At 39.3% G+C, this 72,089-nt stretch overlaps 2 protein-coding genes across 3 annotated transcripts in view; both read right to left on the minus strand.

Annotated features, from left to right (window-relative positions):
* The window catches only part of LOC103756151 (interleukin-1 receptor-like 2), a 15,028-nt gene extending 5,876 nt beyond the window's left edge, over positions 1 to 9,152 (minus strand). Inside the window, exons 1-6 of the mRNA XM_018084007.1 lie at positions 8,990 to 9,152; positions 8,205 to 8,393; positions 3,231 to 3,474; positions 2,738 to 2,924; positions 1,787 to 1,949; positions 40 to 105 (exon numbers count right to left, since the gene is read on the minus strand). Of these exons, the coding sequence (XP_017939496.1) occupies positions 40 to 105; positions 1,787 to 1,949; positions 2,738 to 2,924; positions 3,231 to 3,474; positions 8,205 to 8,217 (673 nt within the window). The 5' untranslated portion in view covers positions 8,218 to 8,393; positions 8,990 to 9,152. The remainder of the gene's footprint in view (positions 1 to 39; positions 106 to 1,786; positions 1,950 to 2,737; positions 2,925 to 3,230; positions 3,475 to 8,204; positions 8,394 to 8,989) is intronic.
* Positions 9,153 to 23,309: 14,157 nt separating this feature from the next.
* On the minus strand, positions 23,310 to 42,511 carry LOC103756152 (interleukin-1 receptor type 1). Of its 2 annotated transcripts, none has more exons than XM_029964728.1 (13): positions 42,366 to 42,511; positions 41,944 to 42,025; positions 40,027 to 40,272; positions 38,925 to 39,063; positions 36,883 to 37,117; positions 35,123 to 35,312; positions 34,024 to 34,198; positions 32,757 to 32,822; positions 30,835 to 30,955; positions 27,803 to 27,948; positions 26,096 to 26,239; positions 25,646 to 25,810; positions 23,310 to 24,216 (listed from the first exon to the last, which is right to left on the minus strand). In XM_029964728.1, exons 4-13 carry the CDS (start codon positions 38,983 to 38,985, stop codon positions 23,840 to 23,842), a joined length of 1,680 nt encoding a protein of 559 aa, XP_029820588.1. In that variant the 5' UTR covers positions 38,986 to 39,063; positions 40,027 to 40,272; positions 41,944 to 42,025; positions 42,366 to 42,511; the 3' UTR covers positions 23,310 to 23,839. The 2 variants fall into 2 exon arrangements, with proteins under 2 accessions (XP_029820588.1, XP_017939691.2); XM_018084202.2 differs by having other exon boundaries at positions 38,925 to 39,066.
* Between the last annotated feature and the right edge of the window lie 29,578 nt (positions 42,512 to 72,089).

Here is a 72,089-nt window from a genome sequence, read left to right on the forward strand (position 1 = left end):
TATACAAATTCATACTTTCTCATAGAGAAAAATACTTACCAAGTTCCACTTCAATAGAGTTGTTTCTTGGGTAAGATATTTCTGGAGGCTTTTTTGGTTGGCTCACTAACCAAAAGAAAAAAAGTGCTTTTCAGAAAACCTTTAGGGCAGTTACAGTCTGTTCTACAGACAAGGTTGTCAGCAATTTTATAACAAACATCACTCAGTACTTAAAGTATCATATCTCAGGTAGTCATAACTTCTGACTTGAAGCTAAGCCTTTCTTCACTCTGTCTCTTCCAAATTGTAATGCCTCAAATCTCCACACACTCATGGTGGACTGGCTATTCCATGCCACAAAAATTCTGTAGTATTGCATGCACAGGTGCTGAGAAGAGTATGGGCAAATATCTGCTGCTCTACAGTCTGGATAGTCTGTCACCCAGCATCCCACAGATACAAACTGGAGCCAAGAACTTGTAGACCGCAGTTCATCTATTTTAGACTTCTACTATTCAAAGGGGGAAATTTAATTTTTATACTCCAGTGAAAGGCCTTAAATTTCTTCCCACAGTCTTATCTATAAGGTAGAACAATACCAGTGACCCCTTTTAGATGTTTACAATTAAGACTACATATATGACACTCTCCAAGTGTACAAATTAACAAACATAAATCATAAAGCATCTCATTTGAGTCCCCTAGCAAAGTACACGATTGTCCCAAATATATTCTTCCCTTCCATTCTGAAAACAGGGTCTGCATTATTGTTTGAATTATATTTTAGTATAAACTTGCTCAACTGGAGTCTTTAAAAACTACTGAGCTACCTTCAGTCACATATGGCAAAGGAGTGATATGATTTTATTTCTACTCAGTCGTAGAAGCCGAAATTCCACTAAGAGAGAAGTTCTAGGACCAGCTTTTAAGACCAGAATGATCATTTCATTTGATCCAACCTTATGTTCCTCAGATTTTGTTTATTCATATCACACAGATATATAAATATGATACATATTCCCATCATATGTTCACACACACGTATATACATACATACGTATGCGTATGTACGCACACAGACAAAACAGGCAAGCACAAAAAGAGACCATTCAATGGTAATACAATATATTAGTAAACCTTAAAATGTCTTTCATTAGCTGAAATATAAAACCAGTACTTGTATTGCTTACCTTGGTATAGCACAGTCTTTTCAGTGATCCATTGCCAATCTCATGATGCTGTGCTAGCAAAGGATTTCATGTTTTACACCTACACCATCTTTCATATTTTTTTGTTGTGCTGGTGACCCCCGACATAAATCGGGGTTTACTGAGCTACACATACAATATCAGAGATGAGAAGTTCTTGTGCTGAGCAGCTTAAAACCAAAAGTAAAAGAGACAAAGGTTTGAAGGAAACAGATAGTACACACAGAGTAAAGACTGCCATTATTTGGGCTGGTTTAGTTCATTGCTCTTGCATTAAGAGAATAATGTAAAAGACAAAGAAGTAAGATGGGCAGGATAGAGGCTACAGTAGAAAATATTGCACCACCAAGCCTTACAGGGCATCTGTTTAGGGACTTTGCCAGCTGGTCTGGGCAGCAGAGCTCTGATATACTGCAACTTTGAACAGGAGAATGAATCTTCAACATGGTATCAACAACAAACAAAGTATAAATACCCTCAGTCAGCATTTATTTCCCTCACATTTAGGTGAAAACCAGTAGCCCTAAGCATGTCTACCCACAGATTAGGTCTTTCTGCTTTAGTCTATGAACACAAACACAGTGAAATTATTTACTTACCTTCTACAATCAGACTGACATCTCGTGAAATGTTATATTGTTTTCCATTGTAGTTACATGTTGTTTCACATGTATAGTTTCCTTGATCATGTACAGTCACATTGAAAATTATAAGATTACTGTTTGAGAAGGCAAATCTTTTCCCTTCCAGCAGCTGGCAGTCCTAAAAATGTATAGAGAACTCTGTTAATTCATATCACTGTATATTTCCATGGTTTGTCTCTCTTTAATGCAATCTCAAGTTTCAGTGGACCACAGCATTGGGATGGATGCCTTGCAGAGGCTGAGGAAGGGCAAGGGCAGTGGAATAAAAAGCACTGGCTGCTTCATTTCAGCTGAGATTTTAATTCAAAGATACCCCAGTTCATTTCCTTTGGAAAACAACTTTCAATATTAGAGAAATGAGAAAGTAAAATGCAAGCGTCAGGATTTGTAGAAGTATTCATCCATTAAGAATCACTCAATAATTACACTTAATTTTTTAAGGAACCTAAATACTACTGGTACCATTTGGACTGCATGGGCCTGAGGCAGGAATTCCGCAGAAGGCACTACATTCTTGTAACAGAAAGAGCCTTTAAATGGATGTGAACCACATGAAATATAACAATTTAATAGAACAATACTGAGCACATAATGGATATCTCACACTAAATCTGTTTCCAATAAACTTACGAGTGTGTTTCGCTGGCAGGTAATCAAATGCCCCCTGGTGGATACGTGGGTCAACGGCGCTCCTACATCTATAGCTGAATTTCTACCCCCTTAATAAAAAAAACCGATGCACCTTTAAAGATAAAAAGTCTTAATCCTCTTGTAGTTTTTTTTTAAATAATTTTATCTCCCTTTTACAAAAAATCTTTAGTTTTTCCGCTCCAATTTTCGAAGATCAGTGATTTTTATTTTAAATAACGGACAGCTATGAGGCAGTAAAAATCACCACATTCTCACCTTATACCAACGAACAGGCTGAATATCCTTCTCATTCCTGAAATAATCCAAGTGTGGACACACAACCTTTGCAGATGATGATGTGAATATCACCTCCTCTACAGCAAATTTTTCATTTAAGCATAAACCATCAATCTTCTCAAAAACCGTTACTTTTGTACACATTTTCTTCCAGCTTGTCAAATTCCTGCAATTAACAGAACATAATTAAATTAACCTATTTGGCACATTTTGCAACTCAAAAATATACAGCATTCTTTTTGGAGAAGAAAGAGAAGACAAGAAGTTTAGAGTTTCTTTAATAGATTTACTTTTGCCTATAAGGAAGGAGAACCCAAAACTAGACTTAATTTCCCCAGTCTAAGTTAGTTTCTGTGAATGCACTATCTCTTATTAGTATTTCTCTTACTCTCAAAATTTGACTTGCTTTCTAAAAGTTACTCACTTTGAAACTCGTTTCTGTAAAAATGTAATTTTTTTTTTTAATTTTCACCTTATGACACATTCATAGTCTCCAGAATCTTCTAATATTGCCGGAAGAAACCAAATTAAATTCTTCTGCTGATGCACTCTAGACAGTTTGTCTCTAGGCACAGCTGTCTGGTTACCAACTTTATACCACGTTAAGTTGTAGCTTCCACTTTTCAAGCTCTTTTCCGGTGAACAGTTAACAGCAAGAGGTTGTCCGTCAGGCACAAGAATTTGCTCCAACATTGCATCATAGGTTTCACATTTCTCTAAAAGAAAGAGATAAATATTAAAGAAAAACTCACTCTACAAGAATATACTGAACTTATTTCCTGATTACATTTATGAATTTAACTGGAGTTTTCACCTCCATTCTCAAGTCAACTACTAAAATACAATTTAAATTCCTTATCTTTACAGTTGAGAGTACTACCCAGTGGTATACAGATACAGTTGTGCCACCGAAATGAAATACTGGTTTTTGAATGCAAAATTTACACTCAGTAGAATGTCTTTGTTTGCAGCAGACTTGCATGTTTAACTTCAGATGCAAACTACTAAAGTACATGTTTTTCCCCAGTCTGTTTCGTGTGCATATACACAAACACGCACATGCACACAAATTTCACATTTAAGGTCTTTATTTTTAACTTCACTTAACTGTAGTCAAAGTAATTCCTCAAAACAGACTATGCTTTTGATAGCCAAATGTCCTAAGAGGACAATGAAGTTACAAGATTGTGTTGCACAAACATTAAGTTTACAACGGAAATTTCAACTCACCCTTCATTTTATGAATTTTAAAGAGGAATTACTGCAATCACCAATGAGCTCATTTTCTTCTGACACAAACAGACTCATACAGGAAAAGAGCAATACCATGAGTTTGGCTTAGGGTTTTTTGGAGTTTCTTTTTGCAATATGACAAAAAGGGGACCAACTCTGGATACCATGGTCCCATTTCTGAGTCTGTATTACATTTACTTAAATTTCCTTGCTTTGTTAGAATATAAGAACTGCCACAAAGTCATGCAGGCATCTGTCTAGCCCAAAATCCTGGCACTGATAACAACCAGTGCCAAATGTGCAAGAGTGGAGAATACAACAAATACAGTAATACTTTGCTTTCAGCCCCTTTCTTTCCTTTATGTTCTGCATTAAAAAACCATTCACCGGCTTTTATAATTTCTCTGGGTATCATGTGTTTCTTGTTATGAGGAATGGTAATTTTTCTCTCATCTGCCTAGTCTATGGTATTTACAATTTTATAGATCTTCATCCCATCTTGCCTCAGTTGTTTCTTTACCTCAGAGTTTCTTTACCTCAGAGTTTCTTTTCTTTACCTCCTTCACTTAGTGACTTCTCATATGAAAGCCATCCCATATCAGATGACACTGTCACTCATCTCTCTATCTTTTCTGAAATGATCTTTCTGAGATGGAATGACCAGAACTGAAGGGTTCAACAGGTACACATTTACCATGGGGTAACAGAGTAGCATAATGAAGCTTTCTGCTTTCTACTCTGCTGCTTTCCAAAAATTCTGCTTTTCTGCTCACCACTGATGACAATTAATGATTCCAAAGAGCATCCAGAGACATCAAAGCAGCATTTTCCCAGGTGGTTATCAATTAACTTTATGCTCACATCACACACATACAGTACACATGCTTCTGCTATAGGTGCATGAGCCTTCCATGCCTCTTCACATCCAACTTGATTTACTTACCGACATTCTATCACTAAAATATTTGATATCCAGACACCCTCTTCATAGTGAACATCAGTTTAAACCATCAAAGGATAATTTTGTGTCATCCACAGTTTGCATCACCTCACCATAAATCTTTTCCGAATTACTTATCCAAACCTTGAATTACTCAGATATCTGTATCAAATGCCCCACAATAACTATGATGGTTATGAAATGCTGTGGCCACAAGAACTGATAACACTTTTCTGCCACTAAATGCTAATAGTCTGGAATAGTGTCTCTAGCACATGCTAGAGACCATTCAGCTGGAAAGCAGATCTTCAGAGAACATTTGGGTCTTTGTGGACCACAAACTGATCATGAGCCACCAATGCTCCCTCTCATGGCAAAAAAAGGCTAACAGTGTGCTGGGGTGCTTCAGGACCTGCTAGATTTGAACTAACTGGAGAGAGTCCAGAACATAGCCACAAAAGTGATTAAGGGAAAGGAGCATCTCTCACTTGAGGAGAATGAAAGTGCAGGGACTCTTCAGCCTAAAGAAGAGAAGGCTTGAAGAGTGTTAGCCACCAGCATGCTTGTAACAAATGTGGATAGAGCCTTTCCCAAATCTTTGTTTGCGAAGCCTAGCCACGATGAAATGGATCTTATCAATGTGTGTAAATACCTGATGGGAGGGAACGAAGAACAAAGAGACAGACTTTGCCAGCATTGCCCACTGAGAGGACAAGAGGCAATGAGCACAAACTGAAACACAAAACATTCAATCTGAACACAAGAAAAGACTTTTTTATTGTAAGGGTGATCAAACACTGGAACAAGTTGCCTAAAGAGGTCATGGAGTCTCCATTTGCAGAGATATTCAAAATCTAGCTGGACACAGTACTGGGCAACCTGCTCTAGCTGACCTTGGGGTATTGTCAGTGAGGTTGGACTACACGATCTCAAGAGTTCTTTTCCAACCTAAATGATTCTGTGATAAGATACTTCATGAAATAACACATATGTTTTAGAGGTCTCCACTCTTGGAACTGTTTAAAAGAACTCACTGGTATGCATGTAGATTTTACTTATACAGCCATTTTCACAGAAAGTTTATTACTTGAGTGAAAAAAAATAAGTTTCAGAACAAAACATTCCATAGCCAATAAACTTACTTGCAATAATTAAAGACAGAAATGCTGTTGCAATATTACATGAAAACAGTGGTTTTGCTGTCATGTTTCCCTACAGAAATGGAAAGAAAACTTTCAATTAGTGGCTTCTAATATAAACTTCCACAATTTAAAATCAAATTTAATACAGTTAATACAGGAATTACACAGTTAATTCAGGACACATGAAATACAGGAATTGTCTTTGACTTGTACTGAGCCTCTTACCTGCTTGTTTTACCTGAGATCTCCTAATTATTACACGAGAAGAAAAAAAGTGAGTAAATATTTCCTATTCAGCTTGTTAAGCACTCAAGGTTTTTTACATCTCTAGCACACTCCTTCCCACTTCTTGCTTTCCCAAGCTACAGTGTTAGATTCTCTAACTGTCCCTGAGATGGAATCTGATTTCATATTTCTGAATACCTTTGCCACCCACTTCTGTGCTGCCTACAGTTATGCTACAGCCTGTCTGAAATGGGGAGGAGAGGACAGAACTTGCATACAGTCTTCAAAACATAGGTGCACTATGGATTTATAAGCTAAAACAATTATTGGGCTTTTTTGGATTTTTCCTAATAATTTCTAACCGCTTCTTTGTTCTTTGAGGACTCCTGACTATTGACCTGATATTTCCATGGGCCTATGAAGTAAAATTCCAAGACCTCGTCACTGAGTGCTAAGAATCAGATAAACCCAGTCAGCTGCTGAGCATGTGATGTTAGGATTTTGGCCATATGTTTTCATTTTAAATTTTCTTTATATTTACCTAAAAAAATTTTCTTATGCTATTTTTACCCAGTCATTCACTATCGTGACATCTTTCTGCTACTCTTTGCAATTTACACATTCATGTTCTAGCCTGAATAGCTTTGTATTGTTGGCAAATTCTGCCACTGCAACAGTTTCCCTCTGTCTGGATCATTAAAAATACATGCTGAGCAGAAGATGCATTTGGGGCTCCAGCGGTGATCTTCCTTCACTGGAAAATCTAAGCATTTATGTTTTACCTGCTTATTTATACAGTTGAGAATGATTATCAGGACTCTTTAGTAGTCTTCTGATCCATACTGTGATTGGAGAAGGATCTGTTAGTTGCATGCCTGTGTCAAGCTGTTCCTTAACTTGATCTGCCTTACTGCTTTTTTTTCAATTCAGCCTACCACAGCCTACCTCCTCTCACAGCACCGTGAGAGGACAAATGCAACTGTTCAAACACTAAAGGACAAGCAGGAGAACCCCATCCTGTTGTGAAGCATCTTTAGCTGATCACCATTTTCTACAGTAGTAAAAGATGACACTTCCAGCTGTTGTGTCTTACTTCACCAAGCTGACTCAGAAGCGTGCCATACATTGAGTGCCACACTGCTTCTTGCAGTGCCTGCTTGCTTGCTTCTGTCTTTCCTTTCTCTTTCCTCCTCCCTCATTGCAAATTTTCACTCAGATCACCAGGCATGTCTTTTCTTGCCTAGCTGTTAAAAGGAATGAGTCCCACAAGAATGCTGAGCATAGAAATACATGAAACATTAAAATCACTGAAGGCAGGTTATGTATGTTTGTACAAAGCCTACAACTTTCTTCACTAATTGTGACAGACAGTAACTCTAAAAAATCTACAGTTTTTATTTTTGAAAAGATGAAAATATTATAATGGAAACAATTTAAAGATGACCAGGTAATTTCTTTATGACTCCTCTGAAATACTGTTTTTTCATAAATTCTGTTCTATTACAACATTACCTTACTCTAGTGTTGTCTCACATGAGCTCTCTTTTTTCCCTAGCAGTAGATTCAGCAGATGCAGCAGTAGTATTTTGCCACATTCAGAAAGAAAGTTCCAGCATCCTGCTTCTCTATAATTTCTGTGTTCTTTCTAGCTGTTTAAATTTATTACTTGCCCTTTTGTCAACATGGAGGACTTGCAAATATATATAGCCTTGTTTAAAACCATGCACACAAACTGCTTTGAGGAGACTCCTTCTTGTCTCCTACTTTTCACAGTGAGAAACTTCCCTTTCTGTGGAAGGTAGACACAACAGCAAAATTAGGCTCTGGTCTGTCCATGCATTCACATAATTAATGATGAAAATAACAAACGTATGACTGCAGAGTCAAGTGTAAATGTTTTTCCTACCACATTGTGCCATGATAAACAGGTAAATTTTTCCCTTTTTCCAGTCATTTTGTCCACATCTTGAGCTTGCAACCAGCCTGTGGAGTTTGCCCACTCATGACAAAATTCAGCTAGAGTTATCTTTGCCCAAATTTTCTGGAGGGGAAAAAAAATTCCAGGTATCTGGAGCCATGTCCATAAAGTTTCAACCTGAAAGGAAATATTTTTATCAATTTAAGTTAAAAAAACCCAAAACATACCATAACCAACCAAACAAAAGAAAAGTTTGAAAGAGGTTTTTAATGATACATGCACCTGAATTATAATTACAACATCCACAAGAGCACATAGTAAGGTATAATTCTCATTAAAATCTGTCATTAAATTGGCATAGCCATCTTTTCCTCTGCTCTCTAGTCCTTTCGAAGTTGATCTACTCAATTAAGAAAAAAAAAATCTCCTCAGAACTTCAAAGTACCATCGATTTCACTGTTTTTGGCAAACTTGTGGCAGTTTTTCTTTGAATATCTTATTCAAAAGCACGGACATATTAAAACATACAACAGTCCTGTGTTGTATGAGAGAATGTGTATTGAGAGAACTAACAGCAAGCCAGAGTATCACACTATTTCTGCTACATAAGCCCATGAACATTTAAAATTATAAAAAAAAAAACCACTATATATTCATATTACCTTAAACGCTTCTATTAACTGCAAAGTATGCCATTCCTCTTCAAGAGAGAATAATCAAATATCTCACTTTTGATCTAGAGAAAACGATTACAAATATTTCGTTGGACATACCTAGCCGATGCAGAAGACCTTGGTTAGCCTCCCCCCACACCCCACTCCGGGATGTAGTTACAACACTGCGACTGTCACGGTAGCCGGTTTTCAGTGAAACGCTGGCATCCCTCAGCAGGTACGGCAGGAAACCATTCTTCAATACCCTTCGTTTAAATTTTGACGCATTCCTGGAAACGTTGGAAGGGGCTGTAGCTCCTGGACGGTGCGGGAGCCGCCGATCCCGGCAGGGTGCGGGGCGCCGGTGGGCTCGCAGGACGCCCGCCACAGTCAGGGGCCGAGATCCAGCTGCGGAGAACAGGCTCTTTCACGCTTTCTGTCAGGAAGCGAGCCACGGAAAGCGCTGACCTTTTACAACAGGTTTCACTCCCACGCCTAAACTGTCCCCAGCCCTCAGTTCTCCCAGATGGCACCATCTGGGCCTGAGCCACCTCCCAGCCGCAAAAGCGGGTCGTCAGAGCAAAGTAGGAAGAGCGGCGCAGCTCTACGAATCTCCTCCTGGGATTATCCCAGGCTGGCTGACGCCACCCGCCCTGTTACACAGCTGACGGAGACACGCCTCAGCCATCCTCCCCAGCCCTCCGCTGCCGCGCTGGGCTCAGCCTCCGCCCCAGGAAATCCTCCCAGTAAAGATTGCGAGATTTGAGGTGACTGGCTGTTTGTTGGTTTGTTGGTTTGGTTTGGTTTTTTGTTGGTTTGGGGTTTTTGGTGTTTTTTGGGGGGGTAGGACGGACAGCTGCCAACCTCCCTAGTCGAAGACACCGTACTCCTGGAAGACAAAGAGCCCCTCGAGACTATGGAGGCTGTTGGTGGGAGCATCTCAAGGACATCAGCTGATTTATTTGCTTATTCAATAGCCTGTTCTGGCAGCTTGGTCTGAGTTACCCAGACTGCCACCTGTCACTGAGATATTTGGCTCTGAAGCTTGAACTCACAGGTTTAGTCTCATTTAGCCCCTGAGTTATTATCTACAAACTTGAGAGCTACTAAGTAGTCCTGACATTTGACAGAGGTTACTTAACTTGTGGCTGTTCTGGGAACAGTATATTGGCCAGGTTCTGGTGTTTCTTATTCCTCTTGTTTCACTTGCACACCACAGCTAGAGCCAGAGCTTTTCAAAGCACAAGTTCCTCAAACGTAGTTTGTTAAACACAGAATAGGATATGGGCATTTCTAAGCCTGCACTGACACTTAGTTGTTTACTAATTACTGAAATAGATAGTAAGATAAAGTTTTTTCTTATGTTCCTCCCAAAATAGGCAGGAATCAGACATTTTAGAATTATCAAGGTAGAAGTTCTCATTATTGTTAAAAATACATAATAAACACATTTGCTAGGCAAATTAAAAGTATTCTGCAAAAACTGTGGAGAATAATCCAGACATGTCCTGCCCCTTCCACCTTGTTTTTTTCATTCTACTCCTGGTACCTCTTTCATTCCACATTCTGGTACTACTATATTTGCCAAATGGAAACATGTTCAAACATCCTGCCTACCTTGTGGTGGCCACAGATAAGCAAAGATGAGAGATTACATCCTGTACTGTCCTCCATCAAAGTAGTGCTGGCTGGAGGCACATTGCAACACTTCCAGACACTAAGCTGTTGGTACACAGAGAATTAATTCATTTGTGGTTCAGAAAAGTCAGCAGGATTTATGCAGTCAGCTAGTCTTTCCTCAGTCACCACTTATATCCATATTTCATTTTGGAAATGTTTCTCGTGACCTCCTTGCATTAGGGCAAACAATTTTATGCAAGATTTTTAGTTTCTGTTATTTTGTACCACCATCACACACCTATGAGTTAAATCTGATTATCATAAAGACAAGTGAGATGTTCCATGTGTTCTGCTACATTGTTCTAGAAGCACTGATTTAAAAAAAATAATAACTTTTGAAGACTTCTTTCTGAGATATACACACTAAAGATTCTGCTGTATGCAGTTGTGGTCAGTTGGGGGTTTTTTGTTTCTTTCTCCAATTTTCATTATAATACTACTAATAGTAAAAAAATGTTTCCAGTAAAAATGTTTCTGGTATGAAAGACTTTGTTAAAACATTACCAAAATGAATATGTAAAATGAGAACTATTCAATCATTTAGCTATTCACTGATTGATGTGAATCAGAATTCAGAAAAAAACACGCATAGTAAAGCTGAAGGAACATCAACTGAAATGGCTGGATTTCATGAAACAGCAAAAATACAGAGAACATGGCAGTTATAGGACAAAAATTGTGCAAGGAAGAGCAGAGAAGTGTCCAAGGAAAATGGACATTGACACTAGTCTACGTGAATATTCAATGTGGTCACCAGGGAGACCTCAAAGTAAACCAGGAAGCTTTTCATCTACACAGACAGTCAGAAGTATTTTGTTTCATAAAGCTCTAAGATAGAATGAGCTGCTGTAGTAAGCACAGGTAGGTGTCTACAGTTCATCAGTGCCATCTTTGAACACAGCTTGCAGCAGAGCAATAATCATGATGTGCCTTATCTTTCTGCAACTGAGGAGATGTTCAAAGAAGACTGCTTCTGTGCAAAGAGACTGAACTTGGGAGTAGCATTTGGTATATGGCATTTTTCCAAAATGCATTTGCTAAATAAGGTATCACTGTAAGTCCTTTTGCCATTGGACTGTGGCATGCACCTGATTTATTTATTTGATAAATGTTATACAGCCAATGAAGGGAGCACATTACCTGTGAAAAATAATTCAATCCTTTTGAGTTATGCTTAGAAAATCAGAGTGAGAGCATTCTCTTAGGTAGGGATAGGATGGAAGTTGCCTGGAATGAATTCAGACCATTGCCTTTCATTACCGCAAACCTCTTTTTTCATACATCATCCAGTAGTTTTGTTCCAGCATTCAAGATTACTTCCCCAATTTACAATATTGACAACTTTCTCTTTTCACATATATTCATCTTGTTTGGGCGTGTGGCTGCATAAGCTTTTTTGTTTGGATCAAGAGAGCGTTTGTACCGCAAAACAATCCTATAGCCTACGAAACAAATTCCTTTCAGATGAGGCAAAACTTGAAGATGAGCTCCAGCTACCTGGGCAATCTATCAACAGCGCCTGACAGTAGTTAGTCTGAAATAAAGTCTCTTGAAACATGCCTTGTGTGGACACCAAGTTCTCCACACCAACTGACATAACCTGCAAAACTCAGGGCAATGCTTGCCCTGATTTTTTTAAGACAAGTGACAATGAGTAGCAAATGTAATTGCTTGGTTTTTTAAGAAAATTATAGAATTCAGCAGTCTTGAGTTTTGCCTGCTCCTGAGAAATCATCCCTTCTGTGTGAAAAGAGACTAAGACACCATGTCTCTAAGATGCCTGGAGGTATATCTGGGGCAAACAGAAATAAGCCACAATCTTATTTTTTGGTTATGACCGCAGTATGTTTCATCATTTATCTTTCTCATCTGAAACTAAACAGGGCAAATAAAAACCTAACAGAGTTTTAAAGTCCTTTGCATATATTTTTCTACCATTTTTACCTTAAGCTTTGGTGCACAAGATAATTTTGATGAAATCATTAAGATTATCATTGTATGTACACATTTTTAGAGGTACAAGAAAAAATTATCAAGAAATATAATTGCAGGTAATTACTTAAGCACAGTTAAAACTGCATAAAAATTACGTATTATACAATTTGAGAACAGAAAATCTATTGAGGAAGAAATATTCAAAAACACTGTAATCAGCAGGGTGTGCAAAACCTTTTGATTCAGAAAGAGTAAAATAGGAGTGGAAAATTGGAAATTGAAAATACAAAAGTAATGTTGCAGTGTTTGGTTGCATCACATTAGTCTGTTGTTTTATTTCAATATCCTTATTGCCTTCATCATGGTAACTAATTATCATGGCAAGGCCAGAAGTGAAAGGCTGACTGGGAAGCCAGCTAACAAATGATGACAGCAGACGCTTGAAAACGGAAAGACCAAGACAAGGCAGTAGTTACTGTCATGGAGGGAACTTGCCATGAGGATTAGCCACTGCCTTCATACTGATATTTTTATTAGTCCTGTCAGCACAAAAAAATGGGAGTTTTCCTATATAATTTACCAATGGCACAACAGATGGAAGAGAAGTATGTGACCCTGCAGTATGGCTCATAATGATGTTTACCCATGAACCCCTCCTGCACTAAGAATTTACACCACTGTGTTATTGTTTTTAATTTTAAAAACAAAACTAACCACTTGCCATCCACAGTCACAGAGTAAGGAAAAGAGTTGTGTGTCAAGATTCCTATGACTCACCAGTATATTATCTCTTTTAAATAAAAACAAGAAATAGCAAATGATGCCTTAATTCAGGTTAACTGTTTTCAAAACAGTTAGAGAAGTACCAAAGGCACCTGTAGTGCACTGATTCAAGTGTTCATTATATATATAGTGAGAAAGGCACTCAGACTCCATGGGATATTGATTAAAATTTGGTTTGTTGGAGATAACCTGAGAAAGTAAAAAGAAATAGCACAGATAAATCTTATGTATCTTCAGATGCTGGGAACACAGAGTTGCATCGGCCAGATCACTAGTCAGGGCATGCCACACCATGCAAATCCCATCTGTGGCAAGTTTTGCAAGCACTGAAGCGTTTAGAGCAGTGGGAGCTGCCTAAAGGCTTTTCCATTCAGGTGAGCTGGCTCCAGGTGTACCTGTAGCCACATGGTGCATGCAGCAGAGCTCAGGCCTGCACCTAATTGCATCAGTTCTCACTTGAGTCACTAACTTCTGCATGGACACATATCTGTTTAGGACTCTGACACCACTGATCAGGGTACTGGCCCACCTTCAGCTGAATGTTGTATACTGTCCTGTCAATATATTAACAAATTCAAAGAGATTTCACATAACTACTATATACTAGGGGTATACTAGGGAAAATGAGAAGCTTACTTTTCAGGAAAGGTTTAAGTTCATTTGGTTTGTCTAGGTTAAATTGAAGATAGACTACAGCTACTGCCTATAGACAATACCTCCAGTAGATACCAATGAACTACTTTGTTAGGATTAAGCATGATAAGTCACAGAGAGAACAATATAACTGACACCTGAGATGGTAATGAACTAGCCAAAGGGCAGAGAAAGCCCCTTCCTATCCTGTGTTTCCCAAGCTCAGGCTTTCTAGGTGCCATATATACACATTGCACAGGTATCCACAGCCAAGCTTTGGTCACAGACAAGGAAAAAAATGCATTTATAATCAAATACATATAGAACTGTCAGAAAATTGTGCCTAGGGGGTCAGAGATGAAGTCCTCTAAAAACTGGAGGGCAGAGCAGGGGCTTACAGTTTAGATGATAAAAAGATTACATGGAAATAACCAAACAAAATTCTTTATGAGATCATCTCCTGCAAGTCTTCACAATTACTTTGTTAAAAAGTTCTTAGCAGTCCAGGGATTGCATACTGCATTTTAATCTGTGTGATTACACAAGCATAGCTCCTTTCTGCAGGCAGATGACAGGATTCAATGCCAAGGCACAACGCTGGTCTTTTAAAACATGTAGAGTAATACTTGCATCTTGCAACAGTTAAAAATGCTGGTGCAAGGAGTTCTACAAACAAATAACTGCAAGAATTTTGAGCTACACTAGCAAAGGAAAAGAAAGACATAATGAAAGTATTGCATCACCTTCAAGCAAATGTAGGACCTGCAGAAATGTAGGTCTCTAACTTCCTAAAAGGAGTTCTCTGGGCAATTCATAGAGTCAAATCTCCCACTTATGGTGGGGTTTTTTAATTATTTAAAACTAGCCAAGAAACTACTCCAGCATCTTTGTAAAAACTCCACTGTAGGTCATTAAAGCAGGTTTCTACCAGATGCCAGCCTGTACTAATTTTCCTCTAACAGAAATATTTTTGTATGTTTCCCATCAGACATATCTCCTCTCTGGTGTTCTCCTTTATGCTCTTCCACTGCAAGTTTCTCAGTATTCCACAGAGGCAAAACTTAGAAATTCCTTATGCTGTGCAGGAGACCTACACAAACCCCTATCTCTGTATGTATATCATAAAACACATAATCAAAGAACCCTTTTTTTAGTCTGTGAACACAAAGGCAAACCTAAGAATTTGTGAAGAGTATGGAAAAGGTTTTCTAATAAGAGCAAATCTGAATAATCACAATAAATGCATCATGAAATAGAAAAATGTAACATTATAACCTGTAGATGGAAGAGATACATTAAATAGTTACCAAGTTTAATTTCAATCATATGAATTTTTTGAAAAATAAGCTCATTTTCTCCCCGAAGATGCAAATACAAAATGTTATCTGAAAAAAGGCACTAACCTAAAAATATCTACAAAAGAAGTGGGATAGCACTAATCTAGAAATTTCACTAGCAGATAATAGTGACAATCTGTTTTGCAAATGAACTGTAAAAAAATAGGCCTGCATCTGAATTATTGTTCTTTGTGCCTAGAATATCTTTCTATTTGTTTGAGCTGCTTTGTTTGAATGTTTGACCAAAAAAATCCCTAAGAGATCTAACAAAATTATTACAGACGAGGAAAGAAGAGGAGGAAGCATTGTTGTGACTAGAAACACGTGAATAATATTTTTTCAGATTAAATAAAGCTTTCTTGTGAAATACCTACCTTATGTAGTAGACAAATATTCAAATTATTCTGTTAATAAAAAAGGAAAAAAATAAAAAGTACGCTTTTGGCTGGTTAGCACCTCATCTTCTCATCAGTTCGTTATCTCAATCCAGCTACTACCTTTCCATTATTTTCTTTTTAAGCCAGAAACAAGCAAGCACCATTACAAGCATCCTATACTGTTTGATTAATCATCTGGTTTTAAGACCAGCATGGTACTGATACAGCTTCCAGGCTTCTGTAACTCCCTGTTGTTTTTTTCAGATCCATGTAAATAATGCAACTGAAAACATTTCTCTAACATTAAAGGAAGACTTTTGAAAACAGCTGTTTTGAATTGTTATGAATTGTTCAAAGTTTGTAGTCATAGCAGTGGTTTGTTGGAAAAAATCCATAACATTGGAACTGTAACAATATTTATATTTACACTGGTAGCCTAGGCAGAACAGAGACTGTTCAGGGAATGAACAACATCGAGGGCTCCTGGGTAAATAAAGCAATAGTTGAGTCTGGAAAGAGGGACTGAAAAAAGAAGCACCAGCATCTGACAGAATGGGTCTTTGCTGTTTAATCCTTTGGGGTCAGTGGGAAATGGGGGCTGGCAACTTTAACTCAATGTTAATCGAGGGTTTGCACTGGAACTTCTTATAACATTTCAGCGCTGACCATTTGTCACTTGGATGGGCTCTGCTGGGCTCTGCTCTGCTGGGACCCTGGGGCTCTGCTGAAAACCTAGGCAGAGCATGTTCATGACTCCCTCCTGGTTGCAGACTGGATTCTCTTCTGAGGAAAGCCAAAGAGCTTTCAACACCTTTACTTTCTTCTGCTGAAAAGAAAATGGTTATTGTTTCAATCTAATCACAATGCATTTAAATAATTTAAAATATTTCAGCTACACTACTGTTTATAAAAAAGATCATATGACTATTCATTTCCCCTTATGTCTAAACATAAATCTCATCATTAAAAATTCAGTAGAGGCAGTCAGAGTAATGTGAATGGACAAAGTATTCTTTCTCCTCTCTGAAACACTACTGATTAGGACACACAGTATTCAGTGTTGTCAGTGATGTTATCACTTGATCATTACAAAAACCATTATAACAGAAGCCAGCAGTATTTTTAAGTACTAAGACATTTAAACTCTTTTATGAAGCTTTCCGAAGGCACTATATGCCTTTGCTAACCTGTTGTCTATCTCTCCATCAATCTTACCATCCAAGGAGATGAGGCTACCTTGGTAATTAAACTGCTGGACTGATTTGAGCTCTGGTTCACCAATGGTGATACAGGGATGATGGAATAAACACCTGAAGAAAAGTACAAAGATCAGTGTTTACAGAGCCATTGTGCTGTCTACTCTCTTATATGGATCTGAATCATGGGTCATCTACTGCCACCACCTGCGACTCCTAGAACGCTTCCATCAACGCTGCCTCCGCACAATCCTAAACATCCACTGGTCAGATTATTGGACCAATACATCTGTTCTAGAACAAGCAGCAGTCACAAGTATTGAGGCCATGTTACTGAGAACACAGCTGCGCTGGGCAGGGCACGTCTCCAGGATGAAGGACCAACATCTCCCTAAGATCTTGCTTTGTGGTGAACTTGCCACTGGCTGCAAGAGGAGCCCTGAAGAGAAGATACAAGGACTCCCTAAAACAACATCTCAGCCTTGGCCATATCCATCAACATAACTGGTCTACTCTGGCCTCCAATTGGGAGGTCTGGAGACACACCATCTATAACGCTGCTGATGCTTTTGAGAACGCACGCAGGATCACCCTTGAGGAGAAAAGACAATGCAGAAAGATTCGTGCCTTGCAGAATATACCACCTAAGGAGTCTTTCTGTTGTGCCTTTTGCAACCAGACTTGTCTATCTCATATTGGCCTTTTTAGCCACCAGTGTGCTTGTAACAAACGTGCGTAGAGCCCTTCCCAAATCTTCGTTCGCGAAGCCTAGCCATGAAAAAAAGGTCTGCTCTACATGATGAACAGTATCCCCTGAATCAGGAAGTGTAGTGAGTTAAAGGAGGCAATACAGGAATGTCCTCAAACTAATTTTTGTATATTGAAAACTCACTTTTGAAGCTGAAACTACAAAGCTGAGAAGGACACAGTGACCTGCATCTGTTATTTGTGTTGCACTGCATAAAGCTCAGTTGTGTATTTTTATTAAGGGTTTCTTATTCTAATAATGCAACCAGACTTGTCTATCTCACACTGGCCTTTTTAAGCCACTAGCGTGCTTGTAGCAAGTGTGGGTAGAGTCCTTCCCAAATCTCCGTTCGCGAAGCCTAGCTATGATGATGATGAAGACATTTAAACATATTTTTTTACAGCTTGTCATGTAATGAAAAAAAACCCAAGCCATTGAGTAAACATTTTGGTATGTCACATTTATATTATTTCATCCTTTTCCTAAATACTATTTTATCATTAACTTCTAATGAAACCAGTACACCATGTTAGGGAAGTAGTATTGCATTCAAAAGCAAATTCTCTGCTGTCTGATGTACCTACACAGAACAAGCAATCTTATAAAAAAAAAGTAATTACCGCTGCTGCTGTCCTTCCCTCTCTCATTTGTCTGGCTTCACTATTTATTGTTTTTTTAATCATGTAAGAAACTTCAGACAAAAGGATCAAAACACAATCAGGTATAACTTGGGACAAACCACTCATACCCACTGAAAAACCGAATCCTGCAGTAAAACCACTGAGCAGAGCAGGCAGGTGCAGGAGCACAGCACTTCCCTTTGCACTACACCGGAGGCAGTGTGCAAAATGTGTGAGCTGGTGTGATTCGAGCTGGGAGGGGGCAAGGGCAAGCCAGTCAGGTTACTTGTCCCCACTGGTCTGTCAGTCAGAGCCTAGGGTCCTCTGCATCAGTAGAGCAATGTTCTTCATATCAGGGTTATTCTCTCAAGGCTGCTGATGATTGGAAGGTGTTTTGGATAAGTCTGGTAGTCATCCATCGCACTCATTTGAAGATTACCATGAATATCTATCAAATGACAGACTGGGGGTTAAGAGAGTTCTAGCTCCCAAGGCATCTCCAGGAAGAGGCATACTCACAAAATGGGACACAAACCTCCTGTATGCAATTAAATGCTCATAGCACAGTCACCATCTCTTCTTGGCTTTCTACAAAAAGCAGGAGAACAATAGAGAATTTACCAAGAAAAAAAATAATCACCTTTAATTTAAAAAGCTTTTCTGGAACTATAACTTAGCTCAAACACCTCTCACTATGGAGTTAGCATAATCCTTTAGGTTTTAAGAGATGCTCATCCCTGACAGATGCCAGTCACAGCAAAATTAACCTCGTCAAAATCAGAACAGAAGGTCCCATCGGTGACTTGGAACTGAAACACTAAAGTATTCTTGAATTTGTATCACACTATCCATTTCAGTTTTGTGAAGAATTGCTTTTGTTGGATTTTTTGGGTTTGGGTTTAATTTTGGTCGGTTTGTTTTGTTTTCTTGCATCTGGTAACAAAATGAGAGGGAAAGAGACATCTCCTCTGTGTGATACTTGCTCAGGTTTCCTAGTCTTCACCTAAAAGAACAAACCATAACACCTTCTCACAGGGATGTGCTCTGGATAGTTCCTTCTCATCACAGGCATTTCTCACTACTTCTGCACCAAGTTAAGCTAAAGTTTGTTTGATAGACACTTCACTGTCTGTCAGGACACCCCAAGGGCTGGTAGCTCCATCCCAGTGGCCCCAGGAAGGAAGTAGGGTGTCTTAGTTTCTGCTGGGATAGAGCTATTTCTTCTCAGTAGCTGGTACAGTGTTGTAGTTCTGATTCAGAATGAGAGTATGTCAGTACAAAACATACTGATGTTTTGGATTTTGCTAACAAAAGAAAACTGGGAGGGAGTTGAGCCAGGACAGATGACCCCAACTGGCCAAAGGGATATTCCATACCATAGAACATCATGCCAAGTATATAAAGAAAGTGTGGAAGTTACCCAGAAGGGGGGCAGGGGTGGATGTTTAGCTTTTTTCCTCTTTCCTTTTTTATTATTATTATTATTTACCATTATTAATGTATTTTACTTTGTTTTCAATTATTAAATTGTTCTCACCTCAAACTACAAGTTTTACTTTCGATTCTCCTCCCAATTTCAGTGGGGTTGGGGGGACAGAGAGGGGGGTTGAGGAAGTGACTACATGGTGCTTTAGTTCCAGCTAGGCTGAAAAATACAACACAGGGATAAGTGGGACCCTTGGGCCCTAAGGAGGGCAGTTAAGGTTTACTTCTGCCCTAGGGGCCCTGATATTTATAAACCATCAGTAAGAAGGGACCACCCATTCTCTGCAAATACTAGACAAGACTTATAAAATGCCTTGTTAAAATCATCTCTGTATTTTCAGAAAGGGGAAGTTTCCATTTCATTAGAACAAAATGAAACCAGAATTTCAAAAAAGGAGCAAGCACAAAACTACAGAAAAAAGTGTGTAGGTGATGAACAGTCTCTTTAAAGCTCTTGCAAGACAAACATCCAAACATGGAACACACACAAAACAAAAATTTAATAAAGAAAAGTTGCAAATTTTACATCATAAGCATCATAACCTTCCATTAAAATCTTATTCCTGAGTTCTTTTTATGTGCAGAAATTAGACTGATTCTCTGGACGTCTGCTTTAGTGTCCTCCTGAAGTCACTGGCTTTCTTTTTTTTCCCCAACCCACTTTCTGTCTCTTGCTTCATCCAGAGGCTTGGGTTTGGTTAATTTGCTTCCCTTTAATTTCATTACCCAGAAGACATCCATGAATTACATTAGCTTTACTCACCTCACATGGAGATCTTCTTTATTCTCCTTACTGAATGGAAAGTTTTGCTTGCAATGGTTTTGAGGAGGATGGGACTAAGCTAATGTGTAAGACTTGAAAAGTTCACATGGGAGGGCTTTGTCACAGCACTGGCCACTTTCCTAATGTTCCTCTCACTCATTTCCTCCATTTGAGGTCTTCTGCATTTCCCCCCAGCTCTGGAGGAGCTGCAGCAGAAGACTGCTCACTGGGACACTGCTGGGAACCATGCTGGTCCCAGAGAGCGACACAGCACCTTGGAGCTGCTCTAGCTTCACCTTGCTGCAAGGAGAGCACGGGACAAACAGAGCCAAGCTCACAGCTCCTGTTTGCCCAGACAGGGCAAGGTGGTTACTGCTAATGTTGTGCCATGACCAGATAAAACCAATGGTTCAGCAGCCTGAATGAAGATTACTGCAGCAGTCCCAACTGCTGCTTGCTGTTTTTCTCAGCATGCTTCAGTGGAGGAATGAGAGGGGGAAAAAAACAACAGTGCCGTATGAAAAAACTTTGTAGTGCCTTTATTGAATTTAAAAATGCACCTTTCTTCAAAGTGCCTTTACATAACACACATGAAAACTTTAGCATCATTTGTGCAAGTATATCAAAAGGAACAAATATTTTTTAAAAACCAGTATTTTGGCTCAGTAAAATAACTTTCCTATCCCTAAAGGTAGGGATAACAAGTAGCAGTTTTCCATTCAATCTATTCCAGTCAGCAGAAGTAATTCAGGAGGCTTGAGGTTGCTGGAACTCTATTGGCTGGACTGCATACCGTGAGTTGTCAAGGTGGAAGCACAATGTCAGTATTACACCCTAGTTCTCAGAGCACAAATACCATACTGCCAGTGCCTGGTCTTCACATTTGATACAGGGATCTTCTTACAGAAGAGTTCTGTGACCAAACCATATGGCTTCAGTCCTATATAATTCTTCTATTGATGTGAACCATAACAATGAGCCTTGCTGAGATGGTTCTCAGTAACTTCAGATGGACCTTAAGGCTCTTTTACCCTACAACAGGCTGCCACTGAACACACAGCATATTTGAAAGCAGACTGTGTGCAACAGCTAAGTGAATGTGGTACTTCATGACTGTGACTGATTCTCCCTTGACACTTCTTTCATGACTAAAACAAGAACGAGAAGAGACTATAAGCCTTTGCATTGGTCTATACAGACATGGCACTTCAGCACCATGACAGTTTGAAATAGTCTGATGTTTCAAATGCACTTTTTTCCCCTCCTGTCCTGAAATGAAGAGATTTTTATTCTATTCTGGCCAAACACATACACAACTCAAAGCTCAGAAGGTACTGTCTGTAGAGTCAGAGTTTCAAGTCTCCAGCATACACTGAGGCAAGTAAAGCGATTTAGGTAGGAGAGGAATCCATTTCCACTGTTTTTGTCACTTAACAGGCAGAACACAAGGATCAGTTTTGTTTGGTTGAGGATGGAGGCATAACAAAAATGTTTGAGCTGTGAAAGAAGAAAAAGCTAATACTGCAGTGTCCAAATGAATAGATGACTGCTGAAGGATGCAGAACATGGGTTTTTTTCAGATGAACAAGTGGAGATACCAAAGGAAAAATTTCTGCCTAATACTGTATTAGCAACAACCTTCAAGGAGAGTTTGGAAAGTGATGGAGTTTGATATAACAGTAAGTTGCTTGTTTCAAGATAAGGGAACAGTATGGGAAAACATAGGCTGGAGTTTAAAGGGGAGGAGAGCAAAAAGTGCTGCAAGGGACACAGATAGGAATTCAGAGTTGCAAGCAGCAGTTAGAGGCAGTAACAGTAAAATCCTGAGGCTTCCATATACAACAAGATTTCATTGCTTAAAAAGGTAACTTTCAAGGACAGACTGAAAAGTACAGGCAATTTGGCTTTCATCTCCCGTTTCTATAAAATTCATAGCTATAAACATAGCATGAAAGAGGCCTGCTAATTAATTTTTTTAATCAATCAAGTCAATTCCCTGCCCTGAAAAAAGAACTGAACGTTGCAAACTATGTCACTGCCTACACACAAGTCAAACATAACTTCAGAGTTAACAGCTGTGGGATACCTAATATTGTAAAAAACCTTTAAAATGGAAGATAAAGGATTCAACATACACACTGAGTTTTAACAACTTCATTTCCCAAACAGCTGTTTGGAAAACTGTGACTGCAGCCTCCAGTACACAGTCACCGCTGATTCTTTACATCATCAGAGCAGAGAGAAAGGACAATGCAAGCAGCTGCAAGGGGTAACACAGGGCATATCTCTCTCTCTCTCTCTCTCTCTGTTTTGTAAGAATATCTGGAGCTGAAAAGCATGGTCTCATCACACTTCTCTGACTGCACTCTGAACCCTTTGGGAGACAGGAACACACCAATCTGGGAGAACATTAACCCAAGGAAAAGGACAATTTCTGCCACATTAGTGTGTTCAGCCAGCTTCAGCTTTCAGAGCTGACAAATGCTAGAGCCAGCCCTCTGACCAGGAACAGGAGGAAAGATCTGCTCTCCTTCAGCACCAGCAACTCACAAGAAATAGGAGCCCTGAAGCCCGTTGATGTGGTCCTTAAGGTAAGGCAGACGAAGTCAATCATCCTGTAGCCCCATGAGAGGCTCTTGTGTCATTAGCCAATTGTTCCACTTGGGTAAAAAAATACATTAAGCCACTAAATTGGAAAAAAAAAAAAGTCCAGTGGAGATTAATTTTTTGACTCAAAAAAGCATTATAAAGGTATTTTTCTGATGTCTATATGCGACAAGTGACTAAAAATGGCACTGTTCTTTAAAATGTAAAAAAAGACCAGAGAAGAGTATGCTTTTTTAGGTTCAACAGCACTCTGGGGGGCCTGGGATTGTCTCTTACCTTTTCTCTCGGACGATAGCACACTGAGGCAGTACCACAGGGGAATTTATCTTTCAGTAAACCGAACAAGGCAAATAACAAACTTGCAACAAAGAAAAGTTTTGTGTCATTAAAAAAAATGAAACAAATATTTACTGGCATCAATCATGCCCATTCCATAATATCATGATTATAATTAATATAATTCTCTTCATGTCCAGACTTTACTTGTAAAAAAACAAGTTTTCTGAGGATTTTTTGATAGTTTCTTTGCCTTCTATTTTCAACACTATGAGAATTCCACCAAATCACAGTGCAATTCTTGGAAAAGTACTCGTGTGCTTCCTACATGTGCTACTGATGATATTTCAAGTTGTTCTGTTGATCCAGCCAGAAGAAAAAAAGATTCACATCTGTAGATAAAGCTGTAGTACCTTCACTTAAGAAAATCTGGATAAGATTGCACAAAACAGATGCGTGTGACTTTCAGTCAGTCCATCACCAACTATGTGAACTGAATCGGTCATTAAGTGTCATTTCCCTTTTGTTACTTAAGGTGAATTCAAGTCTTTTGGTAACAAATGCAATCCTGACAAAGATTCACTTTTTCTGGATGGCATGTGGTAGCGCACTTTCTTCCAGAATCTGGTACCTGCTGAGTGAGACCTTTCTGAGAAGTCCCCTTTCCATCGGATAGCCCCATGCTTTTGCTTAATATATTTGATGGATTCCGGCATGATCGCATAATCTTGTATTTTTTCAAGTTCAATGAGAATTACTTTAATGCCATCTTGGATAAGAGCATTATACATGGCTAGCTGCTTTTCAGACACATCTTCTAGAATGCTATAACAGGAGGGCTCTGGTACTAAAACAATTATCACTCTTCTACTTTGACGGATTTTTTCATCAGCAACACTGATCACAGCTGTAAAAAAAAAAAAAAAAGGTTGTGCAAAAACAAGACTGTATGTTTCTACGTTATGTTACCAACATTTTGCAGCTGGCTCATTCATTGTTTGATATTTAAGCCAACACACTTTACATCTCAAATAGGGACAGGATACGAGCATGCAAGCAGTTACCTTGGGTTAGCCAACCCTAGAGATTTGGCCAATGCAACAATATGACCCCATTAGACTGCATGTCTATTTTCCTGTTTTGCATAGACAAAGGAGAGCTGCCAACTATCTACTACGTATCTTGCTAATGCCATTTTATTGCCATCGTAGGTACAAATGCAAAAAACCAAGTTCCAGAACCACAGGACCTTTTACCTTAAACAGCCTGTTCTGATATGCTCATCTGCTTTTGTTAGATGTAAGTAGAAGAGAAAGAAAAGAATCCTCCCTTCAATGTCATGCCAGTCAATTAAGTCTCAAACAGTAAGATATGGTAAATACCACACAAAAGCCACATGGCTCAACCCTGAGAACAGATTATTGCATTTTTTCAAGCTGGAAAAATTAAGCAGCACTTTAAATTCTACTTCTCAGGGAACCCTTCTTCCTCAAACCACTACCAAAATCCTTCAAATATAAAAAAAAAAAAAGAAAAAAAAAAAGAGTATCCACGGGCCACCTCATGTAAGTAGGTTCATACACAACTGTTTTTTAAATAAAAAACTTCTGGTTTTGGCCTACTCTTCAAATTTATTCAGTCTCAGTATTATCTTTTTAAAGTCATAAGACCTGAAGGATTCAGAAGCCTTTAATCATTTGACCTCACAGAAGCAGTCAGTGGGACAGGTTTTGTAATTTTCAGTCTCGGATACTAAATTTGATGCACACATACACACCGAGGATTTTTAATCCACAAGGATTTTTAAGTCTTGTAAGGAAGGGAAGGCTTTCTAAGAACTTTTACAAGGGACAAATAGTCTTTGATACAGCTGATCATTCCTGGTAACTTGCTGTAGTTTTGGTTTTTTCCATCTGCACTGTCTAAGCATCCATTATACCCTTTATTGCATCCTGCTCGTTTGACAGCAAATCTTAGAGCAAATAAAAATGAAACAATAGACATCATCCTTTTAAATGGCACCTCAAAGCAATAGGCTTTTTTCACACTGCTCATGAGATCTACTTTTCCATGTTTCCTGCCATTAGTCATCATTCACAATCAAAATTTCAACTCTTCTTCCCCTCAGCATTGTTCCATGTCTAGATGTCTAGGCTGAGATAAAGAGAGGTTGTGGAAGCACCTGGTGCTGTATCTCTCATTCTCCATCAAAGTGAGTAAGAGAATCATAGTTCATCTGATGGTGAGAGATATTTAGAATCCTGATTGCCTGTTTCTCAATTGTATTTGCAGGTCAACAATAAAACTCAAGTCCAGTTTGTCTTCAGATAGCTTACCTTCTCCTGGTAAATCATCCCTCCCAAATATGAAGAGGTTATATCCACACTGTCTTTCTAAGACCTCTGGAAGTATTTTCAGAGCAAAAATATCTGATGAGTACAAGCAGCTCTCTCTGTTCTTTGGATACAGAACATAAGCATCATAGATCTTCTCATCTGAAACTAAGGAATGAGCAATAGGACAAATAAAAATGAATTCTAAAGATACGAAAGCAAGCAAGCAAACAAACGGACAAACAAAAATCTCTAAACTCTGGGGCTTTTTGCCCCACTTGAATCATTGTTTATCATGCTTTTGTTATCTGAACTAATTCTAAACATCTTAAAAACATATTATCCTTTCAAAATTTCCAAGGAAGACCAATCACACTCCATGAAGTTAACTCACTGCTATGCAAAGGAAGATGGAAGCTCAATACAACAGTCAGCATTGTTACACAAACATACCTTTTTTACCCAGGAAAGGATGGCAGGAGTCCCGATACCAAAGCACAATATCAATTTTGAAGATCTTGTAGATAAAGAGAGTAAAACATACTAAAAATACCAAGGAAACTCCTCCTCCAATTAAGTAACCCTGAATGTTTTGTGCTGCAGTAAAGTGGAATAAAAGAAAACAAATAAAGTACAGTTATAAACTAGAATCAGGGAAGACAAGAAATGGGCAAAACTGTTTAGTCTTTAAAATATTTTAAAAAAAAAGAAGGAATGAATGAATAGGTGAATCTTTTTCACATGTGCTTTCTGCAAATACTCTTATTTGACAAGCCTACTTTTATCTTTCAGAGAAAAAATACCTTATCAATGTGACGAAAAGAGGCTACTTTTCACCAAACACCAAAATAAACACCAAAATAAACTACTGATGCATATCCCAGCACAGTAGTAGAGTGAGAATTCTTGTACAAAATTTTATCTGTCAGAAAGCAAGGAAGTCAGAGGTGGGAAGGTGTTTTCCTGACCATGCTGTTCTCCCCAGACCAACTAGTCAACTCTAGCCTCTTCAGTGACCTGTCATTGACCCTTCTTATTTACTGTTCTCATACAAACACCCTCCACAAAATGCATTTTTTAGTTAATGCATACTAAGGAGTTTCTGAGTTTAAATCCTACCCTGATAATCTTTATGAAGAAATTGTAGTTATGTAGTAAGTTAGAGCTCAGATCCACTTTCAGTCAATGATTTATTTACAATGCAGCCAGTTAGAGGTTAGCTTGGGAGGAACATTTGTCAGGGGATTGGCTCACAGTTGACAAAGTCAAATCAAAACAAGCTCACCAGAAGCCCTTCTGCAGCTAAATTTAAAAAAAAAAATGTACTTAGAACATCTGATTTGCTTGTCTGTATCTGTATCTGTTTTGAAATAAAAAGAATTCATTTCTTCAGCCTTGCATTTAAGTTTTCAAAGCTCACTTTATCTTTCAGTTCATCTACTAAAAACAAAAATTTATGCTTGCTAGGAATAAGTCAAACTTATCCTAGTCTCTGAGCACCAGACCGGGGTCTCCAAGTGGCAGGATGCTCTCAATCTACATGCATAAGCCTATCTAGAAAGTGGTTAACACAGCACATGTATCAGTCAGTAACGAAAAGTCCATAACCTTTCCAAGCAATCTATTCCATTTCTTTATTACTACCATTGTTACATTGTTTTTCCTACCATACAGATTCTTTTTCTTTCTCCTAGCAATCTCACCCCATTATTTGTTATGGTATAATAGAACAATCAGGTCCACATACACACTCATGTTCTTTTGACAGTCTGTTCCATACTAAGCTATGTCTTCTACCCAGCTCTTTTAAAGAAGTGACCGTTTCCACTGCTCTTCTAGACACACAATATCCTCTGATCCACGTGCTTCTTTAGGTACAAGTATGTCAAATGAAGCAAAGTATTCCACCAAAGTCTCCTACTTGCTTCAAATAAATTGGAGTCTTTAATTATTGTTTTCTAAAGTACTGAATGTGAGAGGATAAAGCAAATCAAAGTGTTATTTTCTTTTATTTTGCTAAGAATATGGCAAAAAATTCACAAAAGGTACTGAGCTGCCCTGCCCCCTTTATCACACAGCTTTAGCTCTAAGTAGGGTGTTGTCAAACCAACTGAGAAGTAAGTATACTGGTCACCATTTTATTAAGAAGAGATCTCTTACCTGGGCGTTCCAATTTGATGTAGGCTGTAAATTGCTGAGAACCATATATGAAGTGACAGAAAAATTTGTGAGCGTAATCCTTTGTTTTCACTTTTGAAATGTTAAATTTTGTTCCAGATACTGCAAGTCCATGAGGCAACCCCTCTCTGTCATTAAAAAGGGGTAAAAAAGAAACATCTGTATGGAAACCGACTATCTGTACTTAATAGGGGACAGATTCATCTATCCACTAACACAAGAACATTCGTTTTTTTAACTTTATAAACCTCAGAAGCCAGTGAAGCACAGTAAGCAGACTTCTTTAACAAACAGCTTCATGAATAGAGAAGATCTTGGGTTCTTGGTTGGTTTGGGGTTTTTGGGGTTTTGTTTTGGTTTTTTTTTTTGCTAAGTTGGACAGAGTGCACCACTAGCAGTTTTGCAGGTGATACAAAACTCAAAGGGATAATGATAGAAGAGCTGCCATCTTGTGGAACCTTGAGGCTGAAGAAATGGGTTGACAGGACACCTCATGAAGTTCAAAGTAAAATGCAAATCCTGCATCTGAGGAGGGATAACCAGACCCCAGGCATCCTGGACTGCACTAAGAAAAACACTGCCAGCAGGTTAAGGAAAATGATCCTTCCCCTCTGTTCCTCATTGGTGAGGTCACACCTGGAGCCAGTGAGGCCAGTTCTGGGCTCCCTGGTACAAGATGTATGGATTTGCTGGAGCAAGTGCAAGGAAGTGAAAATGTTAAGAAATTGGAGTATCTGTCATATGAGAGAGCAGAGACTGCTCAGCCTAGAAAAGAAAAGGCTCATGGGCAAGGGGTGGATCTCATCAATGTGCATAAATACTCAGTGGGAGGGAGGAGTGGATAAGAGGGAGCCAGGCTCCTTTCAGTAGTGCCCACTGACAGGACAAGAGCCAATGAGCACAAATTGAAACACTTTTCCATATCAAATTCCATCTGAACACTTTTTTACTATCAGGATAGTCAAGCACAGGAACAGGTTTCCCAGAGCTGTGAACTCTCCACCTGTGGAGATATTCAAAATCAACTGGACACGTCCCTGAGCACCCTGTTCCATCTGGCCCTGCCTAGGCAAGGGAGTTGGACTAGACAATCTCAACAGGTCCCTTCTAACCTGAGTGATTCCGTGAATGAAAGACTATATAAACCAGTAATACCTAGTAATAAAAGTGACAAGAGAAAAATCACCCTCTAGGATTTTTTACACAGATGATGAAGCAGAGACCTTTCTAAGCACTTTAACAGACTCCCAAAGCCCACATTGCTCACAGTCAATGGTGACAACCCCTAGGAAAATAGTGATGAACAAAATTCACCCTTGTGTGAAATGACAACAAACATGGCAATAATACCTTTATGTCTGACAGCCATTGTCACAAAAAGCTTGGAGATACAGTATGATATCCTGTTAAAACCATCCTGCTCTAAGATAGATTAACAAGAATAAGGTGAGAGAGGCCGCAATGGGAAGGTACATACAAACTGGCATTCTACTCTACATATCAAAGTAATACTATTACCTGATGTACTCAAGGAGAGAACTCATTTTGCAGGACACCGTGAAGAAACAGTTTTTATTACATAAATAATTGCCAGCAAATTCTGTCATGGGATGCCAATACAAACGTCATTATTTTGCAACACGTTTGGATTTGTTCGAGTCAGTTTTAACTTTCATCCCAGCACAGGAGCTACCTCCTAGGTGTAAGCCTCAAGTCTATTTTGTTGGCCATGGCTACGGTGTAGGTTGCTACAGAGAATGCTTCACAAATTTAACTGCTGAGGAACTGCTACTATTTTATGAAATAAAACATTAATGTTGCAATTAATTTTTCTGATATTGGATAACTTGCTTTGAACTTGCACAGGATGTATTTTGCACATCTCCATCTCTGGCATGGGAAAATTATCTGGCGGGGTAGTGATTAGAAATGGAGATCACTTCCAAGCAAGCCACAAATCTTAAGAGAGAAGTGCTTTAACTTAAATATATTAAATGCTTTCCAGGAAGATGTGTTTAAGAGCAGAATAAGGTTTCAGAAGAAGCTGAAGATACTACCACTATAAACAGTTACACACAGCTACACTGGTGAAGATAAGAAATTTCATGTCCTGAAGAATAATGGACTTAGTTGTGCCTTAGAGACCATAAGCTGGGGCCTTGGCATTTATAGACAAACAAGAAGTATACAGATCTATAACGAAAGCAGTAATTCCCCCTTAAAGAACCTGAGGACAAAGTAGAGGCCAGATACAGATGAATGAAGTAGGTAATTTTAAAAGCAGTCTGCTGCCTAACTCTCTAGCCATAATCTGCACTGGTGACAGCACTTGGTGGAGAAGACAATGCTTCTCCATGAATGTGAACTAATCAGCTGAGAATTTTTTTCTTCTTCGCACTAGATTTTAAGGGTTATGTTTAATAGCAGTGATTGATACAATGAGAAAGAAAAGAGTACATCCACATTTTGTTACAGCATAGACCAGCTACTGAGTGAAAAGTCCTGCTCTCCCTAAAGAATTGCTGCTTTTACCAGCTTAATTATATTCTCCTGAACATAAAAAATCCAAATCTAAATGTCCTGCAACAAGAGCTTCTGCTTTGTGTTCTTGAGGATTAGCAAATGTGTCTGTACTCAGAAAAGAACCGACTTCACAAATAAAACTAGGTTTGGTGATTTTTTTTTGTTTTGGAACAATCTATCCTTTCCATATTAAGGATAAAGGGCTTTAATCTATTATCAAAAAAATCACCTAAGAACAAATGCATAAGCAAGTATTAAAAAATTATATTTCACAACAGGATTATAAAAATCTACATATGATTGCTTCATTACATTTGTATCAAATACATCAGTATTTATAATTAAATGTCAATATCATTTTTTAAAAACCAAGCAAAAAGAATATACCGTGTTTGATGCAGACTTCTAATCAGTCTTTCAATGACTACTGACATTTGACTGGAGGTCAGCTTTGCAAATGCACTTATAATTCCATGTATAAGGATACTTACTCATAAAACTGTTCCCTGTAGGTTTTATCAAAGATATCAACATCCTCATCATTAACTTGCCAGAATGGAATTAAGCCATTTATGCCACTTGATATATTACATTCCATAACTACATGAGAGCCTACAAAAAAACATTTAAACATAGGAACTGAAGGTCTTGTAACAGAAGCAGGATCAAGTGATGAAGGAACAGTCGGGAACAGGAGGGATATAAAAAAAATAAATACCTTAAGAAAAACCAGAGTCCTAAAACTCATCCATTTGTAATCCAAGTTTGGGTGCCTACAACCTGGATATAAATCCCACCCTAAATGCAGGTGTCTAAATGTTCACATCTACATGTAAGCTAGATGTCTAAGCTAGTAACACAGTTCAGCTCTGCTGAAGTCCACACACTGAAGTCGATACCTTAACTGAATGGCTCTCCCAACTCCACTGAAAGATCTCCAGGGCTCAAATCAGTTGCATGTACACACTGTGGCAACATCCAAGGTATCTATATGGAGTTGTCAGACAGGACTCCAGATCTTAAAGAAATCTGCACTGCTAGAGTAGCCAGACTGCTCAAAACAGCACTCCATGTGTAGGCAACTGAGTTGAGCCCCCGTTGATAACGGCACGGGGTAAGGACGCTAGATCATATGCAGATACCCACGTGCAGACAACTACACCCTGGAGTTGAACCCCATTCTTAGGGACCATGCGTATCTTTACTCCACATCAGAGTCTTTTGGCCAGCACTGTCCACTGGGATGGTTTCTGAATATTGTCACATTCTACTCCCAGAGCAAGCTCACCTGTCACTCAGGTCCTTTGCCACCAAGAGTCCAGATCTTACAGAATGCCTCATATTACACAAATCAAGTTGCAAAACATATTTGTTTCCAATGTACCTCAGAGAGCTCCACGTACAGGAAGGTAAGCAGCTTTCTTGGATTCCTTTCCTTCTGTATTTTACCCACAGAAGTTATGATTTGATAGGAGAAGGTGGGCTGTCTCAGTTCACCTATGTAAAGATCTTAGTGTTTCATTTCCTAGAACCGCATCAGATCTAGATGCTTCTACCAAGGAATAATCTCTAACAAAAGTATGGAATAAACCTTTACCTTACGTGCAAAGCAGTTACTTGAACAAGAGTTTGCACAGGAATCAGAGATGTTCCCCAATCTCTTCCCTCCTGTCCTTCCACCATGATAATGAATTTTTCTAAAGATGTGGTTTAGTGTGTTGCACAGTTCTTCAAAAGGAAAAAAAACCCTCAAATGTATGTTCCATGCTCTCCATTTCCATGCATTCATAAATTTACTGTTAAGTTTCTGCACAACCTTCTCCTGCCATTTCTCATTCAAAAATCATACAGCTGTTTCCATGTTCATGCAGGTGTTTAAATATTCTGCACTACAGCCAGACATCTAATAAAGATTTTTTTTTTTCTTCCAGTAACCCATTAAAGGTACTGGACAGAGAATATTACTTTTGAATGGCTATGCCTTTTTAAAACAAACAAACCAACCAATTTCCTTAAATTCCTGTAAAGTGTCTCACCTAGTCCCCATGTAACAGGGGGGCAATATTTCCACAGATACTGAATATACATCAAGATAGGGACACTGAGAAGTGGCAGAAAGGACAGATGACAATAACAATAAATAAATAAATAAATAAATAAATAAACAGATAAATAAATTCATCCCGCACAACACTGCTGGTCAAGATACTCCAATCTTAGGCACATAGTTATTTCCCCCTACAAACTACTTGTGGGAATCATGTTCTATCATCTCTCATCTGTCTTCCAGATATCCTCAATCCACATGTTAATCTCCCAGTCTTGCTGAAGTCCATGGAACTGTTCACAGGTTATTTCACAAAGACCAGGAGCTTTGTTTTACTTAATAACCTCTTAAATAGTCAGTACTTACCAAGTTCTACTTCAATTGTATTGTTCTTCGGATAAATAAACTCTGGTTTTATCTGTGGTGGTTTTTCTAATCAAAACAAAGAAAAATCAAAAACTTCAGGCAGGAAGAGTTCCACAACTTACTTCAACTGACAGTTTTACAGTGGTTTTGGTTTTATTGTTTGGTACTATTGTAGTGTCATACTTACTACCAGTTTCAAATTTGCAACAGAAATATCTCATAAGACATTTGCTGTGCTCTCTCCAAATTATTCTCTTTTAGTTCCCAAGTTAACAAAAGGCTTTAGCTTACCTTAAAAATACTTAAAAAATAAATTCTCAAATTTACTTTTATATCAACTCCCAGTAAAACAACCAGAAAAAGACAAAACCAAAAAATGCAATTAACTTTTTCAGAGAGATGGATAAGGAAGAGAAAGAGGGATTGTATAAATGACCTCCTAGATAAGGTGAATATTTATTTAAGTAAAAGTTTAAATAAACACATGCTTAAACTGGGCTGGAATTGTATTGTTCTGCATCATGTTTAGACTGGCCGCTAACAACCCACTGTTCTTATATCATCTGCCTGAGTCAGAATTTTGATTCAATCTAAAAAGATGTACATGCTCTTTCCAGCCAACTATTCTGATAGGACTACTACCATGTTACTAGTCAGGTCACCAGCAATACTGCTCACAAAGACACAATTACAATGAACACAGCAATAAATGACACTACTGGGAGAGTGAGACAGCCAGTTCCACATCCTGTGTGCAGGAAAGCACAACTAAGTGGCAACAGTAAGCCAATCCTTTCTACAGCAAGATTTAACTTTATAGTATTTATGCAGCTTGTCACATCTCCTTTCCCATCAACCGAGATTCTAGTGAACTCTGTAAGCAAGTTCACCAGCAGGGCTGCAAGAAGGTGGTTTGCTCTGATAGACTCAGAAAAAAAATACTCTATTTTAAAATGTATTTAATTTAGTGGTCCATTATTTGTTTCAGCAAAAACAATGCCCTCACACCCCAGTAACCACTCCCTTCCTCTAATTCTCATTCCTAAGCCCGCAATACTCATTTCCCCATGACAATTCTTCCCCAAAAGCAATCCTTAAGGATAGCAACGTCCTTCACTGTATTTTAATTTTATATTCAGGAATAAATTAATTAAAGAAGATTTGCAACTCTGATTTCACAGAGCTGAAAGGTAATATGCCAGGTATCTTATGCCTGCATACAAATATTTACAGCAGAGCCAAAAAGAGACTAACCTCATGCACTCACCTTTAACTTCCAGACTTATGGTTCTTGAAACATTATATTGTTTTCCCATGTAGGTGTACACCACACGGCACGTGTAGTTTCCTCTATCTTGCACGGTTACGTTACGAATCAAGACAGCATTTTCACCCTCTGCCAAAAGAAGTCGCTTGTCTTCAAGAAATCCAGACTTACACTCCTAAATACATCAAAAGTACTTGTGACTTAAGGGAACTAAAAACCTGACAATTGAGTAAGTTACTGAACTCTACTGATTATTAAAATACTTGCCAAATACTGACTTTTTTGAAAGCCATTATGTGGGTTCTTATTCAAGCACCACTACACTCTAACATGAAGCCTGATGACATCTTGCTTCATTTGCACTTTTTAAAAAATCCCTGCAGCCAATCCTTTCAGTTTTCAAATGCTGTGCTTTAGTTCACTGCCTCCATTAATAGCATGGCAGTTATCCATCTCAGGTGTAATAGAAGTTATGCATGTAGCAGAGTTTATGAGAATACATGCCTGCATCCCTGCTTCACTGTGATGCAGTGCCTTGTGTTGTCTGGGTTTCTGTGGCAATGTGAATACAGCGAAAAACTTCCTTCTCTTCCTTGACCTACAAGCAGTGGAGAAACCCTTCATCTCAAAAGATGTATAGGTGCAGCACCGAGGTTATTTTATATATATGGCCCATGTAGCTGCTTTAATACCAGCATCAGAATTAAGAGTTGAACTACTTCATAATTTTACCTTAACACAGACAAAATACGTGTTTCTAAGCTTGCACAGTCTACAGAGTATTTTCATAGAACCAAAGCAAGCAGCATAAGAATACCACAGCATAGTCAACAGATAGGACATGCTTAATATTCTGAGAAACAGAAATAATTATCCAAAGCCTTGTATTTACAGAAACATACAAGTTTTAAAACTTATTATCTACATAAAATAATCAAATGAACCAGATTTTCACAAAACTTATTCACACTCATGCCTTGCTCAAACTGTAGAGAAAAGAAACCTTCCCTTCCAAAAGCAGCTTTTCCCAGGTACTCCACAAGACATTTTAAATAATACATGTTGTATCTTGTATATATGAAATACACATGCAAAATACCTTATACCAATGTACTTCAGGCTGATTATTGTCTTCAGCTTTAAATTGTTCCAGATCAGGACATATAATCTTTCCAGTATTTGTGCTCATCACTTTTTGTTCAAACTTCATTTTTCCATTAAAACACAAGCCATTATCATTCTTAAAAACTGTTAAATTTATAGTTTTTTTGTTAGAGTGGTTAAGGCTCCTGTAAACAGAACAGCAGACAAGTCAGGTCATTAACAGAAAGGTTCCTGCTTTCCAGCAAGTCAAGCAGTTTACAGACAGGACTTCAGCATCTTCACTGGCCTTGCCTCTAACACCCCTGCTGTATCCTCCTAGCTCATAAATACCATCCTCAGCCCCTCACCCCCATTCCAGATCAAGAGATGGGAATAAGCTCTGGTTTTGTGTTGTGAGCAGAGGTGGGGTCTGCTCTGGAAGCACCAGAGGGGATGTGAGGACTTCTCAGAACTCCAATGAAGGTTTAAGTGACTGATGCACAAAATGCTGCCTACAGTTAACACAACTGAACATTAGCAAGTTTCGTGTCCTGCTGACATTATGCAAGCCAGGGATGTGAGGTGGCCACAGGAACACATTTCATAGCTCAAGCAACTAGAAGCATAGCAGGAAAGACTAAGTTAAAATTATATAACTGGGTAGCTTTGAGAGGATTACATGTCTTCTGACTTCCAATTTCAGCTTCATTTGTCAGCTCTGGAGAAGGAACGTGCAAAGGCCCACAACATGGGAAGTTTCTGCTGATCGCTGTTACTACATTCACAACCCAAACCCCTCCAGGATAACTGGTGTACTGTATGCACACCACTACACATAACTACACACTACTAAAACAAATTCTGGGCCACCTGAAAAGCCTGTATTGGTTGTTCTCATTGTGTTGTGGCAAGACCATGAGGAAAGGAACAGTTTCTGTCTGTCTTCCCAAAATTAATTTCCTGTTCAGCACACAGTGAATTTCAACCATTATAAAAAAGATCTGACAACCTGAAGTAGTTAAGCCCAGTGCACTAATCTGAGCTGTAGATATAGCAAGAGCTTTAAAGTACCAAAAAAAGCTAGATAAAGATTCTTTTCAAAGAATCTATTCCCTTTATTTCTTCTCTGTGCACTCAGATTGTTTGAGTAGTATTACTGACACATCATTTTCACTGTCTCTAAAGCTGTCCAGCACATTGCTTTGCAAATCAAGAGCATTCTCATTTTTGACCAGTAACAATTGGTAATATTTTAAAATAAATCATAAGAAAGCTTTTCTGCCTTTTAATTTGTAAATTTCTAATAAGATTCGCAAAAAGTTGCTAAGCTCTCCAGAAAATCTGTGTAGTGATACTGCATAAAATGCAGTTTCCTCCTCTTAGATCCTTCTTCCATTTAGCCATGTTCTATGAAGAAAACAAAATGTTCTTCTGATCTGTCAGTATCAAACAGCAATTTGAACACAGGAAAAGTTGAAGCAGTGAAGATGTTTTCCTGTGACCTTATGCTTCATCCAAAACAAACAAGCAATCCTCACATTGTTAGTGAGATTGCTTCAAGATAAAGAGTCTTCTGTATGAACCACTTTTGCAATGGTAAATAGGTGGAAGAGAAAGGCATCATGCAGAAGTATAAAGCATGGTCAAAATAGTGCTTTTTAACTGTTTAAGCATTCTACCTAAAACAAAAAAAGTTTTGTATGCTCAAGTTCCACAAATACATTATCAAACTTGCAAGCATTAGTAACCCAGTTGTTTCCATCCTTCCTTCCTTACCTTACACCGCATTCATAAAGTCCAGAATCTTCCAGCATTGCAGGAATAAACCAAAGCAAGCCCTCTCGCTGGTGGATCCTGGCATTTGTCTCTGTAGTTACTGGTGTAGCACTAGCATTTTTATACCACGTCAGATTGTAATTAGAGTGAAGCACTGGCAGTGTAATAATGGGGCAAGTAATAGCAGTAGGCTCTCCAACAAGCACGAAGTAATCACAAAGAACACATTCCTCTACTAAAAAAAGATAAAAATTATCAATGCTTTTAATCTATACACTTATATGTTTTAAAAGTATCAATATCCATTCCAAGTGACACAGAATTAGAAAATAAACTTTCTGTAAAAATTTACCATTAAAACATCACAAGGCTATTATTTTTTGTTTGTTGAGCACCTTCTGGTTGAAGACATAAACACACATTTTACAAGCTTATGCCACAACTTCCCTCTGTTAAGGTATTCGGTAACAAGCACATGCAAGTCCAATACCCTCAGCACAAACCAGAGTATTAGATCCATGGGATTCACCAGGCAACTCCAAGCTTCCCAACTCACCTGTCATGTCCTTGTTATTTGAGCATGTTAGTACTTTTGCAGAATTTCCAGATTCTTAGTGTGAATACTACCTATGTAAAGCACAGTGCAAACAGTAGCAGAGTAGAGCTCCTGACACTACTCTGGCCATTATGACTGTGGGGCCAAAAACAAAACGGGGGTTAAAAAAACAGGTGTTTCTTAACCTGAAGCCAAAGACAGTATGGAATGATATCAAGACCTCAACACATCCAAGAAGACTGTAAACCAATACGTTACAATACAAAAAAAATCTGGAAAGGCACAGTATTTAGATTAAGAAGTCTTGACTATAACGTATTGTTTCCTTACTATATTTGCACCTTTATCCAGCATGCCCATTATTCTGAACATCATATAAAAGATCAGCATAAACAGAATTTTTATAATTATGTCTGTGTAACAAGTTGACATGGCACAATAATGCAGCCTAGCAAGCATTTCTTTAAACATCAGCCAAAAAATATCAGAGAAAGTAGGACAGATACTGCAAAAAGTTATCAAGAACCCAAATCTGCAAGCAAAAATTTACTGGAGAATACCATTTTAACACAGAGCTAGCCACTGGGCTATGAAGTAGATTGTAAAACTTTCTAACTTCTGCATACATTTGCCCAGAGAAGCAGATGCCTCATCCTTGGAAGTATTCAAGGCCAGGTTGGATGGGGCTTTGAGCAAACTGGTGTAGTGAAAGGTGTCTCTGCCCATGGCAGGGGGGTTGAACTGGATGATCTTTAAGGACCCTTCCAACCCAAACCATTCTGTGATTCTGTATGCAACACGGAATTCCTATGAAACTGCAAAACATCTGGCTGAACTGATTTTAAAAATCTGTCGAATGACTGTATAAATACAAAGTCAACAGATTCCATTTCAAAATAAAAAAAGTCTTCAGTAATCCTTTCAGTATCACTATCTTACTACCACCTAATTTAAAGATTTCCAAGTAGGTCTCTCTGTAGCTTAAACTAATTCAGAGACATTAATATTAAACTGCTTATGCCAAGAGGAGCAAGACAAGCAGCATTCATTTATGTAGTTGTGAACTTTACTGAAAAAATAGGCCTATCTTAAAAATATTACTAATTAATTGTAAAGGAAACTCAGCCCAGTACTGCTTTCAGGACTAGAGATAAAGCATGTTTCTTAAGGCATTCAACAGCTAACAAAGTCAAGGAAGCCAATCATTTTGGACTTTCTTCACAAGAAACAGGGAGAGGCTAATCAAAGCCTAAGTACCCCAAGTTTATGTGGCTAGATTTAAAAACTTATGTCTATTTGTCCATGCCATCCCTCATGCAATTTCAACCCCAGAAGAGGCACTCAGCTATTTTTAATACGCTGAAGCAAAAACAAACCCCAGATCCACTACTTGCTCTTGATATCTCTTTCCTACTAAATATACACAACTTATCTCTTGCAGATTTTCTTTTTTAAAATAGTAATTTCAACGAAGTATGTAACCTACCAGCACGGAACAGAGGTATCAGTAGAATGAGATGACCAATGAGCAAAACTACAGGTGTCATATTTTGCTGCAAAACAGAAGATTTTCAAATGCTGGGTTAAGACTGTTCAAGCTGCACTGTTCTCTGCACCCTGCATTACTTAAAAAAAAAAAAAAAATCAGAAGAAGCATTAGTCATCTTGCAGAGGGAAAAAATGGATTTGGTAAGCTGCTCAGTCTTCAGCTTTCTACTACAACTTTTCCTGAACTAGAACTATTCTACTGGAATAATTCTTGCATAAAATATAATTATCTTTTGCCAGCATAGTTAACTAAAAAATCCCCACACAACCCTGAAGCACAGAAGAATTATGCTAGCATAGTGATTTCAGCTATACCACATAATTTAAAAACCAAGTTTGATTGTCTTTCCACATGCTTACAAGTGACACAATCAGAGAGATGTACGAGGTTTCATTCTTTGAACTGTTTTTGTATGACTGAGGCATCACTGCTTTTAAGAGCAGATAACCTACAATTCTTTAAAAGCACACTAACTTTAGTGTGACCTGGCACTTAAAGTGGCATCTAAAGTCGAATGTGTAGAAACCGCAGCTAATATGAATTGCTGTGGTCAGACACAAAAGAAAAGTGTCCATAATTGTAGTTTCACTTCACACCTCAGGTCTTGTTTTCAGTTTTCTCCAACTAAGACATGATTAAACAGACACACACTGCCCTCATGGCCTGCAAGTGGCTTCTCTGAAACCTCTAAACCTTAACCAAGTCCTACTCCCCTCTCAGATGCACCTGCATTTTTTTGGCAAGGTGTCATTAGAGATCTCCCCAAACCTTCTACTGTCAGCCAGCTGGGAAACACTTAAATCCTTTTTCTTCTGACAGCTCCTTGTAAGTTAAGGTCTGCATTTAGCTGTCGTGTCTTTCCTCAGCTTCTGACTATTTTGTGTGTTGCTGCTTCTCACTCTAAAGCAAATTGGTTTCGATTGAAGCAGTCCATTGCAAAACATTCATTGCAAAGGTCCTAGTTAATATTGCTTTCTACCCAGCTAGAAATGGCAGGAAGAAAAGAAGATATTCCCTGAAAAAGTCAGCCTTGACTTACTTTTATATCCAATGTAGTTCAGTGACAAATAAGCCACACCAGCTCCTTCTTCTGAAACATTTCAGATGTAGAAGCGTTGGGGTAGTAGGGAGGGACACACAAAGCAGAGTTCAACACTTTAACATATTCTTTTGGACAGTTTATCTGACAAAGCCCTCATACCACAGACTTTATTCAGTTGCCTTATATGTGCTTTTCCTGTGACTTGCCAATGAGCAGATCGTCATTCTTGAAGTTTCAGTTTATCTGTAAAAAGCAGAGAAGGGGGGAAAAGGAGTTTACAAAACCCATCATTTGGACAGCAGCATACACATCCAAAACCAAATTTTCTACAGACATCCAAAATATAAAAGCAAGAGCATCACTCTCCCTACACTAGAGAGATGACTTAATAGAGTAACAACAAAACTTGCAGTAGAGATCGACCAAGAATTCTAGCAAAGATCTTTGGACAATGAAGTTTCTGTCAAAAACAACATAATATTACACAGGTGGCAAGCAACTTCATAAGACTAATTTAACCACTAAAAGGAAACAAAGAATACTTAAACATTGGGCAAGATAATAACAACTAAGCAATCCAACAAGTTAAGCTTTACATTTTGCACTCATTATTTGCCTCCAGTACCAAGAGCAGATGTCTTTCCAATACTGTATGCTAAAGCACAGCTTTTATTGAAGCAGTAAAGCTAAAACTTCTATAAAGACAGGAAGAAGCCTCTAACTTTGCAGTTACAATGCCTCACAGTATGCAGAGCATATTTATCCTGGTCAGTAAGGTTTCAAGTGACCACACAAGGGTTCTACATTTTTTCTTAAACGAAATACAAAGAGAAACACTACCCAAAATCCACAAATGTGAAACAACAAACTTTGCTTAGAAAGCAGATGTTTGATCACATACTCAACAACTTTAGCCTGGTAGTGCCTCCTATCCCAGTCTCAGCACTATGAAATGTCCCCAGGATACAACGACAGAAGCTCAAAAATTCCATGTATAGAGAATTCCAGTTTCACTGATGACACATAGTCTGGAAAACTGTTTTCAGTTCAAAGCTTAATGGCCTCGAAGGAAAAATGCACATGAAATCTTTTAAGAAATAAAGGGGGAAAAAGCCAACAACAAACAAAATCCCACACCACTTATAAAGTTTGTGGTTGAAGTTACCAAAAACAGTTAAAGCATGACAGCAAAGCATGTTAAATTTCTAACAGACTTGTTTCAAGTCTACCACTTTCCTGAGATCACAAATTTCCTGTCTAACATACTCAACATATAAACAGAATGCAGTTGATCATTTTACAGGGGCATGCACAAACACTGTGTCACACAACATGATGCACAAGCACTCTCAAGAAGCTCACAGAATCTATAACTGACTGTGATCAATTATAAATATCACAGTTATCAGACCAGTCAAGTTGGTTGTCCACTGGGGTATTCTGACACTGACATGATGGCCAGTAAATTTGGACCTCAAATGTCTCCCTTCCTAACAAGTTGCAGAACTACAGAAAAGTTGTACCTTTAAGGAAAACCCATTATCCAGGGCATTATGTTGAAGCTACATCAAAACACAGTCAAACAATGTTCACAAAGAAGCCTGCAACAGTTCAGTCTTTGCAAGCTAAATTCCAGTTCAGCCTTGAGATAAGTACTAACTATTCTAAATCTGAATTTGAAGAAAGTGTATTTCTTCAAATTCAGGTACTGCCCCAACTTTCACCAATGAACAGGAGGAAGGAAACAAAATTACTATCTGTAGCTGTACATAACTGGCCACTACTGGTTGACCCTAGTACAGTGAAGTGCTACCTATCCATCTTCTTCCACGTCAAACTGGAGGCAATGGCAGTATCCAAACCACCTTGAAAGAAGCAGATCTTATCAATATTCAAATAAATTAAAAACAGTACCTTCTTTCAGTATCAAGTGGAAGGAGTTAATTTCACAGTCTGCTCTTCGAAGACTTTTCTATGTCATTTCAACTCCTGATACCTGTCATTGTAAAGTAATAAGAATTTTAATGTCACCCATTTTTTATTTAAATCCAAAGTAAGTGATTCATTTTCCATTATCATTTCAAAGTACTGTTAAGAAGCATTTAAAAGGACCTGAATGGCTCATGCAGGTAAAACTGTATGTATCAAAAATAGTGATGCAAAGTGTTAACAAAAAAAAAGCATTATTCTTAGAGGGAGAGAGGAAATCAGTAATATTTTTTACAAAAAAAAAAAAAAAGTAACATGTATTTCTCATTTAAGGATTAATTTAAAACATCTGAATAAAAATATCTCAATTAAAGATTCTGCATTCTAAAATAACTTTTGTTCATGACCTTTTAGCCTGTTTTTTGAGGATCCAAGCACATACAAATCATCCAAGTCAAATGAGAGCACGATGCTGAATTTCTCAAGAAGAAAAACAAAACACATCCAGCAGCTTGCTTGAGTCCCTGAAGAAACTCTCCAAACTTAAGAGCTGCTGCTGGAAACAAACCAGAACCTTGATTCAGCTTAGTAGTTTTTAATGGATAGCTCACTCCTACCAAGCTATGGCTGTCCAGGCTGCTGCCAAGAGCTATCTAGGAAGCGGCCAGAACAGGTCTGGGATTGTTAGAGCAGCAGCTCCTTGCTGGGTTTGATACAAGTATTTCTGCAGGCATCACCCAAAACCTTGCTCTTGTCATATGAACAGTTAAAAAAAGGAGCCTTTCCTGGTCATCCTTATGCAATAAATAAATACAGAAATAGTTTCTGCCACGTTTACTAGGTCAAGAAGATTTACGCCAAACATTATCCCGCTTCCTGTTACAAGTACTTTAAAAAATGTGGCAGCGTTAGCACTCCTACAGCCTTTATTTATACACTGCACTCGTACCTGGGCTTGTACAATTAGACTCACAACGAGGGAGCAGACACAAAGGCAAAATAAAAAAGTTACTTCTAAGGACGCTATTTAGTGCCGTGAAAGGTGGGACAGCAGCAGCCACAAATAGAGGTTGGGAGACTGTGTCAACACACCTCGCAGCAACACGCACGGCCTCAAAACACGGCTAAAAGTAACACAAACCCAGGGGCTGGGGTTGGTTTTTTTGGAAGCCATCAGCCACTGCAGCCTAAACCTGCCGAGGAGCCGCTCCCCGCTGCCGCGGACCCCGACCGCCCTGGGGCGCCGGGCGGGGGACCCTCCCGCCGCCGCCGCTCCCCACGGTGCCAAAGGACGGCAAATGGGCCACGGCGCGACGGGACACGCGGGGAAAGGAAAGCCCAGCCGCCTCCGGGCCCGCCGCGCCCACACCGCCGCCCTCCCCGTCACGCGCCGCCTCGGGGAGCGAAGCGCTGCCCAGCGCCACGCCCTCCTCAGCCCGGTCCCCGCGTCCCAGCCCCCGCCGTCCGCTCCAATAGCGGGCGGGCGGGCTGGAAGCACACCCCGCCTCGCATGGGGAGCCGCGGCTGCGCCTCGCCCGCCCGAGGCCGCCCCCGGCCCGCTCGCTCCGCACCGCCGCTGCCCGAGCCGGCGTGCGGCTGGGAGTCCGGGCATCGCCGCTGAACCCCGGGCATGTGAAGCACCGGGCACAGGGCGAGCTGGGTCCTCATGATAGCCCCCTTTTCCCCGGCATCAACCCACATCCTTTAGCTCTCAAGCCTGGATTTAGTTCCCCTTCAGGCTGTAACCTCGGGGCGGCCAAGCTGACTTCAGCGCAATGTGGACAGCAGTTTTCCTTTAGGCTGCCCTCGGGACTCACGGAAAGCCTTGACCGAGCTGACCTAGGAAAGCATGAGAGCCCTTTGGCCAGCTCAGCGATGCGCTTTGCCGCGGAGTGGAGCTAATTTTCATTTGGCAACCCGATGGGAGCAGACATTTCATGTCCTCAAAGAAACAGATCTACCCGTCCACCGCAGTGCATCCAGGGCATGACCGACTTAACTCTGTCTGCTCCAGGGAATTGTCGCACAAGTGAAACCAGTCCTTGACAAATCCATCACCCCATTCACGAGTTGAGTGCACGGACTCACTTCTGCCTGGTATTTACCAGAACAGGCAATGTCAGTGCCTGCTGACACCATTCCTATATTCCAGCACCTGAAGTCGCTCAGTCTCTTTTTGGAGCAGAGCTCTGTTTGCTCGCCATCACGTAAGCTCCAGTTGGAAGTAGCAATAATCTTTAAGACCTCTTCCAAGCTAAACCGTGGTTCTATGATTCTAAGTGTTTACTTTTTTCCTGGTTTGATCAGCTATCTCTTCCCTTATGCCAGGGTACCACTTTTTTGATTCAAACAATAGTTCCTTAAGGTTTATGTAGAAACTCTATACAGTTCTCACTGTTCGGTCTGATGGTAAAACTAAACTTATTCAGACATAGAAATGCGAATTTTCCAGAGAGCAGTTTCCCTGGAATTGTTTCCTTCTCCACAGTTTTAAATTCAGAGCCTTTTTGCCCTTTGCTTGTCTTCACCTCTTTCACTTTGATTGCCGTAAGCTTACTTTTAGTCACTTCTCAAAGAGATGACTATAGGCTATTCAGTAATTGTTTATCCCCATCTCTGCTTTTATTCAAGATCCACATTCATTAATTTTATTTGTATTCCAGTTGAAGTAGACATACAATTTAATAGGAATTATAAAAATGAAATATAAGAAGAAGCTTCATTTGAGGTTTGAAAAATTTCCAAATTGTCAGCTTGGTTAAGGATTTGGAAAAATGTGGGAAGGCATGTTTTACTTATTAAATGGTAGACGAGATGTCCAATCCATACTTACAGAACCATTACCCTTTTCCAAGTGGGAAGCTTGGGATTTTTTGGGATGGAAGGGTTTGTTTTCTTCCTTCTTGGTTTCATTAACACTAATTAAAGGAAATAATAAGAGATTCTCATACTGACTTCTTCCATGTTGTCAGTACCAAGATGAAGAGCTGGCTTGAGCCATGGACCTCTCAGACAGGAAAGCTGTGAAATGTTTACCAGCTTATCTGATAATATAAATGGGGAGAAAACCCTTTTTAAGCTGGACAGGGAAATTTCTATTCCTGTTGTTGTGTGTGATTGTAAGCCGTTGCAAACTGTATGTTAGCTGTGCAAAATTGTTTTTATCTGCTTTTGCCTTCACTGTTTTTGAGTCAAGGGGTGTTAAGGTGACTGGCTAAACTGGGGAAATTTCATAGGCCATAGCAATCTTAAGAACAAAGATGATAGAGTTTTCTAAGAGTTTATCTGCCCAATACTTTGCAATGCTTCAAATGAAGCTGCACAAGGTTTGATAGTTGGTGACCCAGGAGGGTTGAGAGAAAGAAGTGTCTCCCAGTAGCTAGCAACGATTAGGAAAGCTCTCCATCATGTAGCAAGAGAATAGGGAGCATCCCAGAAATCAGTAGTCTCAAAGAAGTGTAATGACTTATATATTGGATGTATAGTATGCTTGCTAAGTGTTGAAGAAAAAACAGTCATTTGTAGAATGTGGTGCACATGTCTATATCCATAATTCTGATATCCCATATCTGTCATGACCACACTGTTAAAGTAACCCCCCTAAAGTACTCTCTGGCACTCATTTTAGAGAAACTAATCACTACAGACTGAAAGTACACTTCCAAAAGAACGCACGCAACTGTCAGCGCTGCCAAATTGTGACTCAGGAGCAAAGTATGCATTTTTCACAGAGCAGAGGATGTTTCCTAGAGTTTACTAAGAGTGATGTGAATGAATTGATCATGAAACATTAGTAAGAGTCCAGTTAGAAAGCAGTAATTTGCAAATTTCTTTTCCCACAGTAGAGCTGTTTTCCCAAGTGAGTTTTACAACCTAACCTGTTATGTCAATTACTCAGTCGACTGTCTGAGTGTACCTAAGCACCGAGTAAACACGTCACTGGGAAAAGCCTGTCATTGCTACCAACTGCAGGCCTCTGAGGCATGTTTCAGGTCTCAGACCTCTGGACTGGTGCCTAGGCTGCTAGCGAGACTGCATTTTTCAGAAATCAGTCAACACCAAGAAGCCAGACAGGGGTCTGTGTCCTTCAGTATCCGAGAGTAACTGGCCTGGCTGAACTTCAGAACAGCACAGTGCATTGTTCCAGTTGGCCCTGAAAGGTACGGCTCCTCTCCCCACACAGTGATCAGCGATGTTGTAAGTGGTGACTATGTCACAGTAGTTAATTCAAAGGCTGTTTGGTAATTCCACCGAGGTTCTGCACAGGACTCTTTTGACTTAAAGTTTAATATGGGTTAATGTGGAAGGTAAGAAAGAAACACTAATTTTTGTCAGAGAGACTATTTATACTTAGTTAAATCTTGTTACAGCTTACTGCAGCACCATAAGCTACGAATCATTGAAAATACACACCAGTTCTGAGTATCCTACAGTCTGAACACACCTATTTTAGCACACCAGCAGGGGTTGTGGCCACCAAGATCCTTATTCCAGAAAATCCTAAATCTTGGGGTGGTTGATTTTCTGGTCACCCAAGTCCAAAGTCCAAATCAACACTGAGTAGCTACATATCCTACTAGATCCCACCCCTTAATACCCTCTTGTACAAAACTCTCTCTTCTTAGGGAGAACAGGGTAGCAACAGAAACATGAGGACACACACATCACATTGTACTCCTAACAGTGCTTTTAGTGTTACTCCTGCAAAGGCATGTCAGACCCATTTAGTACACATCACAGTAACCTGGAACAGGTTCTCCTGTACTGAGATTTTTTCAGTTATACTGCTTGGCATTTCCACAGAAAAGAGAGGGAGTTCATAGTTCATATTTGATCAGGTGTATCGATCTGCACTTAAAGCAAATTTATACTGGATAGAAGAACTGATCTCAAGTTGACATTTTAAGTAAGTGAGAAACATGAATATACCAGTTAACTCAACAGACAGCATTTGGAATCTGGTTTAAAATAAAAATCAATGTTTAATTTTTATTTTTGAAAAAACTAGAAAATATTTCTTAACTTCTACATCAAAATCACTTCACACTTCCAAATGCAACTGCTGCTTAAGCAGAGGAGTTCTTGGCAGTTAGGAGACTGTCACTGCAACACTTAGCCAGGAATGCATGCTCAGAGCACCTTTCTCCTCCTGGCCCACCCAAAATCGCTGTGGATTTCTTTACAGAATGCTTCTCTTCTGTATTTTCTGTGACTCCTTTCCATGCTTCCTGAGAATAGTTGTTGGGAACTTATCCTTTTTGCCTTCAGCACAAAGAAGCTATATAGCTTCATTGACTAAGCAGGTTCAAAGCCCCACTTTCTTGGCTTTACCACGTTGCTGCTTCACTAAATCAGCCATGCTTGTATTACTGACATTACCTGAGTAGTTCTGGTTTGAACCAAAACAGTTCTCAAGGCAGATCCTGGAATGGCTTCAGGGTTATTTGTCTCCTTAGGACTTCCTTGAGGCGGAGACAGTATGTTAGCAGTAACAATACCCATCAGAGCCAAAGCAAGTGACACCTTCACTAGCAAGTAGTTGAGTCATTGAAATGAAAATCAAGTTTCACAACCTCTATCTCTGCATGACACACATCCACCTCAAGATCTTATCCTATTCTGTGGGTTAGAGCTCTTGGAGTTAGCAGAAGTGCCTCTGAAATGGCTGTAATTAATTTTCAGTGAGGTCCGTAAGATGGATGCAGTAGTTTATCCCTCGTATATAAATAAATAAATAGATTGATAGATAGATAGATAGATAGATAGACAGAGTTTAAAACATCCTTGTCTGTTATGACCAAGATCTGTCTGCTGTTATCATAGACCAGCTCTCTAACATATGCTTTTGCAATTTGCTCATTAATTTGTACAATGCGTGCTCAGAAATTATTCTTAAATACTGTACAGTAAGAGCCAACATACATTAAAAAAACCCTGGAACTGTGAGCAAAGGATTTCTAGATTTAGCCTTCTCACTCAGCCAGAAAGGGACCTCACACAATAAAATCTGGACAAACTGTACAATGACTGCATGTTTAATCAGATAATCCAGTGTCTTGCTAGAATACCTCTAAAATTGAATGGGTTGTATTGGAAAGGACCTTAAAGATCATCTAGTTCCACCCCCCTGCCATAGGCGGGGACACCTTCCACTAGACCAGGGTGCTCAGAGCCCCATCAACACCTTCCACTAGACCAGGTTGGGCCCCATCCAACTCTCTGGGCAACAATCCCAACAATAAAGATTTCACAATAAAGATTTTTTTCCTAATATCTAACCTAAACCTACTCTCTTTCAGTTTGAAACCATTCCCCCTTGTCCTGTCATTACATGAACAAAAGCAATAAGTAAACCAGAGTAACAAAATGGCCCAAGGAAACCCATACAAGACTATTCTTCAAATTGCTAGAAGAACACAAAAAGGATGCACACAGTTGCAGAAGACCCTGAAATATGGTAACTGAAAGAGAAAGAATATTTAGAAGCAGTAACTTGCAGAGGATTAAGCTTTGAAAAATAGAACTCTTATCTCAGGAGAAAGTAGGGTATGTTGGTGATTTCACCCTAGATTAGCAGGAAGGATTAGCTGCCTTAGAAGCATGTAGAAATTATTGTACTGCTGCTTTCTTCAACCACTGTAAAAGCTCAGAACAGCATGAGACATAGGAAACAAAATTCAAAACTATTTTTGCCTCAGCTTTGACATCCCTTTCACCTAAAAAGCAAGAAAATCAAAGTAACAGGTGTTTAGAAGATAACGCTCATGATAAAATAATTCATTATCTATGGCAGTTGATTTCCCATGGCTGGAGCATGTACCCTTTGCCTTTGGAGGGTAATTTACTGACTTTCCAAGGCTGAACATAAATCACTGTGCTAAGTGCTGCCTCAAATGCTTCCAGAGACTAGGCAGAATACTTCGATTAATATTTTGCCAAGCAGTGGATTTTTTTGTCTGCTGGATGCATGTTTCAGGGTCTTGTACTGGCATTGTCACTGTGCTCCTGCAGAAGCCTTGTTTTTGCTAAAATGTTGTAACAAATAAACAGTACAGCCATTGTTAATAGTTTTTAATTGATTAGTCATCAGAAGCTTTGCGCACACCCTAAATAGGGATCCGATGCTAACCTAATTGCAAGGAAGTCTTAGGAAAAGCCCAAGCAATTTGGAGTGAACACATCTGGAACTGTAGTGTCATACTTACTACCAGTAACTGAAAAATTAGTAATGCTTATTACTAGTTTGTTATTTCTCTATTAATAACACCTATCTATTATTCTTTAGTACATGATCTTTAAGGACCCTTCCAATCCAAACCATTCCATAATTATCTGATTATGTGTTGTAAAGTCTAAAATACATTTCTTGGCACAACAATTTTTCTTTGCAGTCACTGTGTACCTACCTTACCATAAACATAGGTTGCAAAAAGAGGAGCTGCGTGCAAACAGGAAGGACAATAGAAAGAGTCCAATTTGAAATAAGGAGTAGAAACTGGTGGGAAACTGGAGGGAAATGAGCAAAACCATTTTAAATAGAAAACTGCTATGGCTGTGTCATGACATAGCTTTTGCTCAGTGCTGGTATATTAGCTCTAGTTAAGATTTATCAGCCTTAAAAATGGATATATTTAAAACCTATGAGGCAGACTTTCATTGTCATTCTTGCATATAAACAAAAAAAATCTTACCTGTGACAGTCTCCTCCCTGTGGCATTCCTGTCATTCATTGTAGCATACTGATCATCAACAACTATTTTTTCAGTGGGCTTTTAGTAATCAGCAGCACTCACAACACATAACACTACCCAGATGGTTTTGCTTCTTTTCTTTTCCTTCCACACGTACCTCAAACACAAATATTAGCTCAAACTTTTTTAAGAGTAATTTGCAATTCTCTCATCTTACCCCAAGGAGACCAACTCCTTACAGCACAACAGCTTCTCCTTAATCCTATTCTCATCCTACAGCCCCCAGCAGAAATTAAAACAGTCTTCAGCTTTCTTTCTGCCAAGATGTCGGTGTCCCCCTGCCACACTCCTCTCCTTATATCTTCCTTCTTCCCATTCCCTGGGTGTACATGTCGCATTCCTCCTTATAACCTTCCTTTCATGGCAAGCTCTTCAGGACTTTCAGATCCCAGATCTGTCAGGCTTTCCCAAAGCCTGACTTAAGCATTTAGGACAGAGTTCATCTCAGCAGACAATCCACCTGTGGTCAGCAGGAGTTGTGGGGAGCAGTCCTCTGACCTGCTCCCCTCTGTCTGCTTCAAAATTATCTCAGCCATAGAAATTTATCTGTACTCTGGATGTCTACACTGGAGAAGATGAACCCAGTCTTCAGACCTGGCTGAATAGCCTACAGCATCTCTAATACATTTTATGTGTTTTAATTAATCATTTGGTTTATGATCATTCTTTTTATTGGAATATGTTACAGAAGAGAGGAAAACAATTTCCCTCACAGGTTGCATTATGTTTTGAGATAGTAATTTCATGTTGCTTCCAGAAATACCCTCAGGTACTTTTTTTATTCCCCTATGAAACTTTCCATTACCTGAAGTGCTGGGTTCTCCTCAGCCAAAGGAAAGCAAACAGTAATGTGGAATACAGAAGCAGTTCGTGAGATGGTTTTCTGTGAGTGAAACCTGTAAAAATGAGTTGGCAGATGCTGACAGTGGTGTTAAGCAATCCCAGCTCCCACTTAACATCATGCTTTCTCCCCTGGAGATATTCATTATGTGTGGATTTATTGCTATAAAACACAAATGGACTACAGCTATAAATTGGCATTTTGAAGATAAGGAGAAAAAAATCAAGACAAAGAAAAAATTAAAGAACAGGAAAGAAAGCTCCAATATTGTTATTTTCAACAGCCACAGGAGATTTTCTGCTGAATTTCATTAAAATTCCTTCATTTTTCCTGCTGGCAGTCACTCAAGGACTATCTTGCTATAGGAGTAGAGGAAAGAATGTCATGTGTGTTCTTTTACCCAGCTAGTCACCTTTGTTCCCATGGTCCTTGCTTTACTGTGGTAGCACCTCACCTGTGGTATGAAAGTTACGGTAAAATAGTGGTGCTGCGTTTATCAAGTTATTGGGCAAGGATAATATTTTGCCTGGATTTTGGTAATCAAAGCCAGCTCTCCATCCACAGTAAATACAGCTGCAGATGGCATAGGAAGCTGCTATGTTCCAAAATGAATGAAGCTCATTTTGAAATTCTTTGAATTCAAATGCTTTCCCTCTCTGGATTTCCATGTGCTCTTTTTGTCCTCTGTCTTTTCTCTAGGTTCCAGAGATGGTACTGCAGCGGTCATGGACACAACCTGTGGGGTTTACCTGACTCATGGGTGTGAACGATGGTGACCGTGAGGTTCTCAGAATTCTGGAGTACACAAGGACACAGACGTCGGGGTTTCTGTGAATTTCTTTATTATGAATTACTACAAAAACTACTAGTAGTAAAAACATATAAATATATGCTACAAGTCATTGCAAAATTACTACTATGAAAACAAGTATATATATTACAGGAGTAAAGCAAATATAGATATATTAGAAGTTACTGCTGTATTCCAATGAGTGAAACAAATACATACTTACAAACCTTTACCTGTGTGCATGCCTATAAATATTTTATGCAAGGTGTTACCAGTATGACACTGACCAAACTGCTCTCAAGAGTGGGTCTAATCAAATAAAGATGATCCACATTGCAAAGTCCGGAGTCAGCTCCAGACTCCATGCTGCATCCCCAGCAAGTGTCCAATCTGTCCGGGAGACCTCTTGCAGAGAAGCTCATTTTGGGTAGGCAGCAAGTTACTTTTTACACCTTTATGGCATAAATATCTGTGTATAGGACATCTGTTCCTGGGACAGTTGTTGTTTGACTCCTGTTTTCCTGGAAGGTCACGGTTTCTTTGTCCTGCACCCATCAGGGTTTCTTTGTGCTGCCCACTACTCCCCATCAAGGAAGTTTTGACTGAGTTTATCAGGGTCTGATTTTATCAGGGATGTCTTGGAACTCTGACTGAGACACCTTCTTTACTGGTATGTTTACTGGATTGTCTTTGTGGGGGCTGTGGTCAGGTATCTCAGGGGTCAGAACTTAAAATGAAATCAGCCTTGTTCTGCAAGCCAGGAGAACTCTGCATGGCCTTCTCAGGGACTAAGGAGTCTAGGCCATGTCTTACCGGGAATTAATGGTACCAGCTTGAGCTGGGACTAGACAAAAGTAAAACTGAGACAGCTTCACTCCAGTACATGCACCAAATGGGGGGATTGATTATGAGTCAGCCACTTGATACTATAAATACCTGTAGCCTCCCTGAACCTACTGAGCAATCCTGTACAGCAAAAGGCTCCTCAGCAGTGACCTCCTCTTGGGGAGAGACACCTCTCAAGGTAACTTTTCAAGTCCGAGAAATCCCTGACCCAGGATCTCATATCTAGAACAAGGTAAGCAATATTTTGCATTAGGCCAAAGAGTTTACTGTATGCTAGCAGCATTTATATATCCATCTATAGCTTAATTATTAGAAGTGTAGTAAGTAGTAGCGTGTTTGACATCTGTCTAAATTATCGTTTTAACCATAATTTAAATAATTGTGAAGTCATCATCAAATCATTGTTACATCATTGTTTAATTACCATTCAATTGTTGCTTAATCACCATTTGATTGAAATTTAATTTTCATTCTGTCATCAACTAATTATCATTTCATCATGGTTTAATGATTAATAAGCCCCTTTTAGTTAACCCCACAATGAGGACTTCTCTTAACAATTCACCTGTGACAAGGTGACACTTAGTCTGCACTAGGGAGATGAAGCCTCCTCAGGAAGAAGATTAGAAGATTTCTTTGAATACATTTAACGTACATCTTATGACTCCTGCCAGGACCATCCTTCAGACCAGCTCACCAGTCTGTGGAGACCATAACCATGTCAAGCATGGTGTATTGCACAGATGGAGGGCATCATCCAGAGCACACCAGGCCAAGCATACACTGTACCTAGGTAAACTCAGAGGAATATCTAGGAGCTGTCCAGAATGACAGAATGATGGGAAAATGAATTGAAAGAGTGTGCTGTGCTCATGGCCTTTTTCAATACCACTCTTCCAGCGCTTTCTAAATCACACTAGTAGTTTGAGCTGATCGTAATGTAAGCTATTAAACTGGTAATATAAACCTCTCATGAGTGCTAAGCATGGAGTTAGAAAGTGAATTAAAATTGACAAAGCAGCTGTGCTTTTTCAGTGCTTTTTTAAGATGCATTAAAAAGTTCATCTTACTGTAATGACCAGTCTCCCTCACACATACAAAGTGGTCTCTCCAGGTCAAAGAGTGGCCACTCTTTGCAGAACTGGGAAGGTGATACCATGTGAGGAAGCATCTCTTCCACCCTGGAGCAAATGGAAGAAGCAGTTCTTGAGTTCTGAATACTCTCAGCTTCCCTTATGCCACCAGAGAAGGAGCGAGCTTCATGTCCTCCTGATTTCAATTTCTTGAGCTTCAGCCTGAAGGGGGGGAAGAGGAGTCAGACTACAGCACTTTGTTGTTTTTCTTGTCTTAAACAAGGACACACCAAGGGTAGAATTTCATATTACATGTAGGCAAACTGGAAATAGTGGTTTTTGTTCACATGATTCAACCGCAAGTGCTCTCTTTATGTCCCCACCCTTCATTAGTGTGTTATTTGTGCTGTGTTGCTCAGCAGCACTGCAGGGAACAGTTGCAGAATGACGGCATATTTGGGAGGAGGAGCAAGTAAGGCAAAAGATATAAATGACTGCAAATGAAAGGACAGAGGTAAAGGAAAGAAGCCAAATATGTACTTTAGATAAACTGTCTCCAACATAGATCTCATCATAGAACAGACCTTATCTCCTTTTTTAGAAAGTTAGGTGCATAGATTTTACAAGTTGCAAAAATTTTGTTTTCCCTTGCTTTTTTACCTAGCAGAAGCTTATCAAAGCTTGTTTTGCTTTGTTCAAGAGCAGCTTTTCAAGGCCATGTTTCAGTTTACTGAAAACATTATAAATCTGACATATTTTTACACCAACTGGGTGAGGTGTTCAAATGCAAGCAACGAGGAGGGGAAGGAGCATGGTTAGCAGGCTGTGCCCCACTCGCAGGAGGTCTCCTGCCCCTCCAAGGAGTTCTGTGCCCAGTAGGTTCCTCCCCTGGACCTCCCTGTGACCCTTAGGCTTAGGAGTCATCAGGAAAGCCACAGCAGCAAAGAAGGGAAAAGAAAAAGCGTAAGTGAAGCAGTTGTATGGTGGCATTGATAGATGACTACGAAGGAGCTACTCTTTAGGGCAGCTTTCAGAGGCACCCGAACATGGGGGAGAAAATAGCCCAAGGCCCCAGCTGGCCTTCTACAGAGCAATTGCAGACTGTCTCCTCACCTGCCTCACACTGGTATCTACAGCAGTTGAGATCCATAATTTTCTAGGTTTTCTGGAAAGGGATGGCATCAATGACTTATGGAGAGGATGTTGCAATAACTCTTTCCTCTCTCCTGGCACAGAAAGCAAGCTCACAGAGCATAGACAGAAATCTGTAGAAGCCCAAAACCAGCTCTCAGCAAAAGGAGTTGAATCACAAACCTTGGAAAACAAGGCCGACAAACATCTCATGATTCAAGAAGTTTGGACCCTTGTCCTGAGACCTCTTCATGTGCAACCCGGAGATATAAACCTGGCTCCAAGTAGAATTAAGAAAGGACTTTTTGAGATGATTGTTAAAACCATGTCTAAACCCCTGTAATCCCTCTATCCCCCATGTAATCCTGCTAGAAGAAAAATTAACTATTTGGAAATTGCAGTAAAAACTTGTGTAACTCCCCAATTAACATAGGTTGTCCCCTTCATTAACATGTCCAGCCCCAGATGCCTTTAAAATTGTGTTCTCGTGTTCAATAAAGCATTCCAGTTTCCCCATACTGGAATCATGTCTAGCTTTTATTTTTCAGACCACCACTGAAATCAGATAAAATATCTTAAAAAAAAAATACTCAAAAGGCTTCGCTGGGAACTCAGAAAATATGAGCATGTGTGAGACAAAATATGCAATGATTTATAAGCTGGCCAAATCCACACAACACTTGAGAGAAATGCAAGCTACACATCCCTGACTGTGTTTCTGTTCCTGACTTTAAAGCATGAAGACAAAGTGTTTTTCTTCTTTAGCATAATTTTAGAAATTTTTGAATGGATTTGGGTAACTTTCCTTTTTAAAAAGTAAACTTAGATGATTATGGAACATAGAAGATCTCTGTCCAAAGGAATAATTTAAACAATATTAAAAAGAGATGACTCTTACAGAGTTTCTATCAACCCCATTCATGTATTAATTATTCTTGTTATTGTAACTCCCCTTCTGAAGCCTAATGTCAGCCAGTTATAACACATTAAAATAAAATTGGCCAAAACACACTGTTTACAAATCAGTTGCATATGAAAGATTGATGGGCTTTTCCATATGTTTTCATTGCAGTGGATACTTAAAAAACAGTCTTTGAAAGACATTCTTAGGAAAACTAGACTAAACCCATCATTTTACTGTTTATAAATATTTTTTGGAAACCTTGAAAAAAGCAGACTAAAACAGCTCCTCAGGGTAAGAGTAATTTTGCATGGAAATCTCAAGAACACTCTTTGAATTTCTCATTCAAGAGGTTTTCAGCCACAAGTAGAGTTACACAAAGGCAGTCACGTCTACTACATCAAATGTAGGGCAGAGTAGCAATCAGTGCAGCACTAAAGGAGTTTAGACTGCAACTGGAACATTACTCAAAAGGTGCCAGCACACTGTGCTTAGACCTCTGTGTTTGGCCAGGTTTCCTGCCTCTCTCTGTAACACTCAGTAAGGGAAGAACTGTTGTGGTCATAAACAATAAAAGTATCATCAGCACTTGCAGATATTGCAAGTTTGTTTTCTGTTAAAAAAGTGATTTAATTTTATCAATTTTTTTCAGTCCCACATTTTTAGATATTTGAAAGTATTTGTCAATCTGGGTCAAACAGGATGCTAATTCCCTGATTGTCTGCAATAGATAAAAGTTAGTTCACATCTATGCTCAACTCTGGGTCCACATATGCAAAATGAATGTGACCTGTGTGAGGACTAGCAGCTGGGACCCGTGGGCAGATGCTCCTTTTCATTCCTAAAATCATATTTCTCAATCATCCCCCATTCTGAAGAGATCGAAGCAACCTGTACTACCTGAGTTTCATGCATCTCACCTTTGCTTGGCCTTTCATAATTTTTATTCTTTAGTTGATAATAGCTCTCCTTATGCTAAGATACCTGAAATATGTAAACCAAGTTTTACTGGCAGATTCAGGTATGTCCTTCTTTTCTTTGTTGGTGTTGTCCGCAGCTATAAAGAGCAAAAAATGCATTCATAACATTAGTCCACAATTTCTTCCTTGAGCTATAAATGCCAGTTCTATGTTTAGAATCGTGTAAGCATGGGCTAGATTATTTTTATCTATATATATATTACCTTACATTTATCCTCATGAAATTTATCTGCCACCTTTTGGCATACTGCCTCAGTCTTGTGAGATGGAGTTTGTTGTCATAGTCTCTGTTTTCTTTGACTTCTAACTCAGACCGTAGTCTACTTCCATATATAATCTCATTCCCTCATCCTCCAAAGTAGGTGCCTCCAGTCTCCCTGTTTTTGGAGGCTCCCATAGTACAGCTAGTCCATGAGCTCCTTCCCACTGGCTATCATTCCCAGTCTCTCCACTAACCTCCTCCTTCAAACAACACCTTCAACACACCCTCTCTGTATTCTCACCTGTTTGCAGTTTCCTCTTCTCTAGTTCTTAAATACATTTACTTGTCTCCCACTCCCTGTCAAACTCTCCCTACATTGTTTCTTTCTTCCTACAAAAGTGGCTAATACCTGTCTCCCTGTTTAGACAACCTCTATCTTTCAAAAATTTCTTCTCTTTATCAGGTTCTCTTTCCTACCCCCTTTTGCTATTTTCTGTTATTCCTTCAAACTGCTCACTAGAGTATGAACTACTTGCTCCTGATCTAACCTTAACGGGAGTTAGTTCACTTCTAAGTCTTAGGCTCCGTGCCCAGTCTGCCTCAGATCTCCTACTGCACAGCCACATCCCTCAACCTCTTCTTTGAGACATGCCATGTACTCCTTTCCTCCACTCCTTTCCCTCTGGCCCAGGTGTAGTTCCCCATGCACTCATGCAGATTGATTACTGATGCCCACTTGCCAGCTGTGGGATGGGCACGGACAGCCAAGGAGAGAAGTTTCCCTCTCTCAATAGTAGTGTTGATTGTTGAGTAGTAAAGTAAATACAGGAAATGCCCACTTTTCTTCCTAGACTGAAGGGTCCTATTGTTCTGCAGGCTTGTTCTGCCTGCTCAGCACTAACAGCCAAGAAGCAATGAAGCATGTTCAGTAAAGGCTGAAATATTCAGTACTGTAGGTTTCTAAACCTTAAAAGACTCTCCTAAACATTGTATTGGGGAATTTTCCATTTTCTATAAAAGCAGGAATTTGACATTTAACACCTGACATCATCTCACCATATTTCTCAAATGCATTTCATAAATGAGCTGTCAACACTGAATATTTTATAGTATTTTAGTTTCAAAGTCTCTAATTTCTCCTAATGATGAAAGCAAGTGGAGTTGGGTTAAATGAATCAGAAAAGGACAATGGGAACCCAAACCTGATGTATAAAAGAAGAGGGGAAAAGGAGTATTTGAACTTGTAAAGAATTGAGGATATGAGTGGAGAAATTGCCATGTGTGCATAGCTTTCTCAGAAAAACAATATAAAACATAGAAGAGAAATAAGCAGGAATTGACAGAAACAAAAAATTTTGTAAAGAAGTTACAGAAAAAGGTATTTTAAAAAAAAGAAAAAAGAAAAAAAACCAAGATGAAACATTTAAAATTTCATAAAAACTAGTAGCATATAAAAATAAAATCTAGGCTACAGTGGAAAAAAAAAAAAAAACAAGAGAAAGAAGTTGACTATGAAAGGAACACTGATGATTCTGGAGTGTTTCGAAGTATTGCCATAAAGCTGCAACTTTCTGAGAAAGCCACCAAGGGATGAAGCACAAAGTGAAGCATGTGCTTTAGTGGTTAGATGACTCAATTAATGATGGAAATTCTCCTGATTTAGTAAGTAGGCTATATACTTTTATAAATCACTATCTTAAATATGACTAGTAGTCTACCCATTGTACTTTCTGTTGAAGAAATGTTGGGGCATTTTTCTTACACATAGTGCTAAGCAAGCCAATATTTTCCTATAAGTGCTCGCTTCACAAGGTGTTTACTAAAAAGGTTTCACTAGGTGAAATGCTTTGTGAAGTGTTGCAGTTCAGATTCATTGTTCATTTTGGGTAGGTCAGTCTTAAATAAACAGCTGAGCCAACTTCGACTAGAAATAGTTTCTTACCTAATTTTACAAGAAATCTATGTGAGGGATGGCATCACTTAGTCTGAACTCAGGAAGACAGTAAAGGTCTGCTCAAAAATATTCAAAAGTTCTTCCTTTGTCTACCAGTGAGCATAAGGTCAGAGTTCCATAATTAAAACATAAACTATACAATCATTTTAATCTAGAAATTTTTTTTCACAAGTACTTAAAACTACATTATAACTAGTTTTCAGCAATTAAATGAGAACATTTTTGTATGATATAAAATCCAGCTGTTCAACAGGGAGGGATTTTATCCAAGCCATAATAGGCACTACTTAAATCATGCAGTGACATTGCAGGTATTCAACTAGTTTTGGCTAAACCTTGAAACCTGTGCCTGAAGTGACTGTCATCATTCCAACCCTTATACATCCTTTTCCTTCCCCACCTAATCCTTTTCCTCTCTCTTTCATGCCTTAGAGTTTATTAACCCGTGCATAACTTAGAAATATTTTTAAGTCCTTAAGAAATTGGAAACAGTCATTTTCACTGTATGAGTGTATCAAATTATGAGAAACTAAGATTGTCTTGATGTTTCTGGAGATAGTGTTGGCTCTACCTCTTCACACTTCTCTTCCTCATTTCCAGGCAATTGGAAAAGTATAAAACAATGAAGGGATGTGCTGAAGATTCCTGTTTTATCTCCTTCTTCCACGTGTGGCATAGAAAAGGAGAAGATGCTGCCAAACCCTCTTCCTCTGTTTTCAAGTTCTACATGTTTTTAGATTAGAACAATAGCATTTGACTTGAGAACAGTTCCCTAGCTGCCTACAAAATTACCATTATGCCTAAATATTTCCCTAACTCTCACAACATTTACATCCCTTACAGGTAATTTTTTAGTCCTCTTAAAGCTTCAGAATTGGAAAGTGGCTCAGTGCTTCTTGTTTTCTCATGCTCTGCATCTCTGCAGGGGCCTGGAGGTGTCCCCAAGATGCGAGCTGAGTAGCACCCCCAGGCACATCTTTGCTGCTTCATGATGTGCATCAGCTCACTCTTTCCTATAACCTGCTTCAGTCCTGTGAGGGAAACAGAGGCTTCCTGAGAAATCCCACATCTAATTGGTGAGAATATTTGCACCTCCTAGTAGGTATGTGTATACACACCTTACGAAGCTGAGCAAAAATCTCTGCTGTGCCTTGATAGCCCAATACTGACAAAACTGACCACACCTAGACTGGCTAACAAGGTCATCATATCCATTATGAAGTCTACAAGGGATGAACTTGCTGTACATGAGAGAGTCACATTACACTTTGTGTTGCTCCACATGTATGCCAGTGTAAGCGATGGTGTAGAGATTGAGAGTGGGTCTGCATTAGCGGTGTAGCACACAGCACAAATTATTTTTAGATGAAAAAGTTTTCAGCATCCATGCTTGGGAGTTACAGCTTTTTCCAACTGAAAGAGCCTTATGTTGCAGGTTTCAAGGCTGCAACATTTTTTGCCATGTTCTGCCTATTTGTCCTGCCCCTTTCTCTTTTCTGCCATAAGAAAATTCACAACAAAATTGAGAACTACTCCATAGACCTTTATCCCTGTGATGTTCACTCAACTCCTGCTCAGTCTTTGGCTAAAACACAGCTAATAGTAAGGCCTGATGTGTGCTGGGAACAATGCCACTAGGTCAAACCAAGGACAACACGTTGGCAGGACACAGTGGCCAGTAAGGGCTAAAGGTCATTATGCAGCCACAGTCACCTGCAGCTCACTGTTTCCAGCAGCCATCATGTTTCCATATTGACTGTCTGCCAGTTTCTTCAGAATAAAATAACTCACGGAAACTGTATAGACCAAACTTCCAAGCTGGAAGGTATAAATACCCAAAAAAAAGATTTTAAAAGAGATTCAACAGTAGCTGGACTGCGGAGGCTTTTAAGCTTCACGGTGTGAACAGGGAATCATGAAAAACGGAGTTTCCACACCACCAGGGAGGAGGAAGGGTAAGCACTCTCACTATCAGCTAGGTAACTCTTTTACAGAATCACAGAATATGCTGCATTGGAAGGACGCACAAGGATCATCGAGTCCAGCTCTTAGCCCTGCACAGGACTATCCCCAAGAGTCACACCATGTGCCTGAGAGTATCATACAAATGCTTCTTGAACTCTGTCAGGCTTGGTGCTGTGACCACTTCCCTGGGGAGCCTGTTCCAGCACCCAACGACCCTCTGAGTGAAGAACCTTTTTCTAATACCCCTTGACACAACTTCAGCCCATTCTCTCAGGTCATAGATGCAAAAGTTAGGATTTGTGAGTTATGAATTAGAGACCTTGTGAGTTAGAAACATCGTGAATTAAGTGATGAATTAGTGAATTTGCATGGTAGACTAGTCTGCACAGAAGGGAACGAGGCTTGTTTGTTGGGTTTGTTTCTTTTCTTTCCTAATGCTCAGACACTAAAGTTTAATTTACAGATTATGTTGTGGTGTAAATTTGAGAAATCCAGATGGACCATGACAATCCGGAGTTATCTTAGCACCAACAGAGAACAGAGAGGTCTCTCTCCATTTGGCTAAACTAAATTCCAAAGGGTGGTCTCAAAAGTTGTCCTCAGCTTCATTTCTGACTGGGAAAAGTCTCTAGCCTGGGCTAGTCCCTGTACCACAGGGTACTTCCTAGCAGAGTGCTAGCTGACACAAGCCAGAAGTGTGCCAGGGAGCGTGCAGTTAAAAGACATGGTCATGGGACAGATCTTGTGCCCCTGTCATGAACCACTTTCATTTATGAGCATGTTTGTAGGTTGCCTATCTCCAAAGGAATTTCTGAAGACCACCAGATAACCTTCCAAACAAAGACTTTTACCTGAAATTCCTCCATATATAAAACAGAATGAAAAGTAGAGAAAATAGGCATGTACTGAATTTTTCCAGAAGTTTCCGGGTTTTTTTTGAAATCTGTTGATGCATGTCGAAAGGATTTTTAGAGTCTGATAAGCCATAGCAGCTGAAGATACGGCCATGCCCTTATTTCTTTGCACAGCAATTACGCTCTTTGTTGCATCAGTAGAGAAAGTAACAAGGAGAAAATTTCAGTAAGAACTGCAAATCAAAATAATAACACCCATGTGTTTCTTGCAGGCTGGTAATGAACCAGGAGTCAGGTCATGATGCAGCCTGTTTAAAAATGGAGCAGGAAGGGAGTAATTTGGTTTAATATGAAAAATATCAGTAAGTAATAAAACTCCTGATGTCCTCTTCATTGCCTGCCAAGAGCTTAGTACATGTTAAGCAACACACAAAGAGCATGAAAAAGAGTTGCTTGTTTGTACTCCTTCAACAAGAGGAATTTAGTAAAAAATCATTATCAATTCAGTTCCAAGAAAATTAAAATTTTGGCGTAAAAACCAAACAAACCCAAAGCAAGACAAACAAAATCCTTTTCCAAAAAGGTGGAAGAAATCTCGTCATCCCTAGTCTGCTTCCACAGCCAGAGAATGTACTAGTCTGATATTTTAATAGGTTTGAACAAGGTGCCATGTATGAAATTACTACTACATTATCAAAACTTTCATTTGGCTTGCACACACAGCAGAAATAAGAAGTCCAAATCTGTAAGTGAGGATCTCAAGACACCATATCTTGACTGACCTGGGTTTCCCCAGATAGCTGCCAAAATGAACTATCTGAAATTAGTCACTGATCTGACTCAAGTTTACTACTTGAATTCAGCAAGATAAATGAATGTTGGAGGAATAGTCTGGAAACAAAAGTCAGAAATAATAAATAATTTATGATCATCTCTTTATACTTCACTGTTTAAAACATTTACAGGGGTAATGGTGAAAACCTGTATATTAACCACATGAGCCATGAGACTATATTATGTAAGTGATAACATCATCTCATCTGAAATAATATCTGCCTTTAAGTATATCCCTGTACATAGTTATGAATTTTAAGTTTTCATCTTTTTGAATTTGTTTCTACATTTTGAAAAGAAATTTCTATTAACACAGAGCTATTATAAATTGCAATATAAAAGATAAATTATAATAGGAATTTTTGCTTATACAGGACAAGCTTGTGAAGCATTCAGCGACTATTTTTCTTGTTGAGTCTAAAAATTTGAAGACATTCATCCCAATAGACTTTTTTTTTTTTAAACTTGAATGACCACTGGTCTGCTCATCAGAATCAGAGCCTAATTGTTGTGAATGTCATCACTTTTTTCTACATTTTACATTGTTTTCACCTTTCACCCTTTTAATGTGATACACCATACTTGAAATCCTACTTCAGTTCAAGTTCCTTGCCTGCAGTGCACCACCATGAAGGTTTGTTGAGTATTCATCTAAAAACATCTTAGTCTAGAAAGAAAGATAATAAAATGTTATGCAAGAAGGTTTAAATTGCTGGTATTCCCAAGAGGAAATGTCAGGTGTGATCAGTTCTCAGGCCTCCCAGAATGCAGAGTGCATGGTTTCTACCTACCTTTGCTTTAAAATCAGACAGAAGGGCAGCTTGGGACCTTTCTTAGCTAGAAAAACCCTTTTGGAAAGTGTTCAGGCATCTTCAAGTACCCTCCATAAAAATGTGCTATATTTCTAGACAGCTTGAGCTCAGGCTGACTTCAAAGTGCTCATAAGATGCCAGGATGGTGTTGGCATCTCCTCTGAGTCTGATGCATTCCCAAGAGCCGTCAGCCAGGCACAGAACAGACTCAGTTAACTGCTGCCACAGCTGAACTCCCGTGCATTTAGCGCAGTAGTTCTGTGTAAGCCTTTACTGGCTGAGCCACAAATGTCATTTTTTCCAGGAACAAAACTATTCCAACAACTTTCAAGCACTCTGAGTTTCAGTCCATCAGTTGATTTAAGCATTGCAAAGTAAACTCTCTCTCTCTCTAATTAAATATATTTTTAACAAAAACTTACGATACACAAACAGAAACTATAGCAATAATACAGGGTTTAATATATAGTTTGCATATTGAACTATTTCTTTAAATGCAGTCTGAGAAAGATTTACAGGGAAAAATCCTATCAGATAATTTAAAGCATTTTTTTAAAAAAAAAAAAAAAAGAAAAACACAACTGCCCCATTGTCCTGATTTTGGCTGGAATAGAAAAAATTTTCTTCCTAGTAGCTGGTACAGTGCTGTGGCCTGAATTCAGTATGAGAATAATGTTGATAACTCACTGATGTCTCAGTTGTTGCTCAGCAGTGTTCACCCTAAGTCAAGGACTTTTTGTTGTCTCATGTTCTGCCAGTGAGCAGGTGCACAAAAAGATGGAAAGATGGAGGAGAGCATGGCCAGAACAGCTGACCCAAAGTGGCCAAAGGGATTTCCCTTACCACAGAACATCATGTTCAGTTACGTGAACTGGGGGGAGTTGGCTGGGAGGGGATGGTGGATGCTCAGGAATGGACTGGGCATCAGTCAGTGGATGCTGGGCAGTTTTATTCTGCATCACTTGTTCCTCTTGGGGCTTATTCCTCTCTCCTCTATCTCCTTCTCTCCTTTTCAGTTTTGTTATTATCATCATCCCTAGAAGTATCAGCATTATATTAGTATTATTATATTAGTAGTAGTAATAGTATAGTATTATTATATCTCTCCTTTTCAGTATTACTACCATCATCATCATCATTATTATTAAACTGTTCTTATCTCAGCCCATGAGTTTTTACTTTTTTACGATTCTTCTCCACATCCCACTGGGGGTGGAGTGGGCGAGTGAGCAATTGCCTGCGTGATACTCAACTGCTGGCTGGGGTTAAAAACCACAAAACCCATTTATTCCATTTCCTGTGACACCGTGTTTCAAACTTATTTAGGAGTTTTCTTGCTAAAGACTAAAAGCAATTCAAGGTGATGACTAGACTCCCTTTAATTACACGGGGGAGAGAGAATCTCTGAAAGAGCACAGGCAGGCAGGCAGCCTTCTGGCATCCGGTAATCTCAAACAGTAATCTCAAGTAGTGGAAGTACATGTACTTCAGCATTTGCAGGGACTGTGTTTTCACCCCCACTCCTGTGAATCCAGGTGAACTGAAGAACTCACAAAACTCCTTTGAAACCCCACTGAATATTAGCAGGGAATTGCATGGGGCACTTCACTTTTCGTTTTGCAACACTCCATCTCGTTTATTTTCTCTCATCTCTTAAGTGCATTTAATACTTCATCTGACATCTTCTGACTTCATCCAAAGATTCAGGGTTCTCCTTCTGAAAGCATCATTCAGCAAAAAGAAGCCCTTGCTGCTCTGGTTTGCCCATGGATTCCCTGGAGCCTGCATATGTGGTTTTTGCTCACAGAAGCCCCCACTGAAGAAGAGGATGAAGGACAACTGCTTAAATGCTGTGTTCAGCTGTTTTCCCCTTTTATAGCTGATCTTTAAACACTCTTTTCTATTCTCCTAGCTATGTTTTTAGTTTCTCCCCCAGACTTTGTTCAGGGTGCAGATTTGAAGTTTCCGGTTGGACAGCATGTGCTTGAAGTTCTCTGATTATTCATCCTTGGAGCTCTTCCATCCACTTTCACAATCCTGGTTCTGCAGTGTATGAACTACACAGGAAAATACATTCACAGTGCATATGGTGGGGAGTACTTGGTGCTTAGAAGTCCGTAAGAGCTCTCTTCCGTTCTGCCTCCAGTTCCAGCAGGGTATGCTTGCAAGATCATCATATCATCCCCCTCCACCTCCTGTCAACATACTATGCTTTCAAATCCATGTCTGCTGAATGTCCCTGAGGTCACCATGTCTCTGACTCCTGCCAGCTGTTCACCCCAAGCCTGGAAGCCCTACTGAAAAGAGGACTCTGGGGTGGAATCTTGTCCCTTTCTGTAGTTCTTGTATTTTACTAATTTTTGGCAGATCTTGAGCACAGGAAGACTACTTTCTGCCATTCTACAGTTCTGTGTCGTATATTTTGCCTCTTCTTCAGAAGAAAGAGCTGAGACAGAGAGCTGGGACTCTTAACAGAGCTATGCAGTACAATGTAGTAAACACCATAGTCATGCTTTCAACTGTATGGTCATATAAACAGTATGTGGAAACTGTCACACAAGCAACAATGCATAGAATATGTGGAGCTCAGACTGTCCAAAAGTAACACAGAAGCTATGCAGGTAACAAGGTGGAGACAACACCTGTTTGGAAAGGTCAGTCATCAGCCTTAGGAGTGTTTGATGTCTACAGGCCACTGTACAGATTTTCTTAGACAAACGTAGAGTAAGTATCCCTTCTCTAATATATCTCCCTGCCAGGTTTCAGCTCTATAAAAACAGAAGATAGTAAGTCAGGTCAACACTGCTGCCTGAAGCCATTGGTTCCTGCAATCCATACCCTCTCCATCACTTGCAGGAAATATAGCTCTTAGAATGCCAAATCCTATTGGGTTAAGTAAGACTGTTTGTTCTGCGTTTTCTTTGTTTTGCAGCCAATTCCTGGTGACTCTAGTAACAGTTTCAGTGCTGCAGGCATTCTAGTTTTCTGCTTTTTGTTAAAGAAAATACTACTAGATGACCACCTGTGTTTTTGTTCCTGTTGTTCCACAACATAGTATTGTATGGCAGTCCAACTTCACAGCCTTGCAAAAAATGTTGTCTTGTTTTGATGCAATTTTCTATGAGCCCACTGCATCAAAGTAGTGATGAGTAGTAGTGACCAGTTTTAAGCTTGCTTTTCTGCACACTGTTCAAACACAACCATCACACTTCAGCTAATTGTTAAGAATTTATTTCGCAGATATGCAGCATATAATTAAATCTGGAATATACAGATTCATCTATAATCCACAGCCACAATTAATCTATAGTTCAAGAATAAATTTCATAAACTATCAAATAAAACTCACTGAAAGAGGATTTGGAACTGTGAGTAAAAACAGTTTCCTACACAAAGCGCTCTGCGGTCAGGAAATGACTTTATTTGCAAAACAAGAAGTGCATCAAAGATATCTGAGTCCTCCATCAATCTCTCCTCCAGATAGAGACAACCCACAGGATGCTGAGTTTTGGTTAACCAAGTGGGTCAAAAAATCAGCACAAGGGAGAGATTGTACAGGACATTTTTGAAGTTTCAAGAGATAAAGTGATCTTAAGTCACACCAAACTGGAAAGGGAAATGGAACTGGTAACCCCAAGGTAACATGGTGGCTCAGACACTACCATCATTCTGTGCTGCATATTCCCTTGGGGATGGGATGAGTTTCTTTCTGCAAAGAGCTTTTGTAATGTATCATTTTGTAAGGTAATGATATCACAGCAATGGGACCAAATAAGCCGCAGGAAAAAAAAGTTTTGTTGAAACACAAATTGTCTTGTGTAGCATGGCAACTGAGAGCACCTTATAGCCCTTAGCAATTCAAGTTTCCTCAGCAATGTATGCTGACTCTTGTGAGGAAAACCACAATTTATGAAAATTATTTTAAACCTACCTTCCAATCATGTTTGTCTTCCCCTTGCCTCCCATTATCATTTTGCATTGGTTTTATGAAGACAGCCATAGCTTAACTTCCCTCTAGTCCTGAGGTGTCAGTACCCTAGAACCTGCCCCAGCTACAGACCTCAGCCATGCTTTCAACCCACATCAGGAAGGCACCTCAGCACACGGTAAGGACCCCTAATCCCTTGTTTTCTCTGCAAATTAAACCTCACTTTGAGAGCTAAAGTGTTATTTTTCCTTTATTCAGATTCACAGTGTAAATGCCTAGAAATTCAGAACTAAAGTCACAGCATGTGCCTCCTTTGCGTCTAGAGAGAGGCTGAAAAAGTTAATTAAGAGTTCAAGTAGTTGGCCAAATTATGGTTATTGTACCATATGAAGTAGTTCATGCTTTCACCCTTAGAGTGAGTAAATTGATAGAGACTGAGCACCAGGTCATAAAGTTTTAATTGCTTGTGAGATTGAACTCATATCAGCAATATCATGGGCTTGTTCTCTGCATTTTAATAGCATAGCTGCAAGGTTATGCTATAATGACAATTTAAACAAAGTAATAAGTTTATAATTAAAGGAAAACAGAGAGTAAATCTGAGCTGACAGAAGGTGAGCTTTGTGTGAGCTCTGCAGACCTGCAGCTCTGGGCTATCTGGTGCACTACTGGGATTTAAAACGCTGCAGTTTATGTTAAATCTTTCCCTTAACATGGTTTCTGTGACACTTGTGGGTCAGCCTGTCCAATATCTCTGAAAGACCATGGGTTTCCTGAATCCTTTACTTGTTAGTGTACTTCTAATTTTAAAAAGACGATTTGAGTCATGTAGTTTTGTTTTCACTGTGCAGATGGACAAAAACCTGATTAGCAGCTGCCATGTGTTTGCTTGCAGTGATGATCTTAGCAAAGGACCTGGTCAGCAGCTGTCATTACTTGGAAGTGACAGTTTTATCGGAGCAGATGTCATGGGTATATCTGGTATAATTCTCACTGTTCTTGTATTTATCAATTGTTCATACCTCAGTATGGTAGGCTGTCTTTAGTCTGCCTTTCCCCATTCACAAGTAACAAAATTCATTTGATCCAATTAGCTGCATATTCTTGTTATAATGACTTCAATGATGAGAAATCACCAAGGAATATAAATTCAATTTTATATCTATATTTACACCTTGCAGATCTCATTCTAAGCTTGTGATGTGGAGGAGAACTTTACTGTCTTCCACCAGGTCTGATTTAGCTCCTAGCCAAGAGTCAGAGGATATCCTGTCAGCTTAAAAACGCTCACAAAAATGTCAGATGTTTGACTAACATTGACTAATGCAAGGATTACTTTGTCACAAGCAGAACAGGATCCACATCTTCACTTCATTGTTTATTTCTTGTGTGACAGGTCTAACTTCTAGCTAATAATACCAATCTGTGGCTGGCCCTTTAAGATCGGTTAATGACTGAATTCATTACAAAAGCCCTTTCATTAAAATGCCCTGTGGACAAACTTGTGCAATCCAGATATTGAAGCACACAGGCAGCATGATGTCTCACTTTTGTGGCTCCTAAAAATGATTGCTCTGTTTGTGAAGGAGCCAAAACAGAAGAGAAATCACTGTCCACATGATAATCCCTTCTTTATGCTTCATCATTTACTACTTGTATCCTTTAGGAAGGCCAAACAGGAAACTAAACAAGCAGTGTCTCTAAGTAGCCCCAGAAGACGGCAGTACATAATAATTTGTTGTGTTATGATTAACAGGAAGCAGCACATTGTGTTGTCTTAACCTCATTCTCCTACTTTTCCACTAAATAATTGAGCTAGACTCTGTTTTAGGCACAGACTTAACGGCATTAATATTTAATGTAGATTTGAAACCTTTTCATATCCATTCTCCGCAGCACTACCTTCCCACTTTCCTTTATGTTGGTATGTACAAATAGGGCATTATCTGATCTCATGTTGATTCTCTATCTGTTTCTATTAAAACTTTTTTTTCCAGAAGCCACTGATTAAAGTGAAATCATTGATCTGCATTTGTTCTGCATAGTAAATTTAAAAATTGTCACTTGCTAGAGCCAACGGGTCAGAAGAACAGACATACAATGCCATAAGACCCCTGTCTCTGACTATGGCCAGCTGCAGGTACTTGTAAAAATAGTAGTGGAACAAGGCTAATAGGAGTTTGTCTGTATTTGTTATACTCTTCTATTTTCCAGTAATAACATTACAGGCACCCCGTTAGCAAAAGGTCATGCCCATATTCAGTAGTTACTAATTAACTTTCCCTTCATAGATCTGTCTAGTCCCTTTTTAAACTTCTTATCTTACTTGCCTCCACATCCCATGGAAATGACTTGCACATTAATCATTTTAACACTGGCCACACTCTGTGATTAAAAAGGAACACTGCTGCTTTTTCTTAATCTGCCACTCAGTAACAGCGAGGCACCCTTTGCTCTGATTATGTGAGAAAGCATGAACATCTCTTTTCTTGTTCACTTTCTCCATTACTGTTCATGACTCAGAGGATCCTGTCTGCATTTCCAAGCTGAAGAGCCTTCTAGCAAAGCCACTCCACACCACCAATCATCTGTGACACCCTCCTCTGTGCTGTATTTTTTGGTCATGGGAGGACAAGGACTATGTGCTCTTTCCGAGGCACTGCTGTGCTTCCTTTGATGCAACCATTTGTCTTTACACTATGTACCTAACACTACACTGAATTTGGACCCTTTTAGTGCCATTCTCTATTCCTTTCCTAACAATACCAGAGAGCTCATCTGACAGACTGCTGCTCATCACTGAGTTGTTGCTTTCAGAGAACTAGTCGTAGTGATATCCATGTGCCTTTCCTGAACACAAACAGATAATGAAGAGCCAGCTGTTGGTACAGCTAATACTGTTCTTCCATGGGCATAAAAAGGCTTTGTATTTTCCTAAATGAAATTTAAATCTCTCATTTATCAGACAGTTCTGTGAGAAGATTTAATAAAACCCTTCCACAGCCCTTACAGTATGTTTTAATGGATTTGACTAGCTTAAATAATTCTGAAGCACACATGAAGTCTGTCACCTTGCCTTTTTGAGAGCAATAAACTTGAAGTCCCAGATCCCAGCACAGATGTTAATAGGGTCCCCTTGAGAGCTCTCCTGGTAGGTCAGCAGCATCAGTGACCTGAATCTGCATGTCAGGTAGTATGAAATACCATCCTTTTTTGCTTAACAGCACTCAGATAAAATTGCAGACTGAAGTACTGCTATCAACAGTGAGTGGGAAAGAGGATGCCACTCTCTTCTCTCCCTTGTAGGAATCTAGTGCTATCGTTCAACAAGAAGAAGAAAAGTGGTTCCAGGCTAGAAGTGACAGAACTTTGCAGCTTTTCTCATGTTCATGTGGAGATCAATCCTGTTACACTACAGATGATGGAGAAAATTATTGCTAGACACAAGAAAAAAAATGAAATAATATGCAAATAAGAAGTATGATGTAAAACACATTCCCATGGCATTTCTGCAGCTCAGTGATCAACATGATAATCAATCCATTCTCATGTGAATTGCATTCATCCTGCAGCTGACTCATATAAAAGTGCCAAATGTGATGTCGCAAAAAGCACCAGTTTCTCACTGTGACACTCTGAAGCTATTCGTGGTCTGTGCTAATGTTCAAGCTATTCCAATCTATGAATGAAGAGCCCAAAGAGTTGTGAAAATATTGCTATTTCTTATTGCCTTATCAGTAGAGACTGAGAGGAAATCCAAAAATATCTATGGCAAGCCACACAATATATTCTTGAACAATATCTTGAACTTGGATATGAACAGGAAGAACAACTACCACAGAATTATCTGAATTAGGTCAAAGTGCCTGTGGAATCTCACTCCAAAATCCAAAGGATTTATGAGGAAACAAAAAAAATCCTTTTGGTGAAGATATCAAAGCTCTGGATATTTCTTTTCTTAGCACATTGTGTTGAAGATCAAATCTTCCTGAGTTTTTTACCAGAAACCAAAACAGCATTCTAGTTCCTGAAGAAAAGCCAAAATTGCATGGGTGAGAGAGATTCAATCTCATGCTTCACTTCCTTTGGGACAAAGAATTCAGCTCGGCTCTCCCATGTCCCAGGCAAAGGTTCTTCCTGGAAATTATTATGGCCAAAATTAATTAACTTCTAAAAGAAGTTTAGGTTTTAATAAATTGCTGTTTTCCAGTAATTAAAGTCTTCCATCAGATGGAAGGAAAACTTTCCATCTTTTTAATAAAGTTGCCTAATCAAGTAATTTCCTGTTTTGCTTTTATTTTTAAAGCACTTGCAGTCAGAACAGTTTTGAGTCCAACCATACCAACTTACTCATTGGGCTGCATACATAGCCAAAAATTATCCTAGCTGCTTAAGCACTGATACCAGCTTCTTGTGCCTTTGCAGAGCCTGTTAAACCCAAAAGGTCCTCTCTGTGTTTTTGTCATTTGTTTCATTTGACAGTGACATACAAAAGAGGAAAAAAAACATCCTGAGGGCTGATCTGCTCCTTTCAATAGGGTTTATCAGGACCTTAAGTGAGCCACAACAAAAACAAAGCTCTGTTTGGCAGTCCATGTTATGGCAGGTAAAGCCTACCTGGAGCAGCAATCACCTCTCCTTAAGGAAGAAAGCTTTCATTCTCTTACTTAGTTACAATCTTCGTGTATTAGGAACTTAACAGTTAAATATTTCAAGGGTTGGTAAGGAAAGGTGGGAAGTTGCCAAACCCACATTTATGGGAGCATAAGTCAAGTGCGGACTTGCCTTTCTGCAGTTATGTTGTCATACATCCCACTCACACTCGTCATCTCCCAACAGGGCAATTCTCAGTGTGCGTATGCAACAGGATAGGAACTTTGAAGTTAGTGGAATCTTTGTCCTTAATTTGAGTGGGAATAGGATTGTACCTGGTTGTATGCCTCAAGTATCATTCATCCTTGGAAACCATGTGTTCCATTCAGGATTATTGCAGCACCTAGTCACGTGTCCCACTAGTGACTGGGAGCAAGATGTGCTCTCCGGTAGCTAATTGCATATGCTAATTATTTAGACAAACCTTTAGACCCCTACTATGCAAGAACTGCATTAGCACACAGTTATCCAGCATGAGTCCTATTTGTTCTGAGCCTTTTGTGCAAGAGTTCTGGGCAAATGGATTTACTAGAAAAGGCATCAGCAGAGCTCCTTTATAATTCTCAGAAACAGTCATTTAAAGGAAGAGCTGTCACTTGACACAACCAAGTGCTCT

Source organism: Manacus vitellinus, unplaced genomic scaffold (genome assembly GCF_001715985.3).
Source record: "Manacus vitellinus isolate BGI_N305 unplaced genomic scaffold, ASM171598v3 scaffold_7_pilon, whole genome shotgun sequence".
Lineage (NCBI taxonomy): Eukaryota > Metazoa > Chordata > Aves > Passeriformes > Pipridae > Manacus > Manacus vitellinus.

Coding starts and splice junctions, on each gene's coding strand:
- LOC103756152 (XM_029964728.1), bottom strand. CDS start 38,985: ATGACACCTGTAGTTTTGCTCATTGGTCATCTCATTCTACTGATACCT. Junction 34,199..35,122: donor CTGAAGTACATTGGTATAAG/GTATTTTGCATG, acceptor TGATGTATTTAG/GAGTGTAAGTCTGGATTTCT. Junction 24,217..25,645: donor GGATGATTTACCAGGAGAAG/GTAAGCTATCTG, acceptor TTTTTTTTACAG/CTGTGATCAGTGTTGCTGAT.